At 38.5% G+C, this 72089-nt stretch overlaps 1 long non-coding RNA gene and 1 other non-coding gene across 2 annotated transcripts; both read left to right on the top strand.

The window, feature by feature from the left end:
* Positions 1-4141: 4141 nt before the first annotated feature.
* On the top strand, positions 4142-4244 carry LOC114678604 (small nucleolar RNA U13). The gene has a single exon (XR_003730037.2). It is a non-coding gene; the product is annotated as a small nucleolar RNA U13 (small nucleolar RNA).
* Positions 4245-43384: 39140 nt separating this feature from the next.
* On the top strand, positions 43385-57670 carry LOC144340917 (uncharacterized). Its single transcript, XR_013417463.1, has 3 exons — positions 43385-43481; positions 55043-55295; positions 57211-57670. It is a non-coding gene; the product is annotated as an uncharacterized LOC144340917 (long non-coding RNA).
* Positions 57671-72089: the final 14419 nt, after the last annotated feature.

Raw genomic sequence — 72089 nt, 5'->3', positions numbered from 1 at the left:
ACTACATGTTCTCACTTATAAGAGAGAGCTGAAAAATGAGAACACATGGACACAGGGAGGGGAACTACACACACTGGGGTCTGTTGAAGGGAGAGCATCAGGATAAATAGCTAATGCATGTGGGGCTTAATACTTAGGTGATGATTTGATAGGTGCAGGAAACCACTATGGCACACGTTTACGTACTTAACAGACTTGCACATCCTACACATGTATCCTGGGACTTAAAATTAAATTCAATTAAGTTTGAAAAAATGATTCTGGTGTCTTCACTCTGTTGGCATTGTTAAGCATATGCTTAGCATAACTCTTGGGTAAATCCAGCATTGATTATAGCTCCTGGGGGAACCAACAACAGTGTTAGCAATGACAAAAGTCAAACATTTTGGAAGGGTAGACAAACTTCAATTTAAACTCTTAGAGGAATTTGTCCTGTAGATTTACATAAAGCACAGTAAAAGTAATAATAATTTACATACTTGTTGGTATTTAATCCAAAACGAAGAGATGTTGAATACTTCTTACTGTGGATGTGTAATGACCGGATGAAAAATACTTCCGAAAATTCTCTTCTCTCCTGATGTCATATTCCTAGCTATCTCAATCCAGAAGTCGCATAGAAGTAGTTAAACCTCTGAGTCAATTATTGTCAGGAGAAACTTTTACATATTCATGATGCCAAACTCTACATAGTTAGATTTGTTTAATGTGCCTAACATCAAGATAGATAGTATTAAACTCAAAGATTCAACTAAAATGGTCAATGGAGTTTTATTTTGCATCTAACGAACACTTTATGTCCCAGTTCTCCTGGAAATTAAGCATTCGCCAAGGAGATTCTTTTACGTTAAAGGTTGACATTTGGTTAACTCTTAGACTCAGACATTGAAGATCAGGGTCATCTCTCACATTCTGTGAATTAAAAAAAAAAATTCTGATCATCCAAACAAATCTAAGTTTCCTTCTCATAAAAGCCTTGACTCTAATTGACGAACCCCATAACCAACACTATGAGTAGGCAGAATGCCCTGGCCAGAGAAGTCAGACCCTTGGTATTTCATAGCAAAGCACTGTCTTCTGCATTGTTGGCCCTGGTATCTAAAGCATCTAGTTTTTCTTCAAATAAAAACCATACATTATTTTTAGATGGAAGCAGTGAGGCCAGGCATATCTTTCTGCTGTGTAGATCTACTCAAATGCCCAACTGAGATCATTAATATCAAAGGAACACATTTGAAGCCAGGCTTAGTGGCTCACACTTATAATCCCAACACTTTAGGAGGCTGAGGCAGGAGGATGGCTTGAGCTCAGGAGTCCGAGATTAGCCTGGTCAACATGGTGAGACCTCTGTCTCTGTTACAATTTGTAAAAATTAGCCAAGCACAGTGGCACGTGCCTGTTGTCCCAGCTACTCAGAAAGCTGAGGTGGGAGGATTGCTTGAGCCCATGTGGTTGAGCCTGCAGTGAATTGGGGTATCGTGTTACTCCACTCCAGCCTGTCACAAAAAAATAAAATTTTAAATTTAAATTTTTAGACAATTGAAATGACAATTATTCACTCACTTGTAGGCAGCTCCAGATTTATCCATATTTCTAGTCATACAACCAGAAATCCATTGCCTCCACAGGCTTTTTATACAACTGAAACTTGCTATTATGCCCTCCTCATATTTTAAAATAATATTATTCTCTGACAATTGATACTACTAATTTTAGAGGGAGAAAGAGAAAATATAGTGAAGGGCAAGAAAGAAAGTTAAAATTATTCTTAAACTTACCACCTGGCTAACTGATGTTAAGATTTGGGTGCATGCTCCTCCAATCTTTTAGTTGTAGATGTAGTTAAAATACCCTCTGTACCTTTCTGCTTCCTGTTTTCCTCCCATCACTTACCCTCCCCTAATCATGTAACATTTGGTAGTACCTCTAGGGCTTATCTAGATTATTAAAAATATTTTAAAACCTAAACTTTTATCGCTGCATAATATTCTCCCACAACTATGTATCATAATTTCTTTATTCCTATTGTAGTATGTTTACATTTTAAAAAATATATTATCTTTGACTAAATTTCTGACCATTTCCTTAGCAAAGATTCCTAGAAATGGAATTACTACATCAGAAATCACACACATTTTTAGGTTCCAAAATTGATTATCAAATTACTTTTCAGAAAATTTGAACAGATGTAAATCTTTATAATATAGCACATGCCCGTGCCTGTCACTGAACCCACAGTAGCATTAAGTAGTATCAGAGTTTGTTTTCTGATAAAGGACCTCTCAGTTTAAGGCCCTCCACTTCTTTTGAATTATTATATAACAAGTAACCATTCTTCACGCAGGCCCTAACTTCTGTGTAATAAAAAAAAATCAGACATAAATATTTAGAGAATATATATAAATATGTAGTTTCTCATGAAACTTAATAGCCATTTTTTTGTGGAAATAATTGAATTATATTTATTTTGACATTGCAAAAGTATCAAACAGTACAAATAAGTATATGAACACAGTAATTTTTTCATTTTTTATTTTCAAGATAACATAATTCAAAACATCAGTCAAATGAAATGTAAAAAAACAATACCTTCAAGTATGTATGTAATAAGTCCTTTGTCTGAAACTGAAACTCTGTAGATCCTTTTGGTATTGCTACAAAACCTCAAAGTTTGAAGGAAAACATTCACAGGAAAAGGAGATTCTAACTCAAGATAGTAGCCTGATTACATTGATCTCTGCTGATGGACCCAATGCATTTGTCTTCTGTATTTCTTTGTAACATTTTGAGAGGTGACAATGTGCTAGCAGCCCTCACTCTCGGCGCCTCCTTTGCCTCAGCATCCACTCTGGTGGTGCTAGAGGAGCCCTTCAGCCCACCACTGCACTGTGGGAGCCCCTGTCTGGGCTGGCCAAGGCCAGAGCCGGCTCCCTCTGTTTGCGGGGAGGTGTGGAGGGAGAGGCACGGGCGGGAACCAGGGTTGCGCTTGGCGCTCACAGGCCATCATGAGTTACAGCGGGCACAGGTGCGGGCTCGAGCCCCACATGCGGAGCGACCGGCCGTTGCTGCCGGCCCAGGGCAGTGAGGGACTTAGCAACCTGGCCAGCACCTGCGGAGGTTGCACTGGGTCCCCCAGCACTGCTGGCCCGCATGCACCAGGCTGGAATTCTCACCGGGCCTCAGCCGCCTCCCTGCCAGGCAGGGCTTGGGACCTGCAGCCTGCCATGTCTGAGCCTCCTCCTCGGCTGTGGCCTCCTGCAGGGCCAGAGCCTCCCCCTCCAGGATGGCGTCCGTGCCGCCCGAGCCTTCCTGATGAGCACCGCTCCCTGGCATAAGGTCCCATTGACGGCCCAAGAGCTGAGGAGTGCAGGCACAGCTCCGGACTGGCAGGCAGCTCTGCCTGCAGCCCGAGTGCGGGATCTACTAGGTGAAGCCAGCTGGGCTCCTGAGTCTACTGGGGACTTGGAGAACCTTTATGTCTATCTAAGGGATCGTAAATGCACCAATCAGCACTCTGTGTCTAGCTCCGGGTTTGTAAGTACACCAATCAGTACTCTGTCTAGCTCAAGGTTTGTAAATACACCAATCAGCACTCTGTCAAAATGGGCCAATCAGCAGGATGTGGGTGGGGCCAGATAAGGGAATAAAAGCAGGCTGCCTCAGCGGGCAGCAACCTGCTGTGGTCTCCTTGGCACAGTGGAAGCTTTGCTCTTTCCTTATTTATTATAAATCTTGCTGCTGCTCACTCTTTGGGTCCACGTGGCCTTTGTGAGCTGTAACACTGACCTCAAAGGTCTGCAGCTTCACTCTTGAAGTCAACCAGACCATGAACCCACCAGGAAGAACGAACAACTCCAGACGGGCTGCTTTTAAGAGCTGTAACACTCACCGTGAGGGTCTACAACTTCACTCCTGAAGTGGAGACCACGAACCCACCAGAAGGAAGAAACTGCGGACACATCTGAACATCTGAGGGAAAAAACTCTGGACATACCATCTTTAAGAGCTGTAACACTCACCACGAGGGTCTGTGGCTTCATTCTTGAAGTCAACGAGACCAAGAACCCACCAATTCTGGACATAATTTCACGAAAATGTAAGCAGTTTTTAAAAAAAGGATGCTGTATAAAGGTGTCATGAGACCCTCTTGTGGTTTGTAAGCATGATGATTGTGTTTTACACTCATTTGTAAAATGTGCCTTCCTCAAACCTTATTACCATGTTGGCACATTACCTGTCTGATGTGAGGGAAAAAGGGACATTGGTGGATCAAAAATTCTAAAGAATTCCTAGAGGACTGAAATCAGATAGGATTTATTTGAATAGAAAACAAAACCAAAAAAAAAAGTAAACAAGCATTAGCAGCATTCATTTTGGGAAATCCTGAAGAAGCTGAGTTCAAAATCAAGACGTGAAGAGCAGGTGTGGGCAGTGGGACGATTAGTGGAAATAGATTTAAAACGTGCGGAGGCTGACATGGTGGCTGACGCCTGTAATCCCAGCACTTTGGGAGGCCAAGGTGGGTAGATCACAAGGGCAAGAGATCGAGACCATCTTGGCCTACATGGTGAAACCCCATCTCTACTAAAAATACAAAAACTAGCTGGGTGTGGTGGTGCACACCTGTAGTCCCAGTTACTCAGGAGGCTGAGGCAGGAGAATTGCTTGAACCGGGGAAGCGGAGGTTGCAGTGAGCTGAGATTGAGCCACTGCACTCCAGCCTGGGTGACAGAGTAAGACTCTTGTCTCAAAAAAAAAAAAAAAAATGTGCAGATGCCCCCACCTGGATGCTCCCACCCCTCCCCAGATGGAGATGTCCACGTAGGATGTAGAGGGGGGAATGCTTTTAGGAGTAATATAATACCTGTAAGTGGAGGAGGGAAGCAGGAGGAAGTGAAGGAGGGAAGCAGGAAGGCAGATGGAGAAGTTGAGCTGTGACTCAGTTGCAACAGAGGCCTCAGCCGATTCCACAGGGAGCTCCGAAGCAGTAATGGCCCTTGAAACTTGCCCTGAATTAAGGCAAGGGGATGAAGTCTTTGTACTAATGGTTGACCAGTCTTGGGATGTGGGCTGCTCCTGGTAGTGAGTGTAATTTTGGGTGCGGCTATTTCCTTTGGCAATTCCTGCAGAGGAACTCAGCTATGAGCTCTCAGAAAGCAACACTCCCGACAACTGAGCAAGTAGGTGACTCAGTCCCAAAGGAAGGATCTGGGTGTTCACCTTGTAGAGCCCATTACCCACTTGAACATTCTTCTGTACAGAGAATGTGAATCTGTCTGGAGATGCGCTGATGTATGCACCGAGAGAAAAGAAGAGCAGAGCAGTGTTATATTATTTCGGATTTTTAAGTTAAACGCTGAAGACCTCTCAAAAATGGCAGTTTAGCCCAGGAATGAAGTGCATTATAATTTCTACATCCAGAATAAATCTTCTTTCCTTATGCAATTTGACTATCTCATTTGCCTCCACTCTGGGAGAATATGACAGCCTTTATAGCATCCTCATTTTTTCCTAAACAATGTCTAATAATTAAACAAACGTACCAGTCATCACAAGAAGGAGGACCAAGGGAAAGATTAGAGAATGGGACTAGACTCATAAGTGGCCCAGATATTGCGTCATAATAAATGGATTTAAACCAACTATTATTAATATAATCCAGAAAATATAAATAATTTTATATCAGAGGACAAATATATATAGAAAAGAATAAAATGAAAACTCAAGAACCAAAAACACAATAGCTAAAATTAAGATCTCAGTAGACGGGTTTAACAATAGAATGGTTGCAGTTGAAGAGCGTATTCGTGAAAAGGAATGTAGATTCATAGTAAGTAACTAGATTGAAATACCATGAGAAAAAGGGATAGGCTGCAGAAAAGAACATAAGGTATATAGGAGACTGATAGAAATTTCTTACATGTGTGTAGTTGAAGTCCTGAAAGGAAAGGAAGAGAGAGAATAAAGTAGAAGCAATGGTTGAAGAGAAAATCTCTGATAAAATTCTCAAACTGACAAAAGACATAAAGCCACGTATTCAAAAAATGTGCAAATTCCAAGCTGTATTAAATATAAAGAAAATCTCACCAAGATATATCATAGTAAAACCATGAAAACCAAAGACAAAGATATAATCTTAAAATCAGAGGATTAAAGATACATTAGGAGCAACAGTAAGGCTGACAATGATTTCTCAACAGTGATGATAGAAACAACTACAGGAATAATAAATGACATCTATCTTTAAAGTACTAAAAGGAAGTAACTGCTAACTTCAAATTCTGTTGAGAGGAGTATTCTTCAAAAGTGAAGATGAAATAAAGACATTCCAGACACACGAAAAGTGAGAGAATTTGTCACCATCGGGCCTGCACTAAAAAAAAAAAGGAAGTTCTTTAAGAAGAAGGATAAGGTTCTTGGCAAACTGACACAGGAACAGAAAACAAATACTGCATGTTCTCACTTGTAAGTGGGAGCTAAATAATGAGAACACATGGACACATAGAAGGGACAACACACACTCGGGCCTATTCGAGGGTGGAGGATGAGAGGAGGGGGAGGTTCAGGAAAAGTAACTAATGGGTACTAGGCTTAATACCTGGGTGATTAAGTAATCTGCACAACAAACCCCCATGACACAACTTTACCTATGTAACCAACCTGCACTTATACTACTAAACTTACAATAAAAGTTAAAAAAAGAAAAAGGATAAATAACTGAGATGGAAACGTGAAAATATAGGAAGCAATGAAGAGCAATGGAAAGTATAAAATACAATACGTCTAATATTGACTATACATAGTAATAACAATAATATTAATAATTTCTGGCAGAGTTCAAAATATGTATAGAATAAAGTACACATTATAAAAGATAAACAAGAAATAAATGAATTTAAAGTATTCTAAGGTCTTAATATTGTATGGTAAGGAGCAAAATTTGCACATTTTAATAAGTCAAGGAGTCACATTGTGCAGCCACTTAGAAGATATTAGATATGTGTAACCAGCACACTTACAGATGAGAAAAATGGAATGATAAAAAATACTTGATGGATTCAAGTGAGGGCAAGAAAAAAAGTTAGGAAAGCAGAACAAGAGGGGCAAATAGAAAACAAGAAAAGGGTAGTTATAAACCTGATATATTAGTAGTTATATTATTTATTAATGGACTAACCACTTTAATTAAAGAACAAACAAGAACAAAGATTTCAGACTGGATAAGAAATTTCCTTTAAAATTTTTTCTCTTTTAATTTTTGTGGGTACGTAGTAGGTGTGTATATCTACAGAGTACATGAGATATTTTGATACAGGCATACAATGTGTAATAATCACATGAGGGTAAAAGGGCTATCCATCACCTCAAGCATTTATCATTTCTTTGTGTTACAAACATTTCTATTATACTATTTTTTAAAATTATACTTTAAGTTCTGGGGTATATGTGCAGACTGCACAGGTTTGTTATAGAGGTATACACAGGTCATGGTGGTTTGCTGCACCCCTCAACCTGTCACCTACATTAGGTATTTCTCCTAATGCTATCCCTCCCCTAGTCCCTCACTACCTGATAGGCCCCAGTGTGTGATGTTCCCCTCCCTGTGTCTATGTGTTCTCGTTGTTCAACTACCACTTATGAGTGAGAACATGCGGTGTTTGGTTCTTGTGATAGTTTGCCGAGAAGGATGGTTTCCAGCTTCATCCATGTCCCTACAAAGGACATGAACTCATTCGTTTTTATGACTTCATAGTATTCCATGGTGTATATGTGCCACATTTTCTTTATCCAGTCTATCATTGATGGGCATTTGCGTTGCTTCCATGTCTTTGCTATTGTGAATAGTGCCGCAATAAACATATGGGTGCATGTGTCTTTATAGTAGAATGATTTATGATCCTTTGGGTATATGCCCAGTAATGGGATTGCTGGGTCAAATGGTATTTCTAGTTCTAGATCCTTGAGGAATTACTACACTGTATTCCACAATGGTTGAACTAATTTACACTCCCACCAACAGTATAAAAGTATTCCTATTTCTCCACATCTTGTCCAGCATCTGTTGTTTCCTGACTTTTTAATGATCGCCCTTCTAACTGGTGTGAGACGGTATCTCATTGTGGTTTTGATTTGCATTTCTCTAATGACCAGTGATGATGAGCATTTTTTCGTATGTCTGTTGGCTGCATAAATGTCTTCTTTTGAGAAGTGTCTGTTCATGTCCTTTGCCCACTTTTTGATCGGGTTGTTTGTTTTTTTCTTGTAAATGTGTTTAAGTTATTTGTAGATTCTGGATATTAGTCCTTTGTCAGATGGATAGATTGCAAACATTTTCTCCCATTCTGTAGGTTGCCTATTCACTCTGATAGTAGTTTCTTTTGCTGTGCAGAAGCTCTTTAGTTTAATTAGATCCCATTTGTCAATTTTGGCTTTTGTTGCCATGGCTTTTGGTGTTTTAGACATGAAGTCTTTGCCCATGTCTATGTCTTGAATTATTTTAAAATGTACAATAAATTATTATTGACTGTAATCACCCCGTTGTGCTAACAAATACTAAATATTATTCATTCTATCTACCTATACTTTTGTACTCATTAACCATCCCCAATTTACCTCCAAGTCCCCACTACCCTTCCCAGCCTCTTGTAATCATCATTTTACTCTTTATCTTTATGAGCTCAATTGTTTTAATTTTTAGTTTCCACAAAATGAGTGAAAACATGTGAAGTCTGTCTTTCTGTGCCTGGGTTATTTTATCCACTTAATATAATGTCCTCCACCATATTAAGTTCCACCCATGTTGTTGCAAATGACAGTATCTCATTCTTTTTTATGGCTGAATAGTACTCCATTGTGTTTATGTACCACATTTTCTTTCCATTTGTCTTTCAGTGGACAATGAGGTTGCTTCCAAATCTTGGCTATTGTGAATAATGCTGCAATAAACATGGGAGTACATATATCTCTTCAATATGCTGATTTTTTTTCTTTGGAGTATATATCTAGCAGTAGGGTTGCTAGATCATATGGTAGTTCTATTTTTAGTTTTTTGAGGAAGTTCCATACCGTTCTCCATAGTGGCGGTACTAATTTACATTCTCCCCAACAGAATACAAGTGTCCCCTTTTATGGTCAGCATTTGCTATTGCCTATCTTTTGGATAAAAGCCATTTTAACTGGGGTGAGATGATATATCATTGTAGTTTTGATGTGCATTTATCTCATGATCAATGTTATTGAGAACAAGAAATTATCTCTGAATCTCCAAATCAATGTCAATGCCTTTGTTGTTTACTTTCTGAAATAAAGAGTGTACTTCTTTCCTTTAGAGGTTATAATATGTTCAAAGTTAGTGTTCTCTATCACCAAAATTGATTGCAAAGGTACATCTGTTAATAAAATTAGATTTTATGTATTTCATCTTTGAAAACGTCTTTTTACACTGATAGGTTCGGCAAAATATTGATATTAGTCCATGAACATGTGATTTTAATTGAGCACATTAATCATTTGGAAGGCATTTGTGAAATTCTATTAGATTCTTTTGTTGACAGTTGTCTTTTATATTATTTCATTGCATTGCAGATTAAACACTTCCAATTGAAAGTTAGATGGAAGCTCCTTAATTGCTTTAGTTAAACGAATTTCCTGTGTGTTAAGTGAATTTTGAAATATACAAATTTCCTTTATACTTGCAGTGAGATCTGAAAAACATTGCCAGAACTGTAGTTTGAGCTTGCAAAATATATCTGCTGCAAATTTGTGTGAGAATGAAGATCTCACTTCTTGTTTTAACTTTTGACAATATGGGAAGTACATAAAGCATTCTAGGTGTAACCAAGAAAAATAACTTGGGCCCTAAGAATTTACATTTTATTTACTTAGGTGGCTAATTCTTACTGATAGCACCTGTTAATTGGAAACTTTTATTAATCACAGTAAAACACAATACTATGCTCAATTTAAATTAAGTTAACTTTTGTATTTAATTTTGTTATCTACAACACAATTTACAGAATGGCTCTATAAAACATTTTTCTCACACATTATTTGTCACAGCTAATTTTTATAGTTCTATAGCCTTTTGGAGTACATTACCATTTCCTTTGTTCTCCTGGAGCGAAGTCTTCGTTGGCTTCTGGTTTGGAATTTTTATTAAGGAATTAATAGAGAGAGTATTAGTCTTGTCATTCAAAATGTTGCGTCACTAATTTTCACTGCATTGTCACCTTTAAATCATGCTGAAAGAGGAAATGGCAAAATTAGAAACCCGTTGATCTATTTGCACATTTTTTCATTAGAATTAATACTCACTTTTGCTTCTCTGAGCCTTACTTTCTGCATGTGTAAAATGGGGATGATGATACCTATTTTAAGGTCTTTAGGAGAAATAAGTTAGTGCATATAGAGTATTTGCTATTGTAGATCCTCAGTATATTTTGCTTCTTGGATATTAAATTACTTAAATGTAACATTAAACATTACTTTCAAATTTTTGCATACGTGTATTTCTTTTATCTTGGGACATCTCAAAGGATTGGTTGTTTATATGTCAGTTCACTTTCTTTTTTAAAGCATGAATTGCAAATACAGTACAATTTTATTACTTTTAGTCCTCGTGTTTTGTATTAGATCTCTAGACTTTGTTCATCTTACACATATGCTTAAGTTTACTGTAATCATACCCTAGGGAAAAATAACTGTACAAAGTGTTCTTTAAATATATATGCGTATACGTATATATGTATATATCTCTAAATAGAACACATTATTCATATAATTAAAGCATTTTCTCCTCTGTTTTATTATTTCTATAAATATGCTGCCTTTTGGCTAATTAAATATTATAGTGAGAAATTTAGGGAGGAAATGAAAAACATATCAGCCACCATTCCTTGAGGAGTATCATTCACAGACCATAGAAGAAGAACAAAACAGTCTGTGGAACACTGCAGGCTGAAACCAATCATTAGCAAACCAAAGCCTTTCAAATCCAAAGGGTCACTTTTTGGGTGGGGGGGATCACTACAACCTGATGTTTCTAAGCATCACAAGAGGAACACCCTATGGAGCAATATTTTCTTTGGTGGCAACTTGTTAACTCATGAACCACAAAATTTTGTGCTTAACATGTGGTTGAAATTTTAAGCAGAAACCTGTAAATGAGTAGCTGAGTGTCTTAAAACCATATATTTAGCCAGATGAAGGTGTGGCTCCATGAAAGTTTCTCTTTAGATGCCAACACTTTCAAGAGCAAAGGGTTGGACCACTTTTAGGCATTTCTTGCAAGTGCGTAGAGGCTTCTTTCCTCTTATTTTCTCCCCCAAATACTATTTTCACAGCTTGGTGAAATAGGAGTCACCTTTTATATTTGCCACATTTGAATGTGAAGACTGTGGTGGTTGTTTTAATAACTCAGAAGTATTCACATGTTTCCACCTGAAGCTATTCTAAAGAGAAACCACAGCTCCAGAAATAAGCAAAGCAAACAAAAACAGAATAAACGAATGTCATGCCTTTTAGATGGCAGTTATTAAGGTTACTGGTAAAACAATGTTTGACTCTGCTAATATACTTCCCCCGTCTTTAAAATGTAAATATAATTAGATATTTCTGCTAAATTCTATTTCGGTACTCTCTGAATGTCAACGAGAGGTCGGAAGGGGGACACCTGGAGTGTGGGAAGACCATTCCTGCCTGCCTTGTGTTCGGGCCTCGGGAGTGGCTCACTCTGTTGGTCCATTCTCCTAGTCCTCCTTGAAGAGGACACACCACCAGTATTCAGTATTTCTGTTATTGGGGCTTCCCCATCTCTTATTGCTGACTCTTTCTGAGTGCTCAAAGACTCCAGAGCTTCTTGCTATTATCATCTTTCTAGAGACTATTGAAGAATGAGACATTTACTTGTTTGTTCATTCAGCAAGTATCTAGAGATCATCTACACGTGATCATAAAGTTCTGGGATCCAAGGTTATAAAAATAAATGAAGAATACAATCTAAAACTTGCAATCCAAGGAGAAAATACTAGCACGTTTAAAATATTTACACATTTAAATATTAAAAGTTACATCACAATGCACATTAGTTAGTTGAGAAAATGGTAGCCAATGGAGACTGTATTTTCCAGCAGGGTGAACTTGGGCATGGCCAGTCTGGCAAGTGTGGAAACCAAGTTATATGGAAGGGTAGGCCATATTTAGTGAGGAATCATTTGTTTTCAAGGAACAAAAATCGTCTCAAGATACCTCAAGAAACGGGAACTCAACTAGAGCAATATAACGAAACTGGAATGTTAGAGGCTGCCTCTCTCTCTCTCTTTCTATGTGATCTCTCTGCTCTTGCCTGTCCTAGTCTCTTCTCTACAAACTACCTTCCTTCATAGGGGTCTTGATTTCTGCTCTTCCTTAACCTCAGTTTAAATGCACCTCTTTTGGCCAAGATCCCACCTTCAATTCCAATGATGGAAATGAGCCAGAGATAAACTCTCATGAGTAGTAATGACATAAATCTGTGCTTTTGTGTTACTTTTTCCAGAAGCACCCAGAAACTCAGATGTAGGGATGGAGAAGCCAGACGGTATAAATGGTTGTAGAATTGGCAGGATGTAGACTGAATGTGGTGAAAGCAAATGAAAGCAAAGGCGTACAAAGTATGGAAAGAAAGGGTTTAAACTATTGTAATCAAAACTGTATTAGGGAGTTCAACGGGACAAAAACAGTGGGGAAAAGAGGAAAATCCAGGGACTGGAATGAAGAAATCGATAAAACGTATTTAATTTTCCATTTGTACTAGATTTCCCCTTGTAATTAACTTGCAAGAGGTACTTTTTCTTGCTGAAAGCATTACTGTAGCAAATTGATTTGTAACAAGGAATTTCCCAGGAAAATCATCTGTGTTGGAGATAATGGGTAGAAATTGGGAACCAGGAAGTATCTTGATGGCACCTGTAGTGCTTGTGTAGGAGTAGATGGATTAATTTTATGTTAATTCAGTGGTGGGAAGGAAGACTATCCAGTTGGCTAGTAGGTGAGTAGTGCTGAAGACACTATTCTGGGAGGCAATCATTCATCTTCTCCGGTTATTGGTTTAAGAATGGTCAGCTAACGACATTGAATTCAGTGGGTAAAAAGAGTTCGTAAATAAAAATGTGGATTCTGATCTGAAATAAGATAGCTAAGGAGTCTATATAAATGGAAGATGACAATTCTGAGCATAAATTTCTACAGGTGCTGTGGGGAGTTTATTCTTTACTGTATTAGGATCATAGTCATTTTGGTAAAGCATCAGTGGTCATGAGTATGAGTTCTTTGTCACACACTAGACACACACACACACCTCTGACCTTTGAACTTATTCCCAAAGGATACTCCATGGGATATTTGACCACCAGGGGTGCCGAAGCACAAATCTTGAACTAGAAGACCTAAGTTCCAGAGAGCGTCCCATGGTGCCAGTCCTGTGCACACAGGCAGAGAGGGGAAGATACTGGGTTTTGGGTGGAAGAGTCTGTTGATGATGTCTGTGCCTCTGAATTTGGTGATGAGATAAAATAGAGACCAAAGCCAGGACCTTAATGCATGGACCCTGTGCTGTTTTTGCTAAGAAGAAAATGGCCAGGAGGAAGGGCCAGCACAGATATCTGACTCCAAATTACATCAGATGAGATTAATTAGTTAATCCAGTAGTCTGTACATTTTTTTACTCTAATAGGCTAAACATTTATTCAGGTGACCAGGTCCTATTTGAGACTGAGGCCCAGAGGGGGTATGTTGCTTCTGAAGGTTGATACATCCATGTTGTATGATTCCTAGTTCCTGGTACATAGTGTCTCCCAAGACTTATAGTTGAGATATATAGTCTTATTTTCCCAGATGGTATAGTTTTGAATGATATGGATGAAACTGTGGGAAATATTAACCTAGAATCACAAATGGGTCCATTTTAGTCACTGGCCCACAGTTCATGTCAATAAACATGAGCTATCTTTGGATAGCATCTTCTTTGGGAGATGCAAGACTGTATTTCAAAGGTAAATAAGGATACAGTTAAAACAGATGACTTCACATCTGTGTCCATATGCTTGGCATAAGCCTCCAAGTGGCTGTGACTCTTGAACTATGTTCAGAAAATTGCACTCCAGTATATATATATGTCTGTAACATTCTTCATGCCTTTTTAAAATTAAGATAAAATTTACTTAACATACATTAACTTTTGAAAAGTGTGCAATTCATTGACCTTTAGTACATTCACAATGTTGTACAATCATCCCCTCTATGTAGTTCTAAAACATTTCATCATCCCAAAAGGAAACTCCAAAATTGTGAAGCACTTTATGCCTTTTTGTATTCATACCATTTCCGGCTTCCTGGAGGTTCTTCCATCTCCTACCCATCTGTAGAAATTCAAACCAGGTTATGTTGAAACTAAAATAGTTAGAAAAAGAAAATGAGATAGGTACAAGCCTGAGGGTGGGTCCAGTAGCTGGGATCCCAGGTGCACTTACGCCATGTTCTGCCTTCAGTTGGAAGTTCTCTTGGGAGAGCTGCATTAAGCAGTAGGCTCTTGTCTTCTATTTTTTAAACTTTAAATTTTATTTGTATATTTGTATACAAATTTGTATATTTGTGTATATATATGTATACCTTTACATTAATGCATCATGCAAATTTGATTTTTTAATTTCAACTTTTATTTTAGATACGGGGGTACATGTGCAGGTTTGTTACATGGGTATACAACTTAGTAAGCATAGTATCCAATAGGCAGTGTTTCAACCCATGCTCCCTGCTCTCCCTCCCCTCTTCTGATAGTCTGCAGTGTTTATTGTTCCCATGTTTATGTCCATTGTGCTCAATGGTTAGTTCCCATTATAAATGATAGTATGAGATATTACAACAGATGCTGGCAAGGATGAAGAGAAAAGGCAATGCTTATACACTGTTGGTGGGAATGTAAATTAGTTCAGCCACTGTGGAAAGAAGTTTGGAGATTTCTCAAAGAACTTAAACTAGAACTACCATTTGACCCAGTATCCCATTACTGGGTATATACCCAAAGGAAATGGATACTTATACCAAAAAGACACATGCACTCGTATGTTTGTTGCTGTGCTATTCACAATAGCAAATACATAGAATCAATCTGGCTTCTCAGGAATGGTGATTTTATAAAGAAGATGTGGTACATACATACCACAGAACACTACAAAACCATAAAAAAGAACTGTCCTTTGCAGCAATGTGGATGAAGCTAGAGGCCATACTCATAAGCAGATTGTTATTTCAAATACAGCCTTTCTTTGCATTTTTGGTTTTCATTTTTTTCCTTCTCTTCATACTCATAACCTGCCTCCTCCACTCCACATATATTTTCTCATTCATAACAACTTAGTATGTATCCTTCCACTTCTTCGTTTCTGTATGTTCATAGAATCATATACAGACATTTATTGACTGTAAGATGCATATATTTTTTCTTATTTTTCTTTTACAAAAATTATTATATACAAATACCTGTATAACCACCCATGTTATATGTTTTACACAATAATATATATGTCATGAATATCACTTCAATTCAACTATTTAGCTCTGATTTATTCTTCTTAATAAATATCATATAGCATGAATGTGGCCTAATTTATACTGTAATTCTCCAATTGATGGTCATTCCTTATGCTTTCATCTATTTATTTATTCTTTTCCCACTATTAATAAGAGTACAATAGACTTTCTTACAACACGTCATTGTATACTATAAGCTTGACTTACATAGCATAGATTCCCTGAAGGGGTATTAAATCAAAGCATGTGCATTAATTTTTAAATTTCAACAGATATTTCTAAGTTGCTTTTAGAAAAGCAGTGGCAACACACATTTCCACTTTGGGGAGAGACCTATTTATTACACCTTTGCCAGCTTGGTAAGTGTGCAATAATATTCATTGTTACTTTAAATCTGTATTTCACTACCTGTAAATTTGATCATCTTTTCACATCTTTTCATATTTGTGAGATACCTAGGTTTCCTATTTGTTAAAATACATATTTCTTGCTGACTTTTTCTATTTTATGTCTTTTACTTCTCCATTTTTAGTATAGCTACCACTTTGTCTTAATATATGTTGTAATTATTTTCTTTAAATCCATTGTTACTTCATTTTTATTAAAAATACGTTGGTTTTTGTTCTGTTTCAGCTCCCAGTATATAAGCACTTCATCATCTATAGACTGATGTTAGGTCTCCTAGGCTTTCTTACAAGATTTGTATTATTCATTTTCCCATTTAATTCTTTAATTCACCTTAATTTTTAAATTTTATATTGGAAAAATAAGTATCCAATTGTATTTCTTTCAAAAGGTATGAAATGGCTGTGTCCACACTCAAATCTCATCTTAAACTGTAGTTTCCATAATCCCCATGTGTCATGGCAGGGGAGGAACCAGGTGGAGATAATTAAATCATGGGGGCAGTTTCCCCTATTCTGTTCTCATGATAGTAAGTTTTCAGAAGATCTGATGGTTTTATAGGGGCTTTCACCTTTGCTGGGCACCCATTCTTCTCTCTTGCCTGCTGCCATATAAGTCGTGACTTTGTTCCTCCTTCACCTTATGCCATGATTGTGAGGCCTCCCCAGCTATGTGGAACTATAAGTTCATTAAACCTCTCTTTCTTTATAAATTACCCAGTCTTGAATATTTCTTCATAGCAGTATAAAAATGAACTAGTACAGTAAATTGGTACCAGGAGTAGGGCACTGCTATTAAAATACCCCAAAATGTGGAAACAACTTTGGAATGAGTAACAGGCAGAGGTTAAAACAGTTTCAAGGGCTCAAAAAAAAAAAAAAAAAAAAAAAGAAGAAGAAGAAGAAGAAGAAGAAGAAAATGTAGAAAAGTTTAAAACTTCCTAAGGACTTGTTAAATGGCTTTAACCAAAATGCTAATAGTAATATGGACAATAAAATCCAGGCTAAGATGATCTCAAATGAAAATGAAAAACTTATTGGGAACTGGAGCAAAGGAAATTCTTCCTATGCTTTAGCAAAGAGACTGGCAGCAATTTGCCCCATCCTAAAAATCTGTGGAACTTTAAACTTAAAAGAGATAATTTAGGGTATCTGGCAGAAAAAATTTCTAAGCAGCAAAGCATTCAAGCAGTGACTTAGGTGCTCTTAAAAGCATTCAGTTTTATTTATTCACAAAGATATGGTTTGGAATTGGAAACTATGTTGAAAAGGAAAGCAAAGAAAAAATTTCAGAAAATTTGCAGCCTAACAATGCAATAGAAAAAAAAAACACATTTTCTAAGGAGAAATTCAGGCTAGCTGCAGAAATTTGTATAAGTCACAAGAAGCCAAATGTTAACCACAAAAACAATGGGTAAAATGTCTCCAGGGCATGTCAAAGGTCTGCATGGCAGCCCCTCCCATCACAGGTCAAAATGCCTAGGGGGGGAAAATGGTTTTGGGTGCTGAGCCCAGGGCCTGGCTGCTTTGTGCAGTCTTGGGATATGGTGCCCCACATCCCAGCCATAGCTAGAAGGGGCCAACATAAAGCTCAGGCTATTGCTCTAAAGGATGTGAGTCCCAACCCTTGGTGGCTTACACACGTTGTTGAGCCTGCAGGTTCACAGAAGTAAAGAATCAAAATTTGAAAACCACTGACTACATTTCAGAGAATGTATGGAAATGCCTGGATGTCCAGGCAGAAGTTTGCTGCAGGGGCAGAGCCTTCATGGAGAACCTCTGCTAGGGCAGTGCAGAAGGGAAATGGAGTTGGAACCGCCACACAGAGTCCCCACTGGGACATGGCCTAGTGGAGCTGTGAGAAAAGGGCCACTGTGCTCCAGACCCCAAAATGGTAAATCCATCAACAATTTGCACTGTGCACCTGAAAAAGTCATAAACACTCAAAGCAGCCTATGAAAGCAGCCAGGAGGGTGGCTGTACCCTGCAGAGCCACAGGGGTGGAGCTTCCCAAGGCTGTGAAAGACCACCTCTTGCATCAGTGTAACCTGAATGTAAGACATAAACTCAAAGAAAATGTTTTTAAAACTTTAAAGTTTAATAAGTGCCATATTGGATTTTTGACTTGCATGGGACCTGTAGCCCCTTCGTTAAGCCAATTTCTCCCATTTGGAATGGGTGCATTTACCCAATGCTTGTACCACATTGTATCTAGAAAGTAACTAACTTGTTTTTAATTTTCTAGGGTCATAGGCAAAAGGGACTTGCCTTGTTCCAAATAAGACTTCAAACTTGAACATTTAAGTTAATGCCAGAATAAGTTAAGACTTTGGGGGACTTTTGGAAGGGCATAATTGTGTTTTAAATTGTAAAAACATTTGGGAAGGGTCAGTGGTGATATAATATGCTTTGGCTGTATCCCCACCCAAAACTCATCTTAAATTGTAGTTGCCATAATCCCCATGGGTCATGGAAGGGACTAGGTGAAGATAATTGAGTCATGGGGGAAGTTTCCACCATCTTGTTCTCATGACAGTAAATTCTCATGAGATCTGATGGTTTTATAAGGGGCTTCACCCTTTGCTGGGCACTCATTCTTCTCTCTTGCCTGCTGCCATGTAAAATGTGCCTTTGCTCCTCCTTTACCTTCTGCCATGATCGTGAGGCCTCCCCAGCCATGTGGAACTGCAAGTCCATTAAACTTCCTTTTCTTTATATTACCCAGTCTCACATGTTTTTTCATAGCATTATACAAATAAACTAATACAGTATGGTTACTTGTCCCAGAGTCATTTATTAAAATCCTGTGTTTCCTAAAAAATTAAATGACTATCTTTGGCATACATTAAATGTTTTAATGTGCACTGGTGTCTATATATGGCATATTTATTTTATTCTACCAAGCTGATTATTATAGTTTTATACTACATCCTATTATCTGGTAAGAATAATATTTTCCCAAAATGTTCTTTTAGAAACTTTTCTTGAACATCTTCAAGTATTCTTCTTTAGAAATTGAAGATTATTTTAACTACACCTGCCACCACCAACCTACAAAACAACTTGGATTCTAACTGAGGTTGCATAAAGTCTATGTATCAATATTGAGATAATTTATTTTTATTAAATGTAATCTTTATGTCCAAGAACATTATTTATTTCCATTTGTTTATATATTTTAATGTACTTTAATATGTTTTTATAATTTTATTCATATAATCCTGTGTCTATATTGTTATATTTACTTCTATGTTTTCTAAAATAGGTTTTTATCATTATTGGGAATGGAATATCTTTCCATATCAATTTTTGGTTGTTTATTACTAGACAGAAAAAAGGTATTAGTTTAGGAATACTTTTATGATTTATTTTGATTTTTCTCTACAGTTTTTAGATTTTATAGGTATAAAGCCAAAACATGGATAAAATGTATTTTTTGTAAAGCCTTTTTTGTTTGGTCTTTCTTCCTTAAAAATGAAGTCACTCACAGCTAAAAATTTTCTTCTGACTCCCATTGTTTTTCAAAATTAGGGTGTTCCTATTTATTGCTCTCTTGATATAATTTCCAGTTTGAGTTCCCCTTTGATTCAAGAATTCTCTAGTAGCCTGCTTCTTTATATTCACATAGTTAAGATTTTGGTGAGAGCCTCATTCATTATTTGCTTCTAATTTTATTGGATTATACTCAAATGTAAGCTATAAAATCCCTCTTTTTTAGCTTTTAAAATTTTCTTTGTGAGTAAGCACACAACTGGTTATTTTCCATAGACAATATAGAAAAATGTAAATTTCTATTGGAAGGAAACTCGTTCCTCTACGTTTTTGCTTAATGTTTTTGGCTAATGAAACCATCCTAGTCTAAAAGAAGTATGTTAAAGCCTTTAACTATCATGTTATTTTCACGACATTTTCCTTGTTTTGCTGACAGTTCAATTCAATATGTTTAGTTTCCATATTACATGCTATAACTAGGTTTATGACATATATGACGTAAATTCCACAAACTGTGCCTTTTATCACTAAATCATGTTATCCTTCATATGATTTAATAAACTGGGATTTTGAAGAGCTACTCAATAAATAGCATCACTCTGCCCCATGTGAATAGAACAAGGTGAGAAATAAAAGCTAATGAATGGTATCAATGGCAGGAATGCTGTGAAAGTTTGTAGATCCCAGTGTGAAAATGAATATGTGAGTCCCCTTGTTTAATGGCCATTAAGAAATTCAAGATAATGACAGCAGAGCATTATGCCAATTCAAGGGATTTTTAAAGTATGGAACCCTGTGTGATTAGTTAGATTATAAACCCATGCAGCTGGCACGATATGGAAGTCTAAATATTAATTTTGTTACTAATAAATCTGATGTAGTAGAATATATGAGAGCTAAATTGGCCTGCTTATGACTGACCAATACCCCATATTTGGTAGTCTAAGTGTAGTGTTTAAAAAGTCGATAATCTGTTGGACACAGAGTCCCACGCCTATAATCCTAGCATTTTGGGAGGCCAAGGCAGGTGGATCACTTGAGCTCAGGAGTTCAAGGCCAGCCTGGGCAACATGGTGAAACCCAGTCTTTACCAAAAATACAAAACTTAGCTGGGCATGGTGGCATGTGCCTGTAGTCCCAGCTACTTGGGAGGCCAAGGTGGGAGGATTGCTTGAGCCTGGGAGTTTGAGTCTGTAGTGAGCTGAGATCACATCACTGCACTCCAGCCTAGACAACAGAGCGAGACCCTGTCTCAAAATAAAACAGTCAATAATTTAAAAATCTCATTGTATATAATATTATGTTAAATGATGGTCTCTCACAGGTAATTTTGTGTGTGGAAGAAAATTCTGAATACTGTCATTGCGCCTCCTTTTCCATATTTTTAGCATATTTCACTTTCTCTTAACTTTTGCAAAAAAGATTTGTGGATGAGTCATGGATGATAAATGTCCCAGGATATTCTCTCCTCTTCCTTCTGCACATGTTAGAAACAACACAAGCATTGGCCATGTGCACTATCTCACACTGCACTGGAACTGGACCTCAACCCTGACCTAAAGAGGCCACCCCAAGTGATGAGAAAGAGCCTGTTCTTTACAGCAATTTTATTCTTGGCTTGTATTCTGAGGAGTTGCAAGTGAAGTACATAATTAGTGTCAACAATGATGACATGTGTTTATTTTTTCATGATGTGGACACCCAAATTCTGGGACCAGCTCTGAGGTCAGTGTTTGAGAGACCACCCAAATGGTTTCATTTTTTTGCTGTCTTTGTTGCCCTATAAGATTAAGAACTAAAAAAGTTAGGATCATGACATGCTGGAAATAAGGCATGTTACAAAAAGGATAAAATACAGTTCTGTTATACACCAATTGTGCATGACGCATTCCAATTCCTCACATTGAACAAATTACCAGTAGCAATATGCTATGAATAGATTCAGATATTGATATATCCTTGAGATTTGCAGAAGCCAATCAGTTATCCTAATATTACTTAGAGTCCAATAAGTCAGGGGCAAGAAAGGAAAGTATTAGAAATTCTGTTGAAGTCTTTAGCCAGTGGATGGGAAGACAATCAATGATGGTGGTCCCATAAGATCATAAAAGAGCTGAAAAACTCCTACCACCTAGTGACATCATTGCCATCATACTGCACAACTCATTACCATTTCCATGTTTAGAATGTTTGGATACACAAATACTTACCATTATGTTACAATTGTCCACAGTATTTCAGTAACATGCTGATCAGATTTATAGCCTGGGAGGAATAGGCTATACCACATAGCCTCGGTATGTAGTAGGCTATACCATCTAGGTTTGTAATAAGTATACTCTATGATGTTCACACAATGACCAAATCACCTAACAGTGCATTTATCAGAATGTATCCCTGTCATTAAGATACTGTATATATCTTAATAGCCAATGAAATGCAAACTTAATTCAGTATGTAGTCACTCTATGAGGGTTACAGACTATAATTTTATTTGAAATTTAGGAATACAATGACTCAAGTTTGAGGGAATAGGTACTGTAACTAACTTTTCCTTTATGTTCAGAGTCATTGATAGGGCAACTACAAAGGACGTCACCATGTTCCATCAGTCTTAAACGCGATCTGATGGCAACCTGACTGATGTTGCTGGTACTCAAAAGACAAACAAAAAACAAATCGGCATGCTGAGAATATTTTCATGGGAAAAAAAATCCAGTATTATTTGGGGTGCATAATTGTTTTCTTAATGAGTATGCACATTTTAAATTTGTGAAAATTTAAATATTAAGTATAGAAATTGTAAAGACAATTACTCATGTTTTGAATTGAGGAAGCAGCATATTTAGCATTTTAAATACTTAGAAAGTATAAGTACTAGCACAGCAAGTCAGCCTTGTAATTCAACGTAAAGAATCAGCTTTGGGTTGTTGATTACTTGTATCTTACGCTTGTTTTCTGTTTCATTGATGTCTATTCTTAACTTTATTATTTCCTTCCTTCTATTTCTTTAGACTCAATTTTATGATCATTTTCCATCTTCTCGAAATGGATGATTAGATCATCAATTTTCAGCCTTTCTCGATTTCTACCATATATATTTAAGGTTATAAATTTTAGTCTAAACATGGCTTTATGTATCATAAGTTTTGATAAATAGCATTTTTATTATTTTTTAGTTTACAATTTTTGATTTTTTTTGACATGTATTATTTAGAAGTGTATTGCTTCCTTTTTAAACATATGATCATTTTTCAGTTTTCTTTTTGTTTTTGTTTATAGTTAATTTCTACCATGATCAGAAATGTTCATTTTAATAAATGATTCATGTGCACTTGATATGATTGTCTCTTTTCGAGTTATTGGGTGTAGTACTTTATGTATACCAATCAGGCCAAGTTTGTTACTCATGTTGTTCAAATATTCTAAATCCTTATTTTTTTCTATATGCTCTTGAAGCTACAGAGGGAGTTGTGTTAAAATCTCCTACTAAGAATATGAATTCATTTATTTCTCTTTTATATTCTGCAATTTTTTTTTTTTTTTTTTTTTTTTTTTTGAGACAGAGTCTCGGTCTGTCGCCCAGGCTGGAGTGCAGTGGTGCGATCTTAGCTCACTGCAAGCTCCGCCTCCCGGGTTCAGGCCATTCTCCTGTCTCAGTCTCCCAAGTAGCTGGGACTACAGGCACCCACCACCACGCCCGGCTAATTTTTGCATTTTTAGTAGAGAAGGGGTTTCACTGTGTTAGCCAGGATCGTCTCGATCTCCTGACCTCGTGTTCCGCCCACCTCGGCCTCCCAAAGTGCTGGAATTACAGGCCTGAGCCACCGCGCCTGGCCTATTCTGTAATTTTAAAATTCATATTATTTCAGGTTAAGTTACTAAGTCGATAAAAGTTTAGAATTGCTGCATTTTCCTAATAGGTTGGTCCTTCTGGTATTACAAAAATATCCCTCTCTATAGCTAGTAATGGTTTTTAACTTAAGGTCTACTTTGTCTGATATTAGTACTGCTATACCAGCTTCCTTTGAGTTAGGTTGGCATTATTTATATTTTCCAAACTTTTACTTTCAACATTTTATTTTATTTTATTTTATGTCTTCCCCTCCTTGATCTTCACTCTTAGTTCATGAGAGTTTTACTTTGCACAGAAAAAATGAAGTACTCAGAAGAAAACTGGCACAGACTTCCAGTACCACACCAGCCCATACACTAGCATGTGGGCCCACTCGTTCCTTTCCATATGCTGCTATATATATTTATTTAAAGACAAGGTCTCTCTCTGTCCTGCAGGCTAGAGTGTAGTGGCACAATCATGGCTCACTGTAGCCTCAACCTCCTAGGCCCAAGTGATGTTCCCACCTCAGCCTCCTGAGTAGCTAGGGCTACAGGCATGTGCCACTGTGTCGGGCTTCTATATGTCACTGTAGATGAACTTTATGTGACCCTGTATAAGGCACACTATTATCCACCTGCTCTTGCGTACTCCAGGCATCACTCCAGCAATCCTTACCTGTCTTCTAATTCAAGAATTTCCCACTCTGCTAGATGATCCTGATGGCAGCTACCGGCCATCTGATACAGCCACTGCCATCACACCACGACTGCACAGAAGGCACAAGGAGGAGGTAAACAGCACTTCCCTACCTTCCAACCCCCTCCCCCTGTGGGGAAAAGAAAGGAAGATCAGATTGTTACTATGTTTATGTAGAAAAGGAGGACATAAGAAACTCCATTTTGATCTGTATTAAGAAAAATTGTTTTGCTTTGAGATGCTGTTAATCTATACCTTTAGCCCCAATCCTGAGCTCTCAGAAACATGTGCTGTATTAAATCAAAGTTTAAGGGATTTAGGGCTATGCAGGATGTGCCTTGTTAACAATATGTCTGCAGGCAGTATGCCTGGCAGAAGTCATCGCCATTTTCCATTCTCTATTAAACACGGGCACAATGCACTGTGGAAAGCTGCAGGGACCTCTGCCCAAGAAAGCCTGGGTATTGTCCAAGGTTTCCCTCCACTGAGGCAGCCTAAGATATGCCCTCATGGGAAAGGAAAGACCTTACATGCCCCAGCCCGACACCTGTAAAGCTCTGTGCTGAGGAGGAGTAGTGAAAGAGGGAGGCCTCTTTGCAGTTGAGATAAGAGGAAGGCTTTGGTCTCCTGCTCATCCCTGGGAATGGAACGTCTAGGTGTAAAGCCGACCATTCCCATTCATTCCATTCTAAGATAGGAGAAAACCACCCTGTGGCCGGTGGCAAGATATGCTGGCAGCAATACTCCTCTGTTACTCTTTGCTACACTGAGATGTTTGTATAAAGTGAAACCTAAATCTGGCCTACGTGAAGATCTAGACACAGTACTTTTCTTTGAACTTATTCATGATACAGATTCGTTTGCTCACATGTTTCCCTGCTGACCTTCTCCCCACCTGTTGCCCTGCTACACTCCCCTCACCAAGATAGTAAAAGTGATGATCAACAAATACTGAGGGAACTCAAAGACCAGCGCCAGAGCAGGTCCTCACATGCTGAGTGTCCCGGTCCCCTGGGCCCACTGATGTTTCTCTATACTTTGTCTCTGTGTCTTATTTCTTTTCTCAGTCTCTCATCCCACCTGATGAGAAATACCCACAGGTGTGGAGAAGCAGGCCCCTTTCATCTCCCCAAGCCCACCACCCTGGGAGCCACAGCGATGGAGCTCAACCCCTGAGTGCCAGGGCCAGACCCTGCAGAGCCCTGGAGACCCCACCCCAGGCCACAAGGGGGCACAGCCAGGTACCATGCTCCATTGAGTGGCAGGAGAACTGCCCAAGTCATAGCTGCGATCTGGGTCTCCTGCTCCACAGAGCAAGCAGGAGCCCCATCCCCCTGGGCACAGCTGCAGCTGCCCAAACCAGTGCTGCAGACCCAAGCATCCCTGCCCTCTTGGGGGGCATGGAAAGGCTCCCCATTGCCCTTGCAGGCTCAGAGGTGCCTGTTCCCATTGCCTGGCCTCTCCCCACTCCCAGTGCCCACTCAGATCTCAGAGCAGGGTTGGGGCCAAGCCCAAGTGCTGTCACAACCTGGCTGGGTGTGTGCACACTCAAAGCAGCATTGACAGGCCAGCCCCCTGCTACTTAGGCTCCCTCCATTCTTTGGGCACCAAACAGTGTGGGAGGGGGAGCTGAGAGGGGTGCTGAGGGTGGCTGAGCACTGGCCTGCAGGAGCCCTCAGCACTAGCAGCCTGGGTGCCATGGATGGCCGAGGGAGGCAGATAAGCTCGCGAGCAGAGGGGGTGGATCCCCAGTGAAGCCCTGCCTTCAGACCAGGGCAGGCCTGAAGCCTGTTGGCTGGGCTGCCAGTCCTGAAGACCAGAGGTGGAACTCATGGGAAGCCCACCCATTGCTTCCCATGGACCAATTAGCATGCACTTTTCTCCTCCAAGGCCCATAAAAGCCCTGGGCTCAGCCAGAGCAGGGCAGAGAATGAAGAAAGAACTGAACAGGATGGTCAACTAGAGAGAATAGTTACCCTCTCTGCTGATAGCAGGAGAGGAGCTACCCTCCCTGTTGATAGCAGGAGACAACAGGAGGATAGGCTGCAGAGAGGAACTACCCTCTCTGCTGAGAGCTTCAGAGACCCACAGAGGCATTGGGACTACTGGCTGGAGAGAGGAGCAACTCTCTCCAGGGCCTCCTGTCTGCTGAGAGCAGCAGATGTCCAGACAACCAGTAGCAGAGAGGAGCTGCCCTCTCCAGGGCCTCTTCTCTGCTGAGAGCTAAACACTCAACTGGATGACCTGCCTACAGAGAGGATCTACCCACTGCAGGTCTCCTCTGAGCTGTGCTGACACTTAATAAACACTTACTAAAGCTCATCTTTGTCTTGTCCACCCTTCGCTTGTCTGTGTACCTCATTCTTCCCGATGCAGGAAAAGAACTTGGGCAAAGTCACCACCAGCCATGAAGGTTTCCAGCCAGAAAATTGACACCCCAAAGATCTGCGTAACAATTCCCAGTAGTATATAAACAGGCAGTTTTCCCCCAACTATTTCAAAAAATATATACAATCAGACCCATACTGGTAACATATAAATTGAGTGCTTATTCATGGTGGGGAAATATGGAACAAATTATGGGAAATATTTGCCACTCATGTCACTCATATTGCAGACAAAGAGCTTCTATCTACATTATACACAGTTTCTACAAATCAATAGAAACACAATCACTTTACAACATTGGTAAAGGATAGAAACAACTCAGGAAACTGTAAATTATAATTTCAGTCTAATCATGTAACGTGCTATCCCCTACCATGAGAGAAATGAAAAACACATCCAGATACCATTTTCACCTCTCATATACGCATAAGACAAAAAGTTGGTTAAGGAGACCCTATGGAGTACTGGTGAAGAGCCTGCGTCTGAAGCTGGAGTACATGGGCTCTGAGTCCTGTGCATAGAGTGACCTTGAACATGTCTTGACCTCTCTTTCCTTAGTTTCCTAATTTGTGAAATGGGAATCATAATTATACCTAACTCATACTGGGGTTATTTTAAGTATTCAGTGTATAAATTTATGTTACATACTTACAACAGTTCCTGGCACAGAGAAAAAAAGCTGTTACCATTGAAGCAGTATTTTGGGATGGGGAGGCTGTGAGAAAATCGTCAACTTCATTCATTGTTGGTGGAAATAAAAATTGTTATAACTCCCATGAAGGGCATTTTGGCAGAAATTAGCAAAATTACAAATGACGATGTCCTTTCACTAAGCAATTTCACTTTGGTGAATTTATCTTAACATAAACTTGAACATTTGAAATGATGTACATACGAGTTTAGTCACTGCAGCACTGTTTACAAATGCTCATCAGTAGGTTAGTGGTCAAATAAGTCAGATGCATTCATTCATTGAAATATTAATACTATTCACCTCAGCTGGTCCGAGTGCAGTGAGGTTTACAACTGATTGATCACAACCAGTTACAGATGTCTTTGTTCCTTCTGCACTCCCTCTGCTTCTCTTGACTAGCCTTAAAAAAAAATTTAAATTAAAAAAAAAATTTTTTTTAATGAAATACTATTCACCTAACTCTCTGCATACTGACCACACCACCTTCTTGCCATTCCTTGATAATATCAAATACGCTTCTATTTCGAACTCATTGCTACTGTTCTTTTGCTTTCACTGCATTTCCTTAGATATACTTGTGGCTTGCACGATCATTTCTTTCAGGTGTGTGTTTACTTTATCAGAAAATCTTTTTGTGACCACCCTATAAAAGAGTATGCCTCCATCTCAGTCATTCTTTAACAACCCTCCCTCCCCTGCCACCCTTCACATACATTATTTTTCTTCATGGCATTTACCACCACCTCAAAAATTTGAATTTTTGAATTTTTGAATTTATAATGCATGCAGGCAGGCAGGCATGCGTGTACACACACACATATACACACACCACATTAATTTACATGTTTATTTCTGTCTCATCTCTTCCATAGAGAAAGAGCTCCATGAAAGCAGGGGTGCGATTGCTTTTGTCCTCTATTTTATCCCTAATGCCTAGAACAGTGATTGAAAATGTATCAGGAATTCAAACATGGTTAATAGTGTCTCGACAACAAAATATCCATTTATTGGCTCTGCTTGCCTTTGTGGTTTGGCCTCATTCTCTTCTATTGCAGATGAGCTCTCAAGAGTTAGCTGCCAACAACTTCATATTCATTTTCCCATTTTGGGAACCCCAAGTCAAGTAAAGGGGCTGATTTGAATAGAATCACTTTAGAGACAGGGGATGTTTACATGAATGGGAAAGCAACATTTAGTTCCCCTGATGATTGTCTGCTTAACCAGTGGATTTGCTATTTATACTTTTTACATGAATGATAGCCTGGAATACACATTTCTACACCTTCTATTGATTAAAATGTTGAAGTACTGAAGCCTCCAAGAAATTGGGGATTCTCTATTTCTCTTTTCAGTTCTATAAGTTTTTACTTCATACATTTTGAAACTCTGTTAGGTACATACACATTTAAAGTTGTTATGTCTTCTTGGCAAATTGTCCTCACTATAATTATATAATGCTTCTCTTTATTACTGGTGATATTCCTTGTCCTGAGGTCTACATTTTCTGACATTAATACAGCCAATCAAGGCTTTTTAAAATTACCTTTGGAATGATCAACTTTTTCCACGCTTTTACCTTTAACTTCTTTGTCTTTACATTAAAAGCAGATTTCCTGTTGATAGTATATAGTTGTGTCTTGCTTTTTAAAAAAAAATCCAGTCTGATGATCTCTGTTATTTTATTTACGTGTTTATACCACTTTACATTTAATGTAATTACCTGTATGGTTGAAAAGTAATCTATTAATTTGCCAGCAGTTTTCTATTTGTTCTATTTGTTTTTTTCTTTTCCCCTGTTTTTCTGCATTCTTTTGGATGGAGCTTATTTTATCATTTCATTTTAATCTAATGTATTTGCTTATTATATTTTAAATAAAAAGTTTAATACTTGTCTTATGATTTATAGTATACATCTTTATTTAATTGCAGCCTAATTCGTAATATTATATAGCACCACATGTTATGTAAGGGCCTTACAACAGTGTACTCTCAATGTCTTTCTCCCATCGTTTGTGTTATTTTTAATCATACATAGTTTTGCATATGCTATAAACATAATACATTGCTACTCATTTTACTTTAGACAGGCTACTATGTTTTAGAGTCTATTATAAATAAGAATATAATAAATATATTTCTCTTCCATTCATGCCATTTTCTGCATTTTTTATTTCTTTATATAGATTCAAAATTCTTTCTGGTATCTTTTTTTTCTGAATAATTTACTGTAACAATAATTATAGTACACATCTGCTGGAAATGAATTCTTTCAGTTTTTGTTTTTAATTTGAAAATGTATTTATTTCTCTTATTTTTGAATTTTTTTTCTTTTTTCTTTTTCTTTTAAAAATTTTTTTTAAAAATTTGAGATGTCTCACTTTGTTACCCAGGTTGGTCTTGAACTCTTGGGTTCAAGTGATCCTCCTGCCTTGGACTCCTAAAGTGTTGAGGTTCCAGGTGTGAGTCATCACACCTGGCCCTGAAAGATTTTAAAATTTGAGTAAAGAATTCTGGGTTAACGGTTTTTTTCTTTCAATATGTTAAAATGCCACTCCACTGTGTTTTGGTTTGCATGGTTTATGAAGAAAAGTCTACTACAATCTTATCTTTGTTTCTATGTGCGTATCTGCCTTCAAGATTTTCTCTTTATCTTTGGTTTTAACAGTTTGAATATGATGTATCTAAGTGTATTTTCTATTTGTTATTTATCCTACTTGATGTCCTCTGAGCTTGATGTCTTAGAGCTTAAGGTTTGGTATCTTTTATTAATTTTATTGTTTGAAAAAAATACATGGCCATTTTCTCTTTAAATATTTCTTTTGCCTCATTCTCACTTCTTCTGGGATTTGAATTACATGCATATTATACTTTTTGATATTGTTTTACAGCACTTGAACACTCTGTTCTTTTTTATCACTCTTTTTTTGTGTATCTCAGTTTGGGCAAATTTAGTTTACCTATCTTTAAACTTACACCTTCTTTCTTCACCTGTGTTGAGTCTACTGGTGAGCCTGTCAAAGTTATTCTTCATTTCTGTTACTTTTGTTACTTGGTTTGTTAGCTTAAGTGTCATTCTGTTATTTCCAAATATGACAGATGTAGAAGTCAGAATACGTATTTGACTACAAATCTTTTATTTCTTCTTTTGCCTCTAATTTTTTAGTTATCTCATTTCTACATTATCAGAACACACAATATTTACATTCCATAATTATTCTTAGTCTCCACTTTTATTTAAGTTTTAATTCATTTAGTTTTAATTTAGACTTAATTTATTAATTCAGTCAATGCTCACTATTAATCATTTGTTTCTGTGTTCCAATCATCTTTAGGTGGGCTATAGTTTGTTATGTATGAATTTTTCAAAAAGACTTTAAGGAACTTCTCCTTGAGGAATACGTGTTCTTGCATTTTGGCATTTTTAAAACAGTTGATCTTTTTTCTTTATACACAAGTTACAGTTTGACAATCTATAAAATGTTTGGGTCATATTTTCTTTCTTTGAGAATTTGGTAGTTATTATTACATTATTTTCTGAGATGCAATTTTGTTGCCAAGAAGTCTGAGATTAGCCTGATTTTATTTTCTTTTGTGAGTTAGTTGATCTTTTTTCCTAGATATGAAAATATTTATTTTTGAAGTCCAATAAATTTAATAGTCTTCAGGGTTGATCATTTTTAATTAACTTTTTATGACTCATGATGTGCCTTTTCAATACTAGGTCAAGTTTCCTTTGACATCAAAAATGCTTTCTGACATGTTTTTGTTTCTGTTTCACATTTTGCTTTCTTCTTTGTTCTCCCTGATTATGAGTATTTTAAGGCTCTATTGCCTACTTTCTGTGTCTATCATAGTTTCTTTACTCTTTCTAAGGTTTTTATTTTCATTTCAATTTGACTATTTTTCATTTTTATCTTCTATGTCGCTTATTGTGTTTTCTACAACATTTCATCTCTTTTCAGGTCCTTTTAATTTTACCATGATTGTTTTAATTATTCTTTCTTTCACTTTTTCATGTGCTGTGCCAGCTAATTTCATATCCTTATGCCATTTCTTCCATGGGTTTTTGCATGTTTATTTTGTGTCTTGCTTTATAAAAGCAATTAATTCATTGCATTTGTTTAAAATCATGGCAAAATACGTGTTCACAATATCTATCTGTTCCATGGCAATAATTTTCTGATGAGTGCTCTTTATCAATTACTTTTTTTGCTTTTCCTTTCTGATTTTTTAAAAGAATCTCTGTATAGAATACCGGCAAGGATGTTGGGAAGTGGGAACCCTTGTACACTGGTGGTGGGAATGCAAATTAATATAGCTACTATGGAGTACAGCATGGGGGTTACTCAAAAACTAAAAATAAGACATATATGATCCAGCAGTCTCACTGCTAGATCTATATCCAAAGAAAGGAAATCAGTGCATCAAAGAGTTATCTGTACTTCCATGTTTACTGCAGCACTGTTCACAAGAGCCAAGGTTTGCAAGCAACCTAAGTGCCCATTAACAGATAAATGGATAAAGAAAATTTGGTACTTACAGACAATAGAATACTATTCCATCATAAAAAAAAAATCCGATCTTGTCATTTACAAAAACACGGATGGAACTGGAAGGTATTATGTTAAGTGAGATAAGCCAGGCCCACAAAGACAAACTTCATATGTTCTCATTCATGTGTGGAAGCTAAATGTTAAAACAATTGAATTCATGGAGATAGAGAGTAAAATGATGGCTACCAGAGCCTGGATAGAGTAGTGAGGAACAGGGAGAAAAGTGGGGATGGTTACTGAGTACAAAAATATAGTTAGATAGGATGAATAAGATCTAGTGGTTGATAGGAGGTGACTACAGTCAAAAATAATTTATTGTACATTTTAAGATAACTACAAGAGTACAATGGGAACATTTATAAAACAAAGAAATAATAAATGCTTTAGGTATTGGATATTCCATTTACCCTGATGTGATGATTACACATTGTATGCCTGTATCAAAATATCTCATGTGCCCCAGAAATATATATATAGCTACTGTGTACCCATAAAACTGCAAAGTACACAATTAAAAAAGATTTTCCATATAGGTTCTGTACTAGTCCCTTTCAATTATTTATTATTAAAGTGTTTTCTTTCTTTGCTGGATTTCTGAACCAGCTCTTTGAAGGAAGTTTATGGGAAAGGTAGAGGTCAGGACCTTGTTCCAGGATATCTGGGATTTTTCTTATGATCTAGGAATTTGTGAGAGAGTTTATACAGCTTTTACTATTTCCCAAACTATTGAGATAGGTGATATTCCCTTACCCCGACACCCAACACACACATACACACACACACACACACACAACTCAAATACTGTTCTCTTTCCTACTGCCATAGAGAAGCACTGCTTCCTGGAAACATGGCTTGTCTATGTGACATTCCATTTGGCCATACTTACTTCTGCTTCTAGAAACAAGTAAAGCTGTAGCTCACCCCTGCCTCCTACATCCTTGCAAACAGGAAACACTGTTTTTGTACTTCAAGATATTCATATCAATTTTGTAAAGTGTACAATTTTCAGTTTTTTTCTAATATCTATAGCAATTGGGTCCTATCACCAGTTCATTCTCTCACTGTGCTACCGTCTGTCAGTACCCTCCCTTGTGACATTGGGTTTCATTTACCTTGCTGACTGCAGATGCCTTTTTGGCAGACATGAAGGACATGCTGATTTTATGTCAACCTACATAAATTTTAAATGTCTTAGACTATAACTTTCTTGAAGCACTCTGTAAAAAATGGCAGTCCAAAAAGATAAAGATAAAAGGGAAGCATAGTTAACAGGCCTATTTGTTGTGTGCCAGCTACTCTGCTAGTACAGGAGATAAAACATTGTGCTAGATAGACACTGTCTCTTATATTCTAGTTATAGAGATCAAAAGAAAAAGAGTAAGAAGACCCAAATAAAATAGTTGAAATTTATAGTAAGTGGACTGAAGAAAAGAATATGCCTGCAGAGCACAGTGGCTTATGCCTGTAATCCCAGCATTTGGGGATGCCGAGGTGGGCAGATCACGAAGTCAAGAGATCGAGGTCATCCTGGCCAAAATGGTGAAACACCATCTTTACTAAAAATACAAAAATTAGCTGGGCATGGTGGTATGCGCCTGTAGTCCCAGCTACTTGGGGAGCTGAGGCGGGAAAATTGCCTGAACCTGGGAGGTGGAGGTTGTAGTGAGCTGAGATTGCACCACTGGACTCCAGCCTGGTGACAGAGTGAGACTCCATCTCAAAAAAAAAAAAAAAAAAAAAAAAAAAGAATATGCCAATCACGTGTTAGATCTGACAGCTACTGGTGTACTGGTGTCAGGTTCAGGTTAGATTGGCCTGTTTTTACTTTAAAAATTTAGCCACAAATGGTTTTTAAAACTTCAGGCAGCATCTTTCTTTATTTGGCAAACTTGGAAATGTAGGTTCTATCCAGTTGCCAGGGCTGGCTTTGTGGCTAACCAGAGATTTATGAGAAGGTTTGAGTAGCTCAGTTTCTTTTCCATGGAATGCCACAAAGTGAATGTTATCTTTCTCTTCATGAGAACTTATTTCTTAGTTAAAAAATTAAAACACAATGTTTCTTATTGGATAAAAATACATATATTTGACTTACTAAAAAGAAAAGTTAGCAAGTCTTAAAATAAAAAACTAGACATGACCCTGATCTTAGTGAGCCAATGTTAAATACCTTTCTTTTCTTCTTTGGGCACTGGAAATTTTAGCTAGAGTTTAATTGTGTCTAAGGCATCATGCCCATTCCTGATATAGATTAGAGCAATGAATATAATAATCTGTAGGTTAGGCCAGCAACCTTATGCCAAAAGATGTTTCTATGTTAGGAAAAAATTTAGAAAAATCAGTCAAAAGCATTTGAAGAAAACAATGTAAATGTGTTAAAGAATGCAAAGATGAAAATTCTAAGTTAATGGAGAATATGAGTGCTTTCTTTTATTCAATTAACAAAGGAGTTTTGTAAATTTATTTTCACCTATGATCTTTTACAAAGGATATGTTACAGCCTCTTACTAGTTCTCAGAAAGAATTTATAGAACACTAGAATATCTGTTTCCATCTATTTTCTATTGAAGTTTGTTTATCTTGCAAAAAAGTACAGATAATAATAGAAAATATCTTGCACAGCATACTTTTGTTTACCCTCTTTTAGCAAAGCATTTTTTTCCTTTTTTTTTTTTTTTTTTTTTTTTTTTTAGAGAGATGGGAATCTCACTATGTTTCCCAGATTGGTCTGGAACTCCTGGGCTCAAGCAATCCTCCCTCTTCAGCCTCCCAAAATGCTGGGATTTACGCATGAGCCACTGTGCCCAGCAAGAAAGCAAATTTATTTTCATTTTACTGGCACAGGGTAACTATTTAAATTTCTTGGACTATAACTTTCTTGAAGCATTCTATGAAAATGGTCAAAGAGTTATCCATACAGAGCACTAAAGAGTGAGTATTACAGTGGGTTATAAAAACTAGTTAGGGGATTCCAAAGAATCAGGCTATGTTCTATTACTTATATTATTCTTTTAACCTTCTGTCCTGCAGACTCCTTTATTTATGAACTGACATGATAAACTAAGGCACTTTTAATCTAGTTTCACACCGTGAATAGCCAACCATATCCCGAGGTCCAAAGTGTAACTTCCTAAACTGAAAATATTGAGTTACTGTAACTATACTCTGATGATCTTGAAACTATTCCTTTGTTTTTCCCTCATATGCTTAGAGAAATGTAGAATATATTTAAATGTAAAACATTTATGATTTATTTTTCATTAGGTTAGATAGTATAAATCTGCCTTAGCATCATGAAAATCCAATATAGTATTTTTCTTTTTCCCGGGAATATTTATTTGTGTTTAAACAATGTAACAAGGATGTAGTGATGCTTTTAATGCTGCTATATTACATTCAAACCTCACTCTATGTTAGTGCTGAAAACCAATAAGTAGCTCCTGGTGGCTCTTGGAAGCTGAAAAACCATGTAAGATAAAATATGACTGGAATAGTCTTAACCTGTAGGCCTTGACGGCAAGGAAACAGAACGATTTTAATGTCATGAATCTCAGGGATTTTGCAGTTTTAGTTAGTTTCGCCTCACAGAACTCTAATTAAATTCAGTTAAGAAGGAACGAAAAGGAAAATGGCATATACCATTTCATGTGGATATATAAACACAGAGTCTCTGGCCTCAAGATTCATTATGTAACTATTTTTCATTATAACCTATACTGTTTGATCTGATCATAAAATCATCTCAAAGGGGTAAAAGGGAACTTTTTCTCTTAGCTGTAGCATGAAGACATTTTTAAAACATTGATCCTCTCTTTCCAATTTCCATTTGAGGATCTAAGCTCTCTGAACTTGTCTCCTCAGAGAACGATACGATATGAAGTAGAAGGAAACAGAGTCTTCCTCGCTTTGGTTTTTAAAATCTAAAGTCTTAGGGGAAACAAGAATAATCCTGGCACAGAGAAAAAAAAAGCAGATTAGGAGCCTATTCCACAAGAGAGCTGAGCCTTGTTCCACCTGTTTTATGGGGCTGGAGTCCCTAAAAGATGGCAGGATCCTCGAGAGGTTTTGGAGAGACTGGATGAGAAACCGTCTTCCAGTTCCTGGTATAGAGCTTGGCCTTATGCCAGATGGGAAGATGGCAGAAATTTGACGTGCCTGGGAGCAGAGGGCATGAACCACCTCTCTCCCGTAGTAGAGTCCTCATGAGAATGGAAGGGCTGCACGTTGAATCCAGGCCCACAGAGCCAAAGGCAGACCTAGACTCCGTGCTTCAGGCCTTGACAGAAGCAGCAGAATAATTGTTGTCTCTCAAGTGTGATGAGAAGGAAACAAAGAGTTGCCACACCTGAAGGAGTCACGTGGACAGGATGAGTGGTATCTCCTTACAACCTGAGTGGACTGATGACTCAGGACTAGATAACTGTGCAGACAGATGACTGAAGATCTTGTGCCTCCCCACAGGGCCGTGGCACCACTCAAGCCTTCCATTTAGACACAGGTCTCGAGAAATTCCTAGGTCTCCAACTGACTGTGGTTAAGTTTGGGCCACCTAGTGTATTGGGGACTCAAAATACAAATAGCTGGAAAGGAAGAAAGTATGACACATTAGGCCGGTTGGTCTATCTCTTTCCCAGGGACTAGCTCTGCAATTTGGGGCTATAGTCAGACCACAAAATACTCACTCCCTTACATCTTTCCCTCAGGGCAATGGATGCCCGAATGCCTCATGTTTATATGATTCTTTTCTGCACCATCAGCCCATATGCTCTACTGACCCCTGGACATTTTCACTTGGATGTCTCAAAAGTACCTTATAGTCAAAATATTCAAAATCAGTTCTCTTCAGTGTGTGGTCTCATGAGTGAGACCCTTTGTAACTATGATACTAGTGATAAAATCAGCAACCTGCCCTGGTCTTCAATAGCCCCCTTTCTGTCACCACCCATCTTCAATCTATCACTTCTCTCCATTTCTACAAACTATCAGTTAAGCCCAAGATACCATCACCCCTCCCTCCGATGGAGTCTACCTGTATTCACTCTGTGCTTCTTAGTCATTCTCTACACTGCAACCTGAATGATTTTCAAAATGAAACTCTGAGCACGTTGTTCCTCGCAACTCACCCCTAATACCTCACTCAGATTCCATTATGCCAAATAATTAGCAAGGTGACAAAAGCTCCGTGTGAGCTGTCTGCCATGTCTTTGCTCAGCCTCACCTTGAGCCATGTTCCTCTCACTTGCTGCACCCCAGGCACACTGGCCTCCTTTCTCTTCCATAAACAAGAAAAGCTCCTACTCCTCAGGGTTCCTATCCATTCATTCCCCCAGGAGTGCTGTTCCTCCCGTCCTCAGTAGGCAATTCCTACTCACATCTGACATCTCAACTCATTCTCCCTGACCCTACATATCAGTTAAGTCCCCCATCAGTGGTCCCCAAGCACTAAGTATCTCTCTTTCACAGCAATGATCACACCTGCAGTGTTTATTTATTTGTAATTATTTTGTTACTCTTTGCTTTCCCCCTTAGACTGTCAACCGAATGAGTGGCAAGACAATTCTGGACCCTCATTTCATCCACAGTGACTCAGGCACCCAAATTATTGAATGCCTTTACAAGTCTTCTCAAGTGAATCTCTGTGAACAGCCATAATAATGGTTGGTACTCTTTGAGAACTCTCTCAAGGTCAGTATTATTTGAAGCATTCATTCTATGTGTTAGCTCTCAGAACATCATGTGAGGTAGGCAGTGTTATTGTCATCTCTGGTTTTGGGGTGGGAAACAGGCATAAGCTTCCCACAGCAGGCAAGGAGCTCTGAGATCATGCTAGTCCCCAACATTCCTCACTGCTTCAGAATATGTGTTCCACCCAGGAGAGGCAGCTGCCAACACCCCGTTTCATAATGAGTTATCAATTTCATCTATATCAAATTATATTAATTATAAGACCATAGGAAACTTGCACACATTAAATTCTCATAGAATTTATATGCATTCACCGTCTATTTAATTAACACATATTGAGCACTTACCAAGTGCAGGTTATGTGCTAGAAATTAAAACACAGGAAGGAGAATGAGATGGTCCCTCATTGAGATAGATGGTGAGGGAGAGATAGATGAAGACAGAAATAAATCAATACAGTTTGATGGATCCGATATGATTTGGCTCTGTGTCCCCACCCAAATCTCGTCTCGAATTGTAATCCCCACAAGTCGAGCGAGGGACCCGGTGGGAGGTGATTAGATCATGGGAGTTGTTTTCCCCACGCCGTTCTCGTGTTAGTGAAGGAGTTCTCATGAGATCTGATGTTTTAAAAGTTTCTCCTGCACTCTCTCCCTCCTGCCACCATATAAAAAGATGCTTCTCCTTCACCTTCTGCCATGATTGTAAGTTTCCTGAGGCTTCCTCAGCCATGTGGAACTGTGAGTCAATTTAACCTCTTTTGTTTATATATTACCCAGTCTCAGGTAGTATCTTTATAGCAGTGTGAAAACAGACTAATATAGGAGCCATTATGGAAATGTCTACAAAGTGCTTGGGAGAGGGAAGGAGGGGGAACCAACAATCAGGTTTTCCTAGTAGGTGAGGGTAGTCAAGAAAATCATCTGTTACCTCTTGGTTTCCCTATATGAAAAATGACTAATGGAATCCTGTGAAGAATTTCCAATACCCCTTATGTCCTCTGAATTTTTCATAGCCCCAGTATTCGTTTGCTAGGGCTGCCATAACAAAATGCCATCAAGAGAGTGGCTTAAGAAACAAAAATTCATTGTCTCATGGTTGTAGAGGTGGGAAGTCAGAACTCCCAAGGGCAGGGTTGGTTCATTCTCTGGGCTGTGAGAGGGACCATCACACGCTTCTCTCCTAGCTTCTGGTGGTTGCTGGCAAACTTTGGTGTTCCTTGACTTACAGATTCATCACCCAGACTCTGCCTTTATGTTCACATGGCATCCTTCCTGTGTGAGAGTCTGCTTCTCTCTGTCCAAATTTCTGTTTTTGTAAGGACACTAGTCATACTGCATTAGGGCCTACCCAAATGACTTCATCTTAACTTCACAATAATATCTGCAACAACCTTATTTCCAAATGTCACATTCTGAGGAAGTGGGTGTTAAAATTTCAACATGAATTTTGGAATGGGGAACACGATTTAATGCATAACAGCTCTTTTCATCTCCCAGGAAACTAGGTAACATTTATTTTTAATGTTTATTATTAAATTTATTATATTTATCATTATAAATGATAAATGCTTAAATTTATAATATGTAAATTATTAAATTGATAGCTAATTAATATTAATATTTATTTTAATAAATAGTAATTTAACTATTTTTATTTTTTTGCTTATTGTTACTGTTTTTGCTTATTTTTTGTTCCTTTGGTTTTTGACCCTGACTATAATGTAAGCTCCTTGGGGGAAAGAATGTGTTATTATTTGTTCACTGATGTATCCTGCACACCTACAACGGCACTTGGCTAATCAGAGGCAATGAGCAGATTTTTTTTTTTTTTTGAGGTAGAGTTTCATTCTGTCATCCAGGCTAAGGTACAATAGCCTGTGTGGTCATGGCTCGCTGCAGCCTTAAACTCCTCTGCTCAACTGATCCTCCCACCTCAGCCTCTCCAGTAGCTAGGACTACAGGCATGTGCCACCACACCCAACTAATTTTATTTTATTTTATTTTATTTTATTTTATTTTAGGCTCAGGTATTTATTAATATAATAAATTGTAGTCTCCACACAATTTTACAAGGGGCTGAATGAGAGATGAAGTTCATTTTATCAATTCTTTATTTTTCTTTTTATTATGTATTTATTTACTTATTTTGATTCAGACTCTCACTCTGTTGTCCAAGCTGGAGTGCAGTGTTTATTTTATAGAGATGGGCTCTTGCTGTGTTGCCTAGGCCGGTCTCAAACTCCTGGCTTCAAGTGACCCTCCTACCCAGTCCTCCCAAAGTGCTGTAATTTCAGGCATGAGCCATTGTGCCCAGCCAGTAAATATTTTTTAAATGAATGAATGAATCAATAAGAAAGAAACAGGTAGAATGGAAAGGGTTTGTTTGTCTGCCTCCTACCCTCATTGTACTTCTGGGTTGCAAAGAAATGCTGTGACTAGATATAAACTATGCAAACAGATGATAAACAAAAATAAATAAAATGGTTCAGGGTAGGGTGAATGTCTGTGTTGGGAAAGATGAGAAGACAAAAAGAATGACAATTTATAGCCTTAATTTTCCCTCTTCTCATTCTTAGAGGTTCTCCCCCAACACTCCCATCTGAATTTTTGAGAATTAAGAGGTGCTTCCCAGTCTCTAATCTCATGGCTTTGAATCCTGCTAGGTGGCCCATTTACTCCTGATCTTCTCATATGAGCAGCTGACCTCTTTGGATTTTACATTTAAAGTATCCAAGTCCAGAATTTCACTTTCCAGGCTGAAACAAAACCTTCCTATGATATATCTGGTATAGAATTGCAGACAAAGACAACTAGATGGATTTTTTTTTTAAATGCCACCCACAGAAAAGCATTTTTGAGGAAAACACTGCAAAGAATCAAACCCATCATTCTCCACCCTCTTCGAGTTTTTCTCTGTGCAGGGGTCGCATTGTATCACATAAAGGTTTCTTTACTCGTGTGATAGATCATCTCTTCTGAAACTCATTCTTCAGCAGTATAACGTGAATGGGATTGAATGTCTTTGTACAGAATCGTATTTTGTGTGTTTGTGTGGTTGGTGAGTGTCCATCAAAAACCATTTTTAAAATAAGCCACATCTGCATTTTTCCCCTTATACTAGGAAATGACGAGGACTCTACTCTTCTCTGGGGACCACTACTGGGACAAAGTCACACAATGTTTCTCTCCCTGCCACATAGGTGCTGCTTTTGTCGACTGCAGCCCTGATTCTCTTATTTGCTCCCTTGTATTTTTCAGAGATAAATAGGTAATCTCGTTCTTAGATTGTTTTTATCTCTCTGACCCTCATTTCCTCCTCTTTTCAATCCATTCGTAAACCCAAAACCTGCTTCAACATACTTCTATTAAAGTATCAATAAAAGCAGGAGGGAGGCTGCCCCCATGTCAGCAGCTTGTGGGAGCCTCGAGCTCTCAGGCTGCACAGTCCTTGGCCAGGGCATAACCTAGCGGGGTTTTGGGAGGCGCTGCCTGCTACCTCTCCTGGGGCCAACAGATGACAAAGTCTCCATCCATCATTGCAAGGTCTCAGGTCTGAAGTCCACTGCAGTCAGCCTTCCCTGGTGGTGAGCTGTGGTCAGAACCTACCCACTACTCCTCTGAGTGGCCCCACTCTTGTGCCTATTTCCCTCTCCTGGTCACCAAGCCTCGCTCAGGTAAGTGACCTGCCCACAAGGGACATTCTGCTTGAGAATCTTTTAAAAAGTCAGGTTTATTATGGCATAACTTAAACAATAAAGTACAGTTGGATGGGTTTTGACAAATGTGTATAGCCCTGCAACCAGTACCACAATTTAGATACAATATTTTTATCGCCTTAGAAAGTCCCATCGGGCCCCTTGGAACTCAATTCCCTTCTCCACCCTCAGCCATATACAGTAGGTAATGAATATTTGATTAGCAAATATTTAGTCACTTATTAGACAAAGCGAGTTCTAATGTGCACTAACAAGAACTCAGTCCAAATGCCACAGGAACAAAGAAACCAGTCATTTAACCTACCAAACACAAAATACACCAGCGAAAAAAAACGGCAAAAAAAGCAAGAGGGAAACAAATGTTTTCATAAAATAATTGCATTTTGCAAAACCATAAACTCCTAAGGCTTCTGAAAATGTCTGGAAGTTCCCGTCAGAATATCTATAGAAGAACCTGTCTCTCCATTTCACTCTAATCATAAACATTTTTTCCCCAAATGTTTTATAATAAAACAATAAAAATTTTACAAGAAAAATTTAAAAACATTTATTGATTTGTTTGATAATTACTTGTATACTCAGTCTTTAATTTACAAATGTAGGGTTGTGATTTGAAAATTTATTAGTAAATCAAATGCTTCTTAATTTTTTTTCATAACTATGTTGTCAAAAATGAGTACAATTCTAATATTTGTTAGTTGCCTGAATTCTAGATTCCAGAACCTGAGAACCAAGGAGTGCAGAATCAAGGTACATATATGATAAATTTTTAGGAAATAACAGGACTTGACATTGATCAGAATATAAAAGTGACCTCTATGGAAGAATAAAATACTCCTATGATTTAGACTTGGATAAATCATAGGAGTGGATGGCAATGCTACCAACTGAGAGATAGAAAACACAGAATGAGGTGTGGAACTGGGGTGAGAGGATAGCAAATTACATTTGACATTTGTCCCTACATGGGACTTTTAGGTACAGAAGTCTAGTTGGAGTTGGATATAGAATCTGAAGTTTGGGGAAGATGTCATCTGCATAGAGGCAATTGTTGAAACTGCAAGACTAGATGAGATTTCCTAAAAGAGTATATGGTATGAAAAATGCAGTTGACCAAAACTCTGAGGAAACCTAAATATACAATATATGGTTCCATAAAGAGAGAGAAAAAAATCAAAAAGACTTTTTGGAATATCACTATATTATTCTCCAAAAAATTAAAGCATGCAAAGTAAATCTGAGTTAAGTGTCACATACACCTGAATCTCAAAGAGGTTATGGAACAAAAGTGTCAAGCTTTAATAAATTTCCACTGGCCACTACAGTCTGCCAATCTACCATGTGCATCATAATCACCTGAGAAGCTTCTTAAAGATAAAAATTCTAAGCCTGCTCTTGCGTATTTTGATTTAGGAGGTATTTCATAAGACTCAAAACTCAGCATTTGTAAAAGATTCCAAATCTGACATTGTGCCAGCTTTGGAAACTTCTTCTTCATAAAACTTTCACTCCTCACTGCCTCAAGTTGCACACAACGTTTTTTCCTTATAGAAGAACATAAGTCTGGATGTATTTATTGAACGTGGGAATGCATAGCTAATGACAGAAAGTACCTTCCATTTTCCTACTAGCACAAACCTTTGTGACTAAGAGAAGCGTATAATTGTCAAGCTAAGAAACACCTGTAAATAAAAGAGATAGTTATTATAAAAATGAGCACCCATACACAGTGTTTATTTTATTGAAAAGATGATGGTTTAGAGGAAGATCCAAGCTATAATAAAATTAATTATTGTTCTGCAAGCCACCCTAAAGAAGGGTTTCCAATGAAAGGAATTCATTGTTACTATTCAGATACGCACATGACTGCCCATATGTCAACTGCTATGGCTGCTTTTTGACTTGCAACATTTGATAGTTGGATGGTTTCACACAGTTTTAGCCATCCAGTATTCCACAGAATGCTGATTTTCCTCAAGATGTTACTAAGTGGTGCACTAAGTAAATATTTGTCACATAATTTTAAAAATTGTTAATTACTTTATCTCCTTTTGGAGTTTCACAAAGAATATTAACAATATTAAGGACCTTGAAAAGTCATACAATCAAGATCCAGTTAATTTTGTTCATTCTATTTTTTCGTGCCATGGTTTGAATGTGTCCTTCAAAAGTTCATGTGTTGGAAGTTTTCCCTATTGCATTGGGAAGTGGGGCCTAATAAGAGATGATTGGGTCAAGAGGGCAGAACCCTCATTGATTAACATCATTATTGCAAGAGCAGCTTAGTTATTTCCAGAGTGGGTTGTTATAAAGCAAGTACAGCCCCTGGTGCCTCCTTCTCTGTATTGTGTGCTCACTTCTGCTTCTGCCCTTTGCTATGGAATAATGCAGCACAAGGTTCTCACCAGACACCAACACCATGCTCTTGGACTTCCCAGGTTCCATAACGGTAAGAAATAAATCTCTTTTCTCCATAAAATACTCAGCCTGTGGTATTCTGTTAAAGCAACATAAAACAGACTAAGATATTTCAAAAATTTCTTAGGACCACATTTTGCTTTTTACATGAAACACAGTGTTAGAAATGTTGCTCCATATGGTAACATGAAAAAATTTTAAATTCCAATGAGATCAAGAAAAAGAGTAACTGGTGGTCATTTGGTGAATATGAAATGAACAGAGCCTTATAATTCGGAATAATAGCATTTGACTGTAAATCTTGATAGTGCACAGTTTCTAGGCTAAGACAGAGTATCTAAGCATGTTAGTAGTGTAAATAACAATTCAAAGGAAATATTTTAGAAATGTAAGGCAGCCTACTGACTTCAAATCTTTTAGAAATATTCATCTCTCTAAACTTATTAGTCTAATTAAGAATATTACTTCCTATTTATTGCAGTAATTTCCTAGGAGCTTTTTCTTACTAATGCTATTCAATATCCAACCTACCTTCCTGGTTGCGTCCCCCCAAACCCCACCACCACTCCAGACTCCACAGCACTCTTCAAACACAAAATTAATTTTCAAAATCTTCACACCCTTGCTCACACTGTCACATTGGCCTAGAATTTCTTCATGATTCCTATTGCAAAACTCCACTCAAGTACATGTTTTCTGTGATCTCCTCCACAAACCACTAATGGCTTTGGATGTATTTATTGAACCTGACCCTTATCACATTGTATCAGGTTTGTATAAATTTATCTCCCTTCCAAAGTTGTGAATCCCAAGAGAAAAATATCTAAGTCACATTTACTTGAGTAACATGTAAGAAGTAAGTTTTTAATATATTTTTACTGTAATTAAATGTAGAATATTCTGTAATTCATTCTTTTTCCTAATTAAAATTAATATCCTCCATTGGTCTGAATTAAAGAAATTTAGTAGAAGGCAGAAAACAAATTCTAACCCCAACAAAATTCTTCCCTTAAAGTTTGGGCCCACTTGGAGATCTAATTTATAATAGTTTGTTGAACGCTGGCCAAAAAAAGTATTGAGGAGGCTTACCATGTAAATCCTTTAGACACAGTGGGGTTGACTAGGGATGCAGAAGCTTTGGACCAGCAATAAAACATTTTGTCCTGATGCAAAACCTAAAATTTGACAATATAAGTGTATTAGTCTGTTCTCACACTGCTAATAAAGACATACCCAAAACTGAGTAATTTAGAAGGAAAAGAGGTTTAACTGACTCATAGTTTAGCATGGCTATGGGGGCCTCACAATCATAGCAGACAGTGAATAGGGGCAAAGTAACCTCTCACATTGTGACAGACAAGAGCACATGTTCAGGGGAACTGCCCTTTATAAAACCATCAAATCTCATGAGACTTATTCACTCATGAGAACAGTACATCCACCATGATTCAATTACCTCCCACTGGGTCCCTCCCATGATGCATGGGGACTATGGGAGCTAAAATTCAAGATGAGACTTGGGTGGGGACACAGTCAAATCATATATTTCTGCCCTGGCCCCTCCCAAGTCTTACATCCTCACATTTCAAAACCAATCATGACTTCCCAACAGTCCCCCAAAGTCTTAATTTATTTCAGCATTAACTCAAAAGTCCACAGTCCAAATCTCATCTGAAACAAGGCAAGTTCCTTCTGCCTAGGAACCTGTAAAATCAAAGGCAAATTAGTTACTTCCTAGATACAATGGAGGTACAGGCATTAGGTAAATACAGTCATTCCAAATGGGAGAAATTGGCCAAAATGAAGGGGCTACAGGCCTCATGCAAGTCTGAAATCCAGCAGGGCAGTCAAATCTTAAAGCTCCAAAATGATCTCCTTTGACTCTATTTCTCACATCCAGGTCATGCTGATGCAAGAGGTGGGTTCCCATGGTCTTGGGCAGCACCACCTCTGTGGCTTTGTAGGGTATAACCTCCCCCTGGCTGCTTTCGTGGGCTGACATTGAGGGTCTGTGGGTTTTCCAGGCACACGGTGAAAGCTGTTGGTGGACCTACCATTCTGAGGTCTGGAGGATGGTGGCCCTCTTCTCATAGCTTCACTAGGCAATGCCTCAGTGGGAATTCTGTGTGAGGCTTCAACCCCACATTTCCCTTTCACACTGCCCTAGCAGAAGTTCTCCATGAGGACCCTGCCCCTGCATCACACTTCTGCCTGGACATCCAGGCATTTCCATACATCCTCTGAAATCTAGGCAGAGGTTCCCAAACCTCAATTCTTGACTTCTGTGCACCTGAAGGCCCAACACCTCATGTAAGCTGCCAAGACTTGAGGCTTGCACCCTCTGAAACCATGTTCTGAACTGCACCTTGGCCCCTTTTAGCCACAGTTGGAGTGGCTGGGATGCAGGTCACTAGGCTGCACAGAGGAGGGGGGCCCTGGGCCTAGCACATGAAATCATTTTTTCCTCCTAGGCCTCTGGGCCTCTGATGGGAGGGGCTGCTGTGAAGGTAACTGACATGCCTTGGAGACATTTTCCCCATCCCATCGTCTTGCCAATTAACATTTGGCTCCTCGTTAGTTATCAAATTTCTGGAGCCAGCTTGAATTTCTTCACAGAAAATGGTTTTTTCTTTTATATTGCATCATCAGGCTGCAAATTTTTCAAACTTTTATGCTCTGCTTCTCTTTTAAACTTAAGTTCCAATTCCAAACCATATCTTTGTGAATACATAAAACTGAATGCTTTTAACAGTGCCCAAGTCACCTCTTGAGCACTTTGCTGCTTAGAAATTTCTTCTGCCAGATGCCCTAAATCATCTCTCTCAAGTTCAAAGTTCCACAGATCTCTAGGGCAGGGGCAAAATGCCACCAGGCTCTTTGCTAAAGCATAGCAAGAGTCGCTTTTACTCCAGGTCCGAACAAGTTTCTCATCTCCATCTTAGACCACTTCTGCCTGGACTGTATTGTGCATATCACTATCAGCATTTTGGTCAAAGCCATTCAACAAATCTCTAGGAAGTTCTTAACTTTCCCATGTCTTCCCATCTTCTGAGCCCTCCAAGTTTCTAGGGAGTTCCAAACTTTCCCACATTTTCCTGTCTTCTTCCGAGCCCTCTAAAATGCTCCAACCTTTGCCTGTTACCCAGTTTCAATGTCGATTCCACATTTTGGGGTATCCTTATAGCAGCACCCCATTCTATCAGTACCAATTTACTGTATTAGTCAGTTCTCATGCTGCTAATAAAGACATATCTGAGACTGGGTAATTTATAAAGGAAAGAGGTTTAATTGACCCACAGTTCCACATGGCTAGGGAGGCCTCACAATCATGGCAGAAGGCTAATGAGGAGCAAAGTCACATCTTACACGGCAGTAGGCAAGAGCGTGTGTGCAGGGGAACTGCCCTTTATAAAACTGTCAGATCTTATGAGACTTATTCACTATCATGAGAACAGCACAAGAAAAACCTGCCCCCATGATTCAATGACCTCCCACCAGGTTTCTCTCATGACATGTGGGGATTATGGGAACTACAATTCAAGATGACATTTGAGTAGGGACGCAGCCAAATCATATCAATAAGTAACACCAGCAACAACAGAGTAGAAGTACCAAGCATTATCCTAAGGGCTTTACATGTATTTATTCATATAATCCTCTTAATTACTCCATAAGGTAGTCAATATTATTATCTTTCCCACTTTAAGAAGAGGAAACTGAGGCCCAAGAAGGTTAAGTAACTTGTCTAATATTACACATCATATGAGTAGTAGAACCAGGATTCGTCTTCTAGATTCATCTTGATGGGAAAAATAGAACCACTAAATGCCATAGGTATGGGGTTTCCAGAACTAAGATACTTATGTTTATAGTTCAGTTTTAATAGTTTTATGGTCTTGGATAAGATATTTTCTTTTTCTGTTTGTGTTTTAACTGTTAAAAGTACCATATGACAGTTTTTAGAGTCGAGTGAGTTCTTTGCTGAGATCATCTAGTTGTCTCAGGTTCTAGCTGCTACTAAGAGTTCCCTTATCCAGATTTTTAGGGTTGTTCCTGAGAATAAAGTATTTTTCTGTGGGAGAGCCATTCTACCTCAATAGTCCATGCACTGTCAGTTCCTGGAGGTTGCTTTTGGATTAAGAAATTTCAGTGTCTTATCTGCAAGGCCTGACTTTTTTTTTTTTTTTTCAATACAACTCCCTTAACTGTAGTAAGCTGCTGGTTTATCTTATTTTGGGGACAATACCCATGACGGAAGGGTTTGCCATCCATACTCTGAATCTGTAGTTGAACCAGGGCCCCACACTGTTGGCTTCTTTGAAACATAAATGAATACTCTGCCCTTTCTGCTAGCTTTGAACTTTATACAATTGGCCTCAGGATTATATAATAGGGTGGGGTGGTAGTGAAGCCAGTCAATATATTCTGGAATGCCATGCCTATCCCCAGGCTATATTCTGGCCCATGTGCTGGTCATTGAGAAACATTGAGTCTTTTGACAGGCAGTGAATTTGCAGCAGATAATTTTTGAAAGAAAATCAGTGCTTCGTGATTCTTTCAGTTTCCGCCAAATATCTTCGTTACAATTGCCGAAGTTCCCTCATTTTGTTTAACAATGTACTTAGCTTTTTAGCTAGTTTTTTTAGCTGCAGCAAATTTGGTGGTTGCAATACAGCAAGGCTCTGATCATCTCATACTTTGTAACTTCTAACATCTTGCTTCAGCTAGAAAATGGCTTTTCTTCACAAGATTCCACACTTATTCCTCACGCCTGTAATCCCAGCACTTTGGGAGGCCGAGGCGGGCGGATCACGAGGTCAGGAGATGGAGACCATCCTGGCTAACACGGTGAAACCCCGTCTCTACTAAAAATACAAAAAACTAGCTGGGCGAGGTGGTGGGCGCCTGTAGTCCCAGCTACTCCAGAGGCTGAGGCAGGAGAATGGCGTGAACCCGAGAGGCGGAGCTTGCAGTGAGCTGAGATCGCGCCACTGCACTCCAGCCTGAGCGACAGAGTGAGACTCCGTCTCAAAAAAAAAAAAGAAAAAAGAAAAAGAAAAAGAAAAAAGATTACACACTTATTCTGATATCCCTTATCTGCTTTCCAAAGGGTCCACCTAAACGGAGCTACTCTCTTTTTATTGTCATTGAACGCCACATTTCCTATAGCATCTAAACACACAAGCATTCTACTAAGTTGTCCCAAAGCCTCCTTGCTCCAGCTTCAGTGAGCATGAGGCCTGAATCCCAACAGACAAAGGAGATGGTTTAGCTGCCTGCTTTGGTACAGTACATCTGCAGTTTCCCATCCTAGCAGCAGAATTCCCGAGTCTCATATGAATTTCTCAAGCCTCACATGATAGAATCTATCTTTTGCAGTATCCCAGTTCTTCCATATTCGTTTCTAATTAGTAATTTTCAATCTCAAGTAACTAACCCAAATCTAGCTAGTGCAAGAAGAAAATGAGAAATTTATTGGAGGGATATTAGGATAGTTGATAAAAATCCAATGACAGAAATAGGCTTCAGGAACACATTGAAACGAGAACTGATCTTGTCTGGTTAGCTTCATTTGTCTTGTTCTCTGCATCCCAGCTTTCTGTTTCCCAATTTGCATTTAGAGAAAATAAGATATTTAGTGATAATTTTGTTTTGTAAGTGATAAGCCTAAGCACCTTCATTTACTCTTGCAGTTGCTGGTGAAAAAACAGTTAGACCCTGGTTGGGTCACATGACTCAGTAAACCAGTCAGCTGTGACCAAGGGTCACAGTGTAGAAGTGGGACAGAAATTACGTGACTGCAGAGAGAGATTTAAGGAGTGATTCTTAGAAGACAGGTGCTGAGTAGTCAAGGTAATATGTGTCCAGTTGCTGTAGTGGTGTTGTAGCCAGTGTTACCAGAACAGGTAGAGGAATCTTATATAGATTCATCTCCATTCGACTGATCCATTCAATGGTGATATGGCTTCTTACAGTGTGTTTAGAATCATGGGAATAGGCAGACTTGGTGATTCACAAATACATATTTAATTAGTTTAAAAATGAACAAATTAATAGAAATCTCTATCAATTCAACAGAAGTTAATTTTAAAGCACTTCAATTAGGTGTACTAAAAAAAAAAAAGAAAAAACAACCTCCACTTAATTACCAAAGACGAGAAGTACCTTAAATATTTGCTCTGGCCAGGCATGGTGCCTCTGCCTGTTAGCCCAGCACTTTGGGAGGCCAAGGCTGGAGAATCATTTGAGGCCAAGAGTTTGAGACTACCCTGGGCAACATAGCAAGACCCTGTATCTACAAAAAATGTTTTTTAATTAGCCTGAAGGAATATGCCTGTAGTTCCAGCTATTTGGGAAGCTGAGGAGAGAGGATAGCTTAAGCCCAGAAGTTCCAGGTTATGGTAAGCGATCATCTCTCGGCACTCCAGCCTGAGTGACAGAGCCAGATCCTGTCTCAAAGAATAATTGCTCAGAATTTTATTCTCCTCATGAACTGCAGATCTGAATATGTATTCCAACATCTGGGAAGTACATGGAAGGTATTTCTCATTATATTCAATGATGAAACAATGTACTGTTGCCTTCTTGCTCTATCTGGCTCAATCCCAATATATCTATGCAAAGGAGGATCATGCTAAGTACTGATACAATTATTGTTTCTCTAACAAAAGTAGGGAATCCTGTAATCCCAGCACTTTTGGAGTCCAAGGCAGGCAGATCACTTGAGCTGAGGAGTTCAAGACCAGCCTGGGCAACATGGCAAAACGCTATCTCTAGAAAAAAGTATATAAAAATTAGCCAGACATGGTGGCATACACCTGTGGTTCCAGCTACTTGGGAGGCTGAGGTGGGAGGATTGCTTGAGTCTGGGAGGTTGAGGTTACAGTGAACTGAGATTGTGGTGAGCCACTGCACTCCAGCCTGGGTGACAGAGTGAGACCCTGCCTCAAAAAAAGAAAGAAAAAGTAAGAGAGGAAGGGAGGAAGAGAGGGAGGGAGGGAGGAAGGGAAGGAGGGAGGGAGGAAGGAAGGAAGGAAGGAAGGAAGGAAGGAAGGAAGGAAGGAAGGAAGGAAGGAAGGAAGGAAAGAAAATTAGGGAATTTCTAGATATTGTAAGTTGTGTTAACCTCCTGCTCCTTACATACTAATATCCTTTGTATAAAAGGACAGCTGTTATTATCAAAAGATGTTCACAAAAATTCTCACACCTATAAGTTCAAGCATCTACCATGGTGTCCCTCATTATCCCTACCTTTCCTTCTTTCAACTTAGTTTAAAAATAGCCAAGAAATTTCTCACTTGTTTTAGAAAAACGTTTGAGAAGGAGATTCATCCTCAGTATCAATAGTGACATCAGGCAGTTCTCCTGTAGCTATTCAAAATGAAAATACCACTCAACCAGGCTAGAGTTTAGCTGGAGCTCTGGCACCTATTGTTCAATTTGGTTCTACGGTCTTTATGTAGTAGTGCAATGCTGCTGTACATGGGCCACCCACCATCAAGGAGAGATTCTTTAAAAGGAAAAAGGGGCAGATAAAGTTTACATAATTGTGCCTTGATTCTTTAATCATTTACTCTAAAAAACTGTTTAATTTGAAACAATTTCAAGCTTGTAGAAAAGTTACACCAATGGTGCAAGAAAGACTGTTTTACCCTGAACCATTCGAGAATAAGTTGCCAGTATGCCCCATGACCCCTGAATGCTTTAGTGTGTAATTCCTACTAAAAAGAACACTGTCCTATATACCCACATGCAGCATCAATATTATATAGGAAATTAACATTGATATATCACTACAACTAACCTCAAGACTCCATTCAACTTTTCCAGTTGTTCCAATAATGTCCTGTATAGAAAAAGTGTCTAGTCCAGATCACATGCTTCACTGAGTTGTCATTTCTCAGTAGGAACCTTCAATCTGATACAGTTCCTCAGTCTTTCCTGGACTTTCATAACTGTGTCTCTCTCTCTCTCTATATATATATAGTCTCTCTCTATATATATTTTTTATATATATAGTCTCTCTCTATATATTTGGTCCCTACTTCAGGCTCCTGGCACAGAGCTTCTAAAACCCTTAGAATTTCTTGGGTTACATACCGGTGAGAGGAATCTTTTTTGTTGTTCATAAAAGCCTCTTTCAACCACACCCGAGTTTATGCTAATGAGGCAATTCTTGGAGGATCAGGGCTGGTTACCAAAGGAACCAACCTTGTGATTAGAAGGTTGAAAATTTCAGCCTCATCCTCCAGTCTCCTGTGAGGGGAGAAGGGCTGGAGATTGAGTTCAATGACCAATGGTCAATGATTTAATCAATCATGCCAACCTAATGGAACCTCTTTAAAAAAAAAACAAAGCCTAAACAATGGGATTAAGAGAGCTTGCAGTTTGAGCAAGAACATGTGTATGTGCCAGGAGAGCAGCGGACTTCAGACTCCATGGGGACAGAAGCTCCCGTGCTTGAGACTTTCCTGGACCTTGTCCTATGTATCTGTTCATCCGGCTGCTTATTTGTATCCTTTAAAATATCTTTTGTAGTAAATCAGTAATTGTTAGTAAACAGTTTCCCAGGTTCTGCAAGATGTTCTAGCAAATTATTAATCTAAGGATGGAGTTGCGGCAACCTCCAATTTGTAGCCAAGTCAGACAGAATTAGTGGGTAACCTGGGAAGCCACTACTTTCTACTGGCATCTGGGGTAGGGAGGACAATTCTGTGGGATTGAGCCTTTAGTCTCTGGGGTCTGTGCTAACTCTGGGTAGGGTCAGAATTGAGTTAAATTGTAGGACACTCAGGCTGGGCACGGTGGCTCATGCCTGTAATCCCAGCACTTTGGGAGGCCAAGGTGGGCAGATCACGAAGTCAGGAGATTGAGACCATCCTGGCTAACACGGTGAAACCCCGTCTCTACTAAAAATACAAAAAATTAGCTGGGCGTGGTGGCAGGCGCCTGTAGTCCCAGCTACTCGGCAGGCTGAGGCAGGAGAATGGCGTGAACCTGGGAGGGGGAGCTTGCAGTGAGACAAGATCCCGCCATTGCACTCCAGCCTGGGCGACACAGCGAGACTCCGTTTCAAAAAAAAAAAAAAAATTGTAGGACACTCAGAGTGCGGTGAAAATTAGAGAATTAGTTGATGTGGGGGAAAAATCATACCTTTGGTGTCAGGAATGTTGTGAGGATAAGAAAAACATGTTTTTTTTTTTTTGACTTTGACATTTTTAAAGGTGACAGATCCTGTTCCACATGGTGGAATATCCCCGCAGTTCAGTTCATCCGATACTCCTTCAGAAGCAGAGTCAGATCATGCTTCTTTGGCAGCAACATCATAAAAGCGATTCTGTGTTCTCACTGTGTCTGTCAGGTGACACATGGTTTTGATTTGTCTCAGGATTGATTATGTTAGATTTAATCACTTGATTAAGGAGGTTTGCAAGGCTTCTGTACTATACTTTTTTTCTTTATAACTAATAAGTATTTCATAATAAAGTAAGCTGAAACCATGCGAATATAACATCCCTCAACAAAATTTCAATGTATTCATTTATTCATGCATATCAGCATATCCATTTGCCTTTTTTATTTTCTTTGGGTAAATAAATCATTAGCATTCTGCAGCAGATACTGTCTGCATCTAACCCATAACTCTGATTTCTGTACTAGCCCAAGGCAATGCAACTATCTCCCTGGGGGTTCTTTCGGGCTGTAGGAGAATGCTCTAGCCTTGCTCAGAGCAAGTGGGAAGTCCTGAGGAGTTAAGGTCCCCAAGGGCAGTTCTCAACCAATGAAGGTTGAAAGCTCATAGATACCACCTCCCACCCCCGACCCAGCTTCCTTGCTCCTTGAGTTGAACAACTCTGAGCCTGTTCCTCACTGCTTCCCAGAATTCCTCAGAAGGACTGAGCCCCAGTGACCTGCATCAGTATCTTGCTGGATAACCTAATCTTTATTATTGACTTCCTTCCCCTTTCCATAGAAATTTCCCACACTCCTACCTCTGCTTCCTGGGATGTCTTATCAATTAGGTATTTTTACTCAAATCCTTTTCTCAAGTTCTGTTTCTGGGGAGTTCAGCTTAAGACACATGCCAGCCAACACCATGGAAACATTAAAGATTTCTCTGTGTTTGCAACAAATTCATTATCTGACTATTTGGGTATTATTCGGTCATTCCTTCAAGTCTTTGCTTTTCTTTATCTAAATGAAGGGTTCCTCTCCATGACACCAATTTCCCACCAAAGTGTTAAGTAAAAACGGGTGGACAGAATCAATTATTTCAGAATGTTCCCCAACCCCTTACAGCAGTGGGAAACCAGCCCAAAATTGTGTGAGCAAAATGTTGAAACAAGGTGCGTGCATGTCATCTGGGTCAATCAGCTCATTAAAGTCAGAAGATTATATAATTGGTTTCTTATTCTTTTGTGTTTCCACAGTATGTTATGGTCAGTCCCTGAGGCTGACCAAAGCATCTGTTTCCCATCCTCCACAGTGTAGTTCTACTGGGAATTACCATTTTTACTTCATAAAAGCAAATGCATACAGTGCATGGCATTTTCAAGAGAAGGTTGAAATAATAATAATGTACTTGGACATGCTATTCTTAACCCCCCGCAAAACCACTCAGTACAAACAACCTCTAGACCAACTCTGTCTGGGAAGAGCATATTTAGAAAGAAGGGAGACACTATAGACAGTACCACATACAAGAAAGAAAATATAACGTCTCAGCCTGATACATTGTGGGATGCTGCAGGATGTTGACTCACTTTGCAACTATAGTCCTTCCTGAGCTTAGGAAAAAAACTAAATAGTCTTTTATGCACGAAGTACAGCTCAAACAAATCTCTTCTGACCCTGCATTGCTGCAGGACTAGATGTCGCCAATGTTAATATCTGTATTGGACACTCTGTGTAATTATTTTTCCGAAAGAGCAGACCAAACAATTTCTCAAGTATACAAAACTCTCTGTACACACAGTACTCTCCTGTACAAGCAACAAGGATAGTTTGACAAATGAAAAGAAGCAAGAAATATTGATGAAAATTTAAAAATAAACACATAGTTTCACCCTAATAAAGAATATATTTGCAAATAACACAACCTGCTAAATCTTGCCCTCAAATAAGGTGGATCCAACCATTCCAGCAACCTCTCCTGAGGGAACTTTGAGTTTTTATGCAGAAAGTTTCCATAGTTATAAATAAATGTTCCAAACATCCCTATAATTACTTGTTTCTCCTAAAGTATTATCTGGGCAGAAATTCATTTCACCTTAAGCATATTTTATAACTGACCAGTAATAAGGAATTTAGTCCAGGAAGGTATATTTTTACTCTGGGCAGGATAAACTGTAAACAGGCCACCTCTAGCTACAATGGTGTGCATTTCCTCCAGAATTCCACCTCTCCATCGGAGACATGAGAGTCCCCTTGGCTGACTTCAGCCCTGGACTAAGTACACACAGGATCACAGATCAAATCAATGACTTCTCAGCAGTATCTGCAAGAAAAAAATCTTTCCCACTCAAACAAAAGTGGCTTCTACAAAGAAACTGGTTTGTACGAACTAATAACCAAATCCTTTCTGTCTTTCAGCTCCTTATTGCTGGCCTTGGGAAGATGTGTTTGGTTCCAATGGGGGAATCCTCAGAGGAAATGGAAGCCTGTTTTACTTGTTTGTTTTCACGGCCTTTGAATAGCCTGGATGCCTCTACAGTCATGTGTGCCAGGAGTAGAGTGTGCGTCATTGGTTTCCCCGGACTTTCTGGTCCTGTCCAAACCGCCAGTTCTGTTGATTTGCCTTGGTGAAAACATCCTCTCCAACCGATAGCTTTTCGTAACACTAAAAGTGAGTATGTAAAATGATTGAATCACACTTTGAAAACCAAAGAAAAAGGCTTTTTAAGACACGATTTTCCAAGTACTTGATAAGATTCGAGGAAAAAAATTTCTGCAAACAAATTTTAAAAATCCATACTGGAGAAAAAATGAGGTAATATAATGAATACTAAAGTCATATTTTAAGGAACGTTTTATCTCGAGTTTACCATCTTATAACAAATATTTTTGAAGCTGAAGTTAACACCTGTAATGGTATCTTTAGGTCAGTAGACTGATTCACACACAAAGGGCTGTTTTGCTAAAATATCATGCCATCTCATTAGACTCTACACTTTTTAATTTAAAAAATTCTAGTTTCTTTTGAAGTTAGAATTAAAAATTTTTTAAATTAGAATAAAAAAATTCGTGTTCATGTTCCAGTGAACATGAAAATTGATAAGCAAAATATATAAAAAAGCTATCATATGTAACCGCTTCTTGTCAGTCATTGGTTATTTATTAAATATTTACTTGTGTCCATAGTTGTGCCAAGTTCTAAGGAAATGTGAATGAAATATGAAAACATGATCTTAAACTTTAGTAGACTTTCTGTTAATTAGAGGAGGGGATGCAAAACAACAGTTTTGTTTTGTTCTGTTTTGAGGCAAAGTCTCACTCTGTTGCTCAGGCTGGAGTGCAGCAGCGCCATGATGGCTCACCGACGCCTGGTCAGGTGATCCTCCCACCTCAGCCTCTGGAGTAGCTGGGACCACAGGCATGCACACCACACTCAGCTCATTTTTGTGTCTTTTATAGAGACAGGGTTTTCCTGTGTTGCCTAGGCTGGTCTTGAACTACTCAGCTCAAACAAACCACCTACTTCAGCCTCCCAAAGCGTTGAGATTACAGGCATGAGCCACTGCGCCTGGCAAAAACAACAGTTCTGATTATATCATTTCAAAAATGTCCAGTGGCCCCCTCTTCTACCCAATGATATCATTACATGGTATTTAAGGACTTCCTCCATGTACACTCTCCCACAGTTCTCCTCCATACACTCTAAAGCACAGTTAGACGGCAGTGGCTCATCATTCCCTGATTAGTGCCCTCACCAAACTCCACGCCTGTGTCAGGCAGTGCCTGCCAGAGTACTGTCTCTCTCAGTATCAGAATCTTCTACCTCAGTTAAATGAATCCTTATTTCTTCCTCATTCCCTTCTTGGTAGAAGTAAGTCTCCCCTTGTCTGAATTATTTTAGCTGTCTTTACTTCTCATGGTACTTTTTAAAGTCAAAACACTACTATAAATATTTGTGTATATTTCTTATTTGTCCAACTGAAATTACCTTAAGGCTTTTGTAATAGCATACTTGTCTATATATCTCCATACATGTTGCTTAATTCAGTGTCTGATTTATAATATGTACTCAAACATGTACTAGTTGAATGAATGTGCATTTGAAATAATTAGGGAATAATTAAGATTAATAATTGTGTAGGGCCGGGCGCGGTGGCTCAAGCCTGTAATCCCAGCACTTTGGGAGGCCGAGACGAGCAGATCACGAGGTCAGGAGATCGAGACCATCCTGGCTAACATGGTGAAACCCCGTCTCCACTAAAAAATACAAAAAACTAGCCGAGCGAGGTGGCGGGCGCCTGTAGTCCCAGCTACTCGGGAGGCTGAGGCAGGAGAATGGCGTAAACCCAGGAGGCGGAGCTTGCAGTGAGCTGAGATCCGGCCACTGCACTCCAGCCTGGGAGACAGAGCGAGACTCTGTCTCAAAAAAAAAAAAAAAAAAAAAAAAGAATAATAATTGTGTGACACTAATTGCAGATAATAAGAGAGTAAAAAGAATTTGAAGGAGAGGGTAAAATCACTTGAAAGTGGGCTATAATAGTCTAAGCAAGCTAAATGGAGGATTTAAACTTGGTTTGGATCTTTAGGGCTGATGATGCAAATTGGAGCCAGAGTGGCTAAGAACAAATAGAAGCAGGCGTGTGGCTGCCAGATTAGCAGAGGAGAAGAAAGAAAACAAAAGGTAAGGACACAAGAGGAAAGTTTCGGGAATTTCCTAACAATATGGCTAGGCAGGCAACATACAGTCCATAAGATCAGACTTGATTAGCTGGAATCCCAGAAAGTAAGCTCTGTTTCCAGGCTGTTTGTAGAGAAGTAACATGTTCAAGAGCAAAAGAATGGTTTTGCATTTAAAAAGGGCTGGATCTGATATCAGTTTCACTATCATTTTTGTTAAGCATGGGATTCACTAATCCTACATTTTCTCATCAATAAAATGGGAGTTATAACTCCCACCCAATTGGCTTGTTATGGGGTTTAAGTAAGATACTATGTGGGAAGTTCTTGACACATAGACTTCAGTAAATGATGACGATCGTTAATGTTTGCTATGGGCTCCAATTTGAACACTAGTTAGGTATGTTGTCTCCAGTTCATTAGCAGTCAGATGGTCTCTGGGACTTGTTCTATTCCTGATTATTGCAGAAAAAGCCTTTCTCAAATTAAGATGGAGATCCTAATAGAAATGATCATGATGATGATGATGACAATGACAATTGTAACAGAACTTAGAGTAGCTAATATTTATTGAGTGCTTATTATGTGATAGGAACCATGTTAATTGTCTCAAAAGAATTACACCATTTAATCCTAACAAAAATGTATATTGTAAATGAAACAACTGGGACTGATTTTTTAGTGTTGTAGCAGGGATCCTTTGGAACAATATGTGTCTAGATCCCAGGAATCCCAGTCACTGGAAATACAGTGGAAGCCAGTACAGGGAGCCCAGGCACAGGGAAAAGGCCCCTAGATGAAGAGGCTTACCCCACCATGGAATCCAACAGAGTAGTCAAGAGGTAGGAATCTCAGATCTGACCAAGGAGGGGCTCTCTACCAGGGACTCTGATCCAGGAAGCAGGCCAGGGTACAGGGGATCCCAGGCAGCAGGCACTGCTTTAGGCAGGTGGTGGTACTGCAATTCTAAGCAGGAGCCTTCTCAGCAACAGGAGATTACAGGAAGCAAGATACAGCCTCCCTGGGGAAAGAGTTTAGCAAGAGCTAGGCATGATAACGACACCATCTCATGAACTAGGGCAAGAACGGCAAAAATCTGTGTCTCTTGTACAATTTGAGCAAGCAAATGGCCCCTGGAAGCCTGTGTTTGAGACCCGATCTAGGCCTAACACGGAAGAATCTTGTGATTGATTGGTGAAGTCTGCCTCTAGCGCTAGGGAAAGAAGCGACAATATACTACTTGTGAATCTGGGGTGTCCTAGAACAACCTGGAAGACTTGAAGAAAAAGGGAGAGAGATTGATATAAAAGGGGATTATTGTAAAGGGACTATGCAAAGCTTTTAGGGGATGCAGGGAAGGAGAAAAGGTAATTTTCAGTCTGTCAGTTCTGCTGAAAACTGAACAGAAGGAGCATGCCTGTGACAATTCTGTATACCGCCTTTCCCCAAGCTGTGGCCTTCTTAAGTACTGACTATAGTGTCCTGGTGTCCCAGCTGCCCATGTGCTCCCAAAGTAAAGGCTTGGGATCCAATGTCCCATGTTTCCAATTTGCTCTTTTTAAAGACTCATGAGTTTCTCAGAAAAATTCAAGATGTGTCTCAGAAGCAATCACATAGAGAAACAAAATATAGAAGTGGGCAAAAAAGATATACGCATATTAAATTTATTATTTTTATAATAATATTAAGTGGTGCTATTGTTTTGCAATAAAGAACAATAGTACTTTGCATGGAACCCTCTTTTGAGAAACATATTTATGTTTCAATATGTTTTATATTTATTTGCTTACATAAGAAACACCACAAATGCCAGCAAAGAGGAGGAAATGTCTCAAAAACCTTTCAACATATATTATAGCAAATTATTCTTTTTTTAAGTGAGGAAGAGGGAGATGGATATTTGAACATTTTTTCTTGTTGAAACTACATTCCTGTGGTATTACTCAAATTAAATCTTTCAGTCATATTGAAAGTGGGAAGAGAAAAAGACTATATTAAAACCAAACAAAATGAATCTGGATCTTTTCATTATATTTTTCTATGTCTGTAACCTCCCAACCTGTCCTGTTTGTGAAAATATACAAATATAACTCTCCACAAGAAGAAACACTGGTCAGTCTTACCAGTCCTGTTTTTAAAAGTAGACTTTGTTTTGAGGGACCAAGAGTAAGGTGACTATATGTAGAAATGCCTATTTGAAAACCCTTCTTCTAGTCACATAGTAACCTCTCAATTTATGTCTCACATGCTTTTTTGAAAAAAACAAAGTTGTGTCAGAAAATATCGTTAGAATGATTGTATGGATTTCCAAATTGTGTCTTTTGTTTTAACAACTCATTTTTGAACTGTGGGATTACTTAACATAACAGAACTCTCATCATGCATAGAGCAACAAGCATGATATATTATCTACAAAGTGAATTTACAAATAGAAGGTAACAAAGATGTAAAAAAAGTAATATCTCTTGTCTTCATCCTTTGTGCATGTAAATACATGTATATATACAGTTCACTTTTTAATTTACTCATTCATTTAAAAAGCATTTTTAGTGGGCTGCCTAAAGATATGTGTACTGGAACCTGTGAATGTGGCCTTCTTTGGAGAAAGGGTCTTTGCGGCAGACATAGTTAAGGGTCTTGAGATAACATCATCCTGGATTACATGTGGGCCCTAAATCCAACAACAAGCGTCCTTATAAAAGGCAGAAGAGAAGACAGAGAGAGAGAGAAGAGAAGGCTGTGTGAAGATCCAGGCAGTGATTCGAGGTGTGCGGTCACAAACCAAGGAACAGCAGGCGCCATGAAAAGCTGGAAGAGGCAAGCAAGTATCCTCCCCTAGACAGAGTGGGAGACCCTTGAGAGCCTTGATTTCCTACTTCTAGCCTCCTGAATTACTAGAGAATCAATTTCTGTTGTTACCAGTTTGTGGTAATTTGTTACAGCAGCCCTAGGAAACTAATGCAGCGTCTTTCAGCACCTTCATATGCCAAGTATATGGTCAGGCAAGAACACATCTGTGAATAAGATATCATGTTGCCCTTGAAAGGATCACAATCCAGTGCAGGAAACAGGCATTTCACAATGTGTATTCTAGGTGTCGTTTAGACCAAGAGTCAGTGGGGGTCTGGAACAGGAGTCTCATTTACTGGGAGCTTTCATGTGTGCATGAGCGCACTGTAAAGGGCTCAGGTACATAAACACTCCAAGGTGCCTGGAGGTACTAGGGGCAACTTCCCAGCAGAAACAGTAAGTATGAACGGAAATTTTCATAATGAAATATTGGAAAGCAGGCCATGTGGGAGCTATCAAGCAGAAGAAACTGGAAGTATAAAAGGCACAAAAATGTAACAAAGCAAAATAGAAAAGTTTCAATTTGGCACAAGATGAAGCTACAAATGCATTCATTGAATCCAAATTGCAAAAGGCATACTTTCCCTGCTGACAAGTTATGCTGTTAAGTGAAGGTGGATCTGGCTGTTCAACAGGATGTCAAGGTGATGGAGAGATGGGGTGGGGAGACAATGGAGAGCTATAATCTATGAAAGGGTACAATTTGAGGCCAGGTGCAGTGGATCATGCCTGTAATCCCAACACTTTGGGAGGATGAGGTGGGTGGATCACCTGAGGTCAGGAGTTCAAGACCAGCCTGGCCAACATGGTGAAACCCCATCTCTACTAAAAGTACAAAAATTAGCAGGTTGTGGTGGTGTGTGCCTGTAGTCCCAGCTACTTGGGAGGCTGAAGTGGGAGAATCTCTTGAATCCAGGAGGTGGAGGTTGCAGTGAGACAAGATCGTGCAACTGCATCACAGCCTGGGTGACAGAGCGAGACTACATTTCAAATAAAAAAGAAGAAGAAGAAGAAAAAAAAGAAAAAAAAAAGAAAGAACATCATCTGAGTTGATTTTAGGAAATCACTCTGCTCTGGTGCTATTTTTCTTTCTTTTTTTTAATTCTTTTTTTTTTTTAATTATACTCTATGTTCTAGGGTACATGTGCACAACGTGCAGGTTTGTTACATATGTATACATGTGCCATGTTGGTGTGCTGCACCCATTAACTCGTCATTTATATTAGGTACATCTCCTAATGCTATCCCTTCCCCCTGCCCCAACCCCACAAAAGGCCGTGGTGTGTGATGTTCCCCACTCTGTGTCCAAGTGATCTCATTGTTCAATTCCCACCTATGAGTGAGAACGTGTGGTTTTCTTTTAGTTAATAATGTATGTTTGTACCCACTATTTTCCCTCTTCCCTTCCCCTATTCATGTAGGTAAGAGGTTCACATGTTCCTTGCCTTGAGGAGGGTTTGAGATATGGCTTCCTGGCTTTTGTTTTTAAAATCCTAAATTCACTGAAAGAGGAGGTGGCTCTTAGAAAACAAGACAAACAAAGAAAAAAATAGAGAGAGAAGAAGGAGAGAGAGATTTCCCAGGCTAAAAAGAAATTTTTCTTCTGGATTGACAACTAGATTGAGGCTGATGGTTTGAGAGCAGTACAGATAAGTGGACATATGCTGCATGTGACATGCAGGATCCTAGGCTTGGGGCTGTAGCTCATTGAAGATATTGTATGCCAAGAGAGGTGAGGAGCAGCAGAGCATCAAATTGAAGGATCTCTGCAGCTCTACAGGCCAGGGCTATGATCTTAGCAGAAATCAGTGTAGCCTCATGACCGATGACTTGAGGGACTTCCCCAAAACTTGATACTCCCCTAGACACTCAGCACAATCACAGTCGGGGAAGAGGCTGCTAAGAATGAGTGAAGTTGAACTCTCCACCAGTTCAGCTAGATAGAAACTTGACATCTAATTTAAATAAAGCAATAGAATATGGTATTTTACTGAGTCTTTAAGATACATATCCACCTATGAAAGTAGTGTCATGGCAGAGATACTAATTGTATTTAATATCTCTTCTTTCTTTTTTAATAAGAGAACTCCTGAGTGTTAGTTGGGACGACGGTTGTGCAAAATGAAAAGTCCATTTCCCAGCCCGCATTGTAGACTAAGCTCTGGGGTTTGAGTAATGTGCTGCTTATGGCTCGTGTTTTTCAAGGAAGAGGGTGTACTCTTTCCTTCTGCTTTTCTCCCTTCCAACAAATTAGAGTAAGAGCAAGGCACTAAGCCTTCTCAGATGAGCATGATTCGAGGAGTGGCAGATCCACAAGAGAGAAGGACTTCATACCCCTGGCAACTTTACAGAAGGAACTTCCCATTCAAGTAGGAAATTTACGTGAAACAGAAACAAGCTTCTGTCTTGTGGACCAACATTTTTCATGTCCTTGTCAAATAAGCTGAACCAACATTCCACTAACACCAGTCTATGAAAGGAACTGGAATGGGAAGAGATTGCTGGTGGGGAACATTTTTGAACATCCAACTTCTGGCCCTGGACATGATGGAAGGAATAGATACTAGACTATTATCCCACTATTAACAGATGTGAGACTGTATAAAATATGTTAATCAAGTTTTTTCAAGCCTTGGTCAGCAGAAAACTGAGGACTATGATCCTTGAGAGACACATGAAGCATAGGGGGATGCATTATTGACTATAGTTTACTATCTGAGAGCAATTTCCAAACTGTGACCCCAAAAAGTGGAGCTTAAGCAGACAGCAACAGTCTTGCTGGCCACATAAAAGGGAGATTGAAGTTTAGGTCTACTGAAGGAGCTGAAATTTGCATCTCAGGTTACCAGAAATAAAAGAGCTTAGCAGAGAAGAATCCCCGGGAATCTGCATCGATATCCTCTGTTAAGTCTTTGACTGAATGCCTATGCATGCATATGGTACAATTCAAAAAGGCCTAAGTAAAAGCAGCTACTTTGGGCTGCTTTCTGTGGCTTAAATGGAAATACCAGAGAATACATAGTGCTGACAGACAGGGTAATGCCAACAACCCAAAACTGAGGCCCCAGAAAGGTCATGATTTAGGAGTAGGGACTACTCTAGCCCTAGCATAAGTGTACTCTAGACCTACTCTAACAAAGCTGAAAACCAAACCTCTCAGCAGAATCAAGCTGAGCTGCCAGTAACTTAATCCTCTGCCAGAATAAGAGCCAACATTCTTCATAGCAAGACAAATAAATTCAGAATCTCAACAATATAGCATCCCATGTCAGGCATAAAAATTAAAAATTACTAGCCATATGGAGAATTTTTTAAAAATGTGACCAAACTATGACAAAGAAATGGCAACAGAAACAAACCTAGAGATGACATTCATGGTGGAATTAGTATAAAAAAAGACTTCAGATGAACAGATGTGGAATCTCAGCAAATAAATAGAAACCAAAGAAATGGAAACAAATGAAAATTACAGAATTAAAAATATATAATTTCTGAAAGTTAAAAATTTGCTAACTTTAACAGCAGTTTGAATACTGTAAAAGAAAAGATCTTGAAGACAGGTAAATAGAAAATATCCAAATTAAAGAACAGAATGAAAAAAGAAAAAAGGCTGCTAAATATATATATACAGAGCTTCAGTGACCTATGGGTTGTTATAAAGTCCTCTAACATGTGGAATAGAAGTCCTAGAAAGAGAAGAGAGATTTTGACAAGAAAAAAAAAATGTTAAAAGAAATAACAGTTCAAAAAAGCCCCAAACTGACTGAAAAATAAAAACCCACAGAGAATATTGTTCAGCACCAAATAAGTAATGCCTCTGAAGACATTAATTTATTTTCTCTGCAAGATGTGAACATTTAAAAACTTGGTTTTGAAAATTCCAACTTCTGAATCTAGCCATAATTGAGGAATGAACCACAAAACTGCATAAACACAAAGAAAACCACATCTAGACATACCATAGTATAATTGCTTTAAATTAAATTAAAAATAAAAATTCCAAAACATCTAGAAGAAAAAACATATTACATATAAGAAAGTAACAATAGAATAATCATTAATTTCTCATCAGAAACAGTACAACCCAGAAAACAATGGAATGACAGTTTTAAAATGCTAAAAAGTAAACTATTAAATTAGGAGTCTAAATCCAGCAAAAGTTTCCTTCAAAAGTAAAGCAAATCTAGATATTTTCAGATAACAAAAGTGACCACCTGCACTAGAAGAAATGTTAAATAAGCTTATTCCAGTTAAGGGGAAATTGTACCTGGCAGAAACTCAAATCTACATGAATGAATGAAAGAACACTACACAATTTTCTCTTTCCTTCATTTCTTTAAAAAGAAATTGACTGCTTGAAGCATAAGTAATAACAATGTGTTGTGGGATTCATAATGTATAGGAGTAAAATATATGACAAATAGACAAAGCATAGGGGAGGGTAAATGGAAGTATATTTATGTATGGTTTTTACATTATATATAAAGTGGTATACTATCAATTTAAGTTATACTATGATAGGCTAATAATGTATACTGTATGCCCTATAGAAACAACTGAATAAATGAAACAATGAAATAATAAGCCAAAAAAGCAGATGAAGTATAATACTAAGAAGTGCTTAATTAAAATGAAGGAAGGAAAAGATGGAAAAAGAAAAGGGATAAATGGGCCAATTAGAAAACAAATAGTAAAATGGTAGATTTAAACCCAACCATACCGGGGATTATGTTAAGTGTACAGGTACTAAACAATCAATCAAAAGACAAAGAAGCAAGACCCAATTAGATGCTGTTTTCAAGGGATTCTCCTCAAACATAAAGACATACATAAGTTAAAAGCAAAAGAATGGGAAAAAAATGTACCATGTAAACATTAATTATAAAAAGCTGGAAAAGGCTATATTAATATCAGACATAGTGTCCCACTTGAGAACAAGGCATATTACCAGCACTAAAGAGACATTTTATTTTGATAAAGCAGAAATACATTAAGAAGATATAACTATGCTAAAAGTGTATGCACTTCATGATAGAACTTTAAAATAAATGAAGCAACAACTGGCAAAAGTAATAGAAAAATAGGCCTATAATTGCAGTTGGATAGTGTAGCACTCCTTGCGCAGTAATTGTTTGAAGTATAAAAGACAAACAATAGTAAGCATGTTGATTTGGACCACACTATCGACCAACTTAGTCTAACTGACATTAACAGAGCACTACATCCAACACCTGAGCCATACACTGGGTCATAAAACAAGGTTTAATAAATTTTAAAGAATTGGAGTATTACAGAGTATGTTATCTTTTTTTTTTTTTTATTTTAAATGGAGTCTCGCTCTGTTGCCCTAGCTGGAGTGCAGTGGTATGATCTTGGCTCACTGCAACCTCCACCTCCCAGGTTCAGGCGAGTCTCAGGCCTCAGCCTCCTGAGTAGCTGTGATTACAGGTGCCCACCACCATGTCTGGCTAATTTTTGTATTTTTAATAGAGATGGGGTTTCACCATATTGGCCAGGCTGGTCCTGAACTCCTGACCTCAGGTGATCCACCCGCCTCAGCCTCCCAAAGTGCTGAGATTACAGGTGTGAGCCACCGCACTTGGCTCTGAAGTGGGATACTGTGTCTGATATAGTATTTCCCATAAATGTTTAGGGATAAATTTAACAAAAGATATGATAACTTCTTGGCTAAAAACTATGAAACATTACTGAGAGACACGAAAGATCTTTTAAAACAGAGATATTAAAAAACATGTTATCTGACTAACATGGAATAAAATTAAAAGTAAATGAAAAGCGTATCAGAAAGAAGTTATTACATGTTTAGGACTTAAGCAACCACTTCTAAATACTATAATTTTAAGTAAGAGAATTCAGAAAAGATTAGAAAATAATTTGAGAGATAGCTAAAAACAGTGCTTAACTTAAAACATACAGCTTTAAATGCTTATGTTAGAACATAAGAAAAGATTTAAAATACATGTTTTACGTTTTCATTTAGAGAAGATAAAAACCAGGTGTAAACTAAACTGAAATTAAGTTGAAAGAATAAAATATTTGTTCGTTTATGAGCAGCAATCAATTTTTTTAATAAAAAAAAAAAAGGGACACACAGAACAGAAAATCAATGAAAACAAAAGTTGGCTTTTTGGAAACATTAATGAATTTGATAAGCCTTAAAGCAGACCGAAGAAAAAAGAGAGAAAATAATACAAATAACAAATATTAGGACTCAAAGAATGAACATCTCTGGAATGATTGCCATTAAGGCACATAAATGTTTAGGGATACATTTAACAAAAGATATGATAACTTCTTGGCTAAAAACTATGAAACACTTCTGAGAGAAATGAAAGAAGGTCTTTAAAAACAGAGATTTTATAAAACAGATTCAATCTATGAATCCCATGTGCATAGACTGAAAGATACAGATGTCAAGCAGATGCACGATGCTGGTGTCAAATCTCAAATTAATCTATAGGCCCAATGCAATCCCAGTCAACTTCTAGTTGATTCTAAATTATATATGGAAATATGAATAATCTAGAATAGTTTGAACAAACTTGTAATAGAACAAAATTGATTATACTACTTATTTCAAGACTTACTATCATCAAAAGATACTGTCAATATGTGAAAAGATGAGAAAATATTCACAAGACATATCTGATAAAGACTTTTATCCAGAATATATATATAAAAGTTCTACAACTCACTAATACAAATAGCACAATAAAATTAATGGGCAAAGAACTTTAACGGAAAGTTGACAAAAGAAGATATACACTGGTCAATATCCACAGAAAAAGTGTTTAGCACAAAAGTTATTGATAAATTCAAATTAAAACCACAATGAGATACCACTACGGTTGGAATGGCAGTTTTAAAACGCTAAAAAATAAACTATTAAATTAGAAGTCTAAATCCAGCAAAAGTTTTCTTCAAAAATAAAGGCAAATAAAGATATTTTCAGATATCTTTCACTGAATAACAACATCAAGTGTTGGCGACAATGTAGAATGATTATAACTCTCACACATTGTTGGATAGAATGTAAAATGATACTAGTTTGAAAAACTATCAACTTTATAAAGTTGAACATAGGACTTAGCAATTCCACTCCTAGGTGTCTACTCAAAAGAAAGAAAACATATACCCAGTGGTATGCTGATAAATATTTAACCACCACATTAAAATTAATTAATAAAAGTGAAAAAAATTTAAAGCCTGATTTGCAGCATTGCCAATTTTTGTGGCATGAATACTCGCACTGTGGCCAATGTTAAGCTACCAACATAACGTCACTAAACACAGAGTTGGGAAGAGATATCCATTATCAGCTCTACTGAGCCAGTGAGAGTTAGCTCCACCATACCCATGTATAGGGCCAAAAGATATTTGTAGTCATAATTTCATCATAATAACAAAAGACTGGAAGCAACTGAAATATTCTGCAACAGCAAAGTGGACAAATACATAATGGAAGTCATATAACCAATTGACAATGAAAAGGGATGAGCTACTGACACATGAAACATTATGAATGAAAAACAGCACAGACACAAAGGAGTATACAGTATGATTCTACTAATATGAAGTTCTAAAGTAGGCAAAACTCAGTCACCATAATGCTGGCTGCAGCAGGGAGGCACAGCTGGGACCGCACACTCCAAGGAGCCAGTGGGAGCCCCGCTCCTTCTGAGTTGGGGCAGGAGCTATCCTGGTGCCACTACAGCCGCTCAAATCCAACTGTAGATCCAGGCCTCCTGCTCCATGGAGCAGGCAGGAGATGGGGACAAGTGGGAGCCCTGCCCCTTCTGAGTTGGTGGGGCAGGGCTCCACAAGTGCAGAAGTAATGCCACAAATATTGAAGTATTGGAGGATAAAACAAAATGCAAGTCATGAGTTTCCCAATTGACTTATCTTTTTATAGATATTATTTGTTTACAGGGGTAATGTAATCTTTATATTTGCAAAGTGGAAGTATAAAGTGGAAATATGAAAGAAAATTTTATGTTCTCCTCAGCTGCCACCTTGGCTACTTCATATACACATTTTCTCTTTAACCTTTTCCAAATTATTCTTTCTCTCCATCTCATCAAAGAAGTATATCTGTCAAGGCTAAAAGAAAACATCATGGGTTTATATTTAGATGATACTTTAAGAGGTACTTCCAATAAAATGTTACAATTACTATTGTTACAAGTGGCTTTGTGGAATTACAGAGGGAGACGTTCTTAAACTGCTCTCTAAATATGAATCAAATTCAAAGCACGTTATTTTTTTCCAACTAGTATCTCTTAACTCCCTTAAACACATGAGCATTTTAAGTGTGATGTGAAACCTTTCAAGTTGTTTTATATTCATTTATGCTTATCAAAACATTATTTTCAAGTAACTATTTATATGCAAATGTTCTCCTGCGCATTTCCCCTTAAAGGAAGTTGAAGTAAAAAGGTCAAATTGTAGTCAGAACATTTAATTTAGGGCTTTATCTTGATCAAATCTCATCTTAAAATATATTTTTCCGGAAGCTTCAGAATACATTTACTTTCTCCCACCTCCCTATCCTGTATCATCATTTAAATTGTATTAATCTATCAACATTGCAGAATTTTAACCAAAAAAAGTTAATAGCCTTTGATTAAAAAAAAGGTTTATTAATTTGAGAACGTGCTTAAAAGATAATCCACACTATTTTAATATATAAAAAGTAGATAGCATTTATAATGGGAAGTTTTGCCTTGGCAAAATATTTCAGGTATCCATATTCTTCTTTTCCTTTCACTTGGAAATGGAAAAGAGATGAGCTGTCTTAATTGATAGTCTCCACATCATCCTTGCTCCCTTAGCATTTGATTTTGACCTATGGGAAATAGCAATATCAGGAGATCAGAGGTTTAGAAGAAGATGGGGATCAGGTATTAATACTCCCACTCCCTCCCTATGTTGCTATGATTTTGACAGTCCCTGTCAGGCAGTGCTTCTTTCAGAGCTCTTTCAGAGCTCAACTTCTTCCCAGGCTTAGTTACATGGTTCCCTCCTTTTGATCCTTCAGGTCTATGAGTGGTAACAACTTATTGTTGCAGAAAGCTGATTGCCTCACCTTCCGTTGTTTTTCCTTCCTTCCACACTTCCTTCCTCTTTTCCTCCCTCCCTCCCTTCCGTACCCCTCCTCTCCTTCCTTCCTTCCTTCTTCCTTCCTTCCTTCCCTCCCTTCTTTCCCTTCCTTCCTTCCTTCCTTCCTTCCTTCTTTCCTTACCTCCCTCCCTCTTTCTTTTCCTCCTTCCTTCCTTCCTTCCTTCCTTCCTTCCTTCCTTCCTCCTTCCTTCCTTCCTTCCTTCCTTCCTTCCTTCCTTCCTTCCTTTCTTTCTTTCTTTCTTTCTTTCTTTCTTTCTTTCTTTCTTTCTTTCTTTCTTTCTTTCTTTCTTTCTTTCTTTCTTTTTCTTTCTTTCTTTCTTTCTCTCTTTCTTTCTTTCTTCCCGAGTCTTGCTCTGTTGCCCAGGCTGGAGTGCTATGGCACAATCTCAGCTCACTGCAACCTCTACCTCCTACAATTCTCCCTGCTTCAGCCTCCTGAGTAGCTGGGATTACAGGCACCTGTTACCATGTCTGGTAATTTTTGTATTTGTAGTACAGATGGGACTTCACCATGTTGGCCAGGCTGGTCTCAAACTACTGACCTCAGGTGATCTGCCCGCCTTGGCCTCCCAAAGTGCTGGGATTACAGGCATGAGCCACCGCACCTGGCCAATTTGTTTTCTTAACTGTTCCCATACCTCTGTAAAAAGTCCTTTCATTAAATTCTCTTCCATTATGTCTTTTTAGGAATGCCATGTTTTCTCTTTGGACCCTGACTGACACAGCGATTGGTTAGACATGACCCCAGGAAACAGATTGTCAAAGTAGATTCTGGACTGATTGTCATGAGTCCTAGATAATCTTCTTAACAAGAGAAAATATGCCATTGGTAAGTTTGGCATGAAAAGGCGTTATGTTAACTCAAATTCTCAGCAGTAATAGCATGAGACAGGGTCCAAGTGGAGAACAGGATTTGGGAGATGAAGTAGCTGGACATTTGTTGCTATTGCTTTGACAGTAATAACATAGCTATAGGGGGTTATATAGCTACTTCTGACTGCCTTGGAGAACTTTTTTTTTAAAAAGAAAAACATAAAGCCTTACCCTCCCAAATCAAGGTTGAGGGGGAGAATCAGAATGCCCTTTTGATGTACCTAAAGCAAATCCTCGTCTCATGTAGCTGTAAGGAAGATATGGTTAAGGTTCATGCCCAAGGCATGATTGTATAGGTTACAGAGTTACAAAACCAGTTAAATAGGCAATCTGGTCAAGTTAAGCTAAGGTAAGGGCCTCATTTAGGAAGCACTGGGACTCTCAAACTTAGTATAGGGAAATTTGGGCAGAAATAGCCCATGCTGAGAACAGTAAAGCCTTGCAGACCTCTCTGGATCATTTTTGCCAATTGAAGCAATCATTCGCCTTCTCTAGGGGAACAGAATTCCTCTGCATAAAATAATTTCAAAGCTTTCACATTTAGCATTTTCCTTCAAGAGGGGGTACCAAATTTTGAAGGGATTCACCCTACCACTCCCCCTTGCTTCCAGATGTATAGTAGATCCCAGCACAGTCTAGATAGGGAAGGTCTGCTCTAAGAGGAGATGGTAGGGTCTGAGGAAATTGTAGGGTCTTGCTAATTTATAATGACAATTCTGGGGACCTTGCATGGAAGTGGATTCCAAGGGTTTTGGAGCAAGGAGAGTGAAATACACTGTTGGATTGGACCAGATTCATCAATATGGGTGCACATTCCTGAGATTTTGGATTTAATGTGTTGCCTCCAGCTCTTGGCAATGGTGCCAACAATTTCCTGTGTTTTTAAATAAAGCCTTGACTCAGTGGTAGCCTATATCCAATATGGCTGAGATGCTAGAACTTCTCTGGCATAGTGTTGAGAAAGAAGTGTAAGTCTTAAAAATGTGAAAATATTGGAGTGAATATATTACGTTGAATATGCTTAGCCACTCTCTAATGCTAACCTGCAGAGGGACTGGTGGACCTTTCTTCTTCAAGACGTTCATTGGTGAAGACAGCATTAGCATCCCTAAAAAGAAGGTTCCGGTTTGCCACTAGGGCAATGTATTAGTCTGTTTTCATGCTGCTGATAAAGACATATTGGAGACTGGGAAGAAAAATAGGTTTAATGGACTTAGAGTTCCACATAGCTAGGGAGGCCTCACAAACATGGTGAAAGCAAGGAAGAGCAAGTCACATCTTACATGGATGGCAGCAGGCAAAGAGAGAGCTTGTGCAGGGAAACGCCCATTTTTAAAACCACCAGATCTCATGAGACTCATTCAGCATCATGAGAACAGCCCAGCAAAGACCTGACCCCATAATTCAATCACCTCCCACCGGGTTCCTCCCATGATACATGGGAATTGTGGGAGTTACAATTTAAGGTGAGATTTGGGTGGCAATACAACCAAACCATATCATTCTGCCCCTGGCCCCTCCCAACTCTCATGTCCTCACATGTCAAAACCAGTCATGCCTTCCCAGCAGGCCCCCAGTCTCAACTATTTTCGGCGTTGACTCAAAAGCCCACAGTCCAACCTCTCATCCGAGACAAGGCAAGTCGTTCCACCTATAAGCCTGTAAAATCAAAAGCAAGTTAGTTACCTCCTTGATACAATGGGGGTATAGGCATTGGGTAAATTTAGCCATTCCAAATGGGAGAAATTGGCCAAAACAAAGGAGCTACAGGCCCCATGTAAGTCTAAAATCCAGTGGGGCAGTCAAATCTTAGAGCTCCAAAAGGATCTCCTTTGACTCCATGTTTCACATTCAGGCCTCAATGATGCAAGAGGTGGGTTCCCATGGCCTTGGGCAGCTCTGCCCCTATGGCTCTGCAGAGTAC

The sequence above is a fragment of the Macaca mulatta genome, chromosome 5 (genome assembly GCF_049350105.2).
Source record: "Macaca mulatta isolate MMU2019108-1 chromosome 5, T2T-MMU8v2.0, whole genome shotgun sequence".
Taxonomy (NCBI): Eukaryota; Metazoa; Chordata; class Mammalia; order Primates; family Cercopithecidae; genus Macaca; species Macaca mulatta.
This window is presented reverse-complemented; position numbering and strand designations above follow the sequence as displayed.